General features: G+C 35.4%; 1 protein-coding gene across 2 annotated transcripts; it reads right to left on the reverse strand.

The window, feature by feature from the left end:
• Positions 1-1492: 1492 nt before the first annotated feature.
• LOC127987060 (uncharacterized) lies at positions 1493-56381 on the reverse strand. 2 transcript variants are annotated; one of them, XM_052589338.1, is made up of 45 exons: positions 56191-56381; positions 55723-55828; positions 50403-50497; positions 49941-49997; positions 49551-49655; positions 49153-49257; positions 48755-48859; positions 48357-48461; positions 47955-48059; positions 47553-47657; positions 46366-46438; positions 46049-46250; positions 43115-44942; positions 40623-40793; positions 38632-38805; positions 37292-37462; positions 36549-36719; positions 35914-36087; positions 35302-35475; positions 34989-35159; positions 32142-32315; positions 31775-31945; positions 31382-31546; positions 30569-30742; positions 29906-30079; positions 29575-29745; positions 24408-24581; positions 20778-20951; positions 20374-20544; positions 18839-19012; positions 18477-18647; positions 18051-18224; positions 17576-17749; positions 13437-13610; positions 13173-13343; positions 11512-11685; positions 11061-11234; positions 10325-10498; positions 9867-10043; positions 9608-9781; positions 8959-9132; positions 6917-7090; positions 5808-5969; positions 2708-3903; positions 1493-2412 (listed from the first exon to the last, which is right to left on the reverse strand). In XM_052589338.1, exons 3-45 carry the CDS (start codon positions 50459-50461, stop codon positions 2342-2344), a joined length of 9291 nt encoding a protein of 3096 aa, XP_052445298.1. In that variant the 5' UTR covers positions 50462-50497; positions 55723-55828; positions 56191-56381; the 3' UTR covers positions 1493-2341. The 2 variants fall into 2 exon arrangements, with proteins under 2 accessions (XP_052445298.1, XP_052445299.1); XM_052589339.1 differs by lacking the exons at positions 55723-55828; positions 56191-56381 and adding an exon at positions 53024-53061.
• Positions 56382-57731: the final 1350 nt, after the last annotated feature.

The raw sequence follows: 57731 nt of genomic DNA on the forward strand, positions 1-57731 counted from the left end.
ACCCAAGGAACAAGGAAGAATGAAACCATAATTCTAAAGGCTGAAGTAAAGAATGAGTACTTAATTGAAAGGCAATTGTGTCCATTAATCAGTTATAATATTCTACAGACACATTAACAAAATATAATAATTCCATGAGTTTTTAAAAACTACCACTGGACAATCACACAAATTTGTACGAATTAGCCACCTCCTAAAATATGTAAGAATTGCCATTAAATCGGGTTGCAAGGGGTCTGAGAATGCGGGACTCTGTGTGCGGGACTGTAGATGCAGCAGGCTCAGGCTCCGAGTCTGCAGCTTCTTAATATTGGATTTAAATGTCTTCATTGATTCGGCCTAGAGGGCATGAAGTCTGCAGCTTCATACCACTTGCTTATTCAGCAACCGCCATAGGCATTTCCTGGATTTTTTCTGTTTAGTGTATTTAATGTTTCTGCGCAAGAGTGCCCTCTGGCATTCGGGTGGAGATATACAGCTGATCACAGAACCGTGCTTCACTGAAAGTTAAAGCTAGTTGCAGTTCACTTCTGAAACCCTCCACCTTCCCCAGATCCACCTGTATAGATCTGCTACAGGGTGATCATGTATGTTAAATTGGGGTTATCATGAAAACTTTAAAGTAAGTTGACTGAATCTGCAATCACAGCATGTATGAATATCTGTAGAACTTGATAGGATTTAGTTTATCTTTAAAACTAGGTGTTAGCTAATTTGACATTAAAAAGTTGCTATAGTTTAACAACTTGTAATGAGCCATTTATCCAGTCGGGAAAATAGCAACAGCGCCGAGACCCGCCCACAAAGTTACTTGCGCTTCGCGCTTTGACACTTGCGTTTCAGATCGTTAAAATAGGGCCCTTTAAGTCTTAATAAGAGCATTTAAATGTAACCATATATGATTCATGACGAGCCTGTGTATCTAAGCCATAAGTAGGGTTATAAGCTGTCGTGGGAGGATTTACAGACCATAATAGCCTGAGAGTTATTATCAGAAACTCTTCTTAGAACAGATTTTTCACTGAAAAAATGAAGATGATGTTTTACATGTTTTTTTTTTTTTTTTGTTCTGGTGCTGGACTGTTAAGTTATAAATATATATTTTAATAAACAGTGCTTTCTTCCACCCTCAATACCACGACTGAGGTGAGATCCTTGAGCATAGGTACCAAACTCTCATTTGCTCCCCGGACGCCGCAGCATTGGCTGCCCACTGCTCCAGGTGTGTGTCCACTACTGTGCATGTGCACTTGGATGGGTTAAATGCAGAGCACAAATTGCAAATGTGGGTCACAGAGGGTCATCCCCTCTGTAAACAAATGCATCTTGGGCTCCCTCTCCCTCCCCAAGTCCTTGGAATCATCATTGTTATCCTCCTGCTCCATCACAGATTTCCAGCTCTGTGGCTAAACATTGAAAAGTTTACTGTCTATCAGAGTTGATAATGCTCAAAAGATTACAAGTTATAGACACTAAAGTTCTTTGAAAAAAATTGTATACACTGAATTTTATTTTAGTCGGTATTTGAAATAAAAATACATTAAATCAGTCCTGGTGCAATCTATAAAAGTAATGGGTTGGAAGTCACATGTCTCATGAGTTTATATTTCAAATATGAAGATAACATGAAAAATAAAATTCCTGCAACCATTTTTCTGAGATTATATCTAGTCCCCCCAATATATATATGTGTATATATATATATATATATATATATATATATATATATATATATATATATATATATATATATATATATATAAATCCAACTGTACTGAAGGGTTCTACAAACTATTTTAATTATTAAACATGCCACTGCATAGTTTTTGTTTCAGTTATTAAATAAGACAGAACATTAGACAATATAAGTGAGATAAAGGAGACAAATATGTCAGTTGAGCACATTCTGATCATATGGTGCTGATGTACACAATAAAATTAAGTATATTCACAGGACCTTTTTTCAGTGTAGATCAGTGCGTACTACTGATTTGAATCTGTAGCCTACAATGTTTTCATTTTACACTTTACACTTTCAGTTATTATATATATATATATATATATATATATATATATATATATATATATATATATATATATATATATATATATATATATATATATATATATATATGAAGAGTTCAGATGTAAAAGCCTCTAAGTGCCATTTGAATTTTCATCTAAAATTAGGATTTTTATCAGGCTCCTATATTTATGATAATTTATTTCACTTTAATTTAATTTAAGTGCTAAATTACAATCACAATCATGATTAGCAATATTTGAAGTGTTGCATTATGGATGAGTTTAATCCAAGCATCATTATGATGAAGGCCTGATGCTATGGATTTATATCCAGCCAATTCACCACATCTGAGCACTCACTAGCCTCGTCTCCCATCTCTGTTTCACCTGTAAAAAATAAAACCAAACATAAAACACAGAACTAACATAACACCCAACATTACTCAAGTACATGTTTCTATTAATGCTGCATTATTTATTTTGAAGGTCTAATACTTTTCCACCTGTATACATTGGTAATACATTTTAAATGGTAATTTATAAGAGCTATAAAACTTTAGATTTGTTAAAGGAGTGCTATTTTAAGCTGTAGTAGCTGAAAATTTGATTGTTTGCTGTTTAGCAATATCTCACCAAAATTACAGTCACACATATGCTTGTATAAAAGTGCTATAGTAAGAACCTTCTATGGATTCTTCATCTGACGGTGACGTTTCTTGTTCTGTTGATTTCACAGCTTCCTCTTGAGCTTCATTTATAAAAGTAGTATAGTGAGGACATTCAGAGGACTCCTCATCTGATGATGACGTTTCTTGTACCGTTAATTTTACAGCTTCCTCTTGAGCTTCATTTATAACGGTACTGCAGTGAGGACATTCAGAGGACTCCTCATCTGATGATGACGTTTCTTGCACCGTTAATTCTACAGGTTCCTCTTGAGCTTCATTTATAACAGTAGTATAGTGAGGACATTCAGAGGACTCCTCATCTGATGATGACGTTTCTTGCACCGTTAATTCTACAGGTTCCTCTTGAGCTTCATTTATAACAGTAGTATAGTGAGGACATTCAGAGGACTCCTCATCTGATGATGACGTTTCTTGCACCGTTAATTCTACAGGTTCCTCTTGAGCTTCATTTATAACAGTAGTATAGTGAGGACATTCAGAGGACTCCTCATCTGATGATGACGTTTCTTGCACCGTTAATTCTACAGGTTCCTCTTGAGCTTCATTTATAACAGTAGTATAGTGAGGACATTCAGAGGACTCCTCATCTGATGATGACGTTTCTTGTACAGTTAATTCTACAGGTTCCTCTTGAGCTTCATTTATAACAGTAGTATAGTGAGGACATTCAGAGGACTCCTCATCTGATGATGACGTTTCTTGCACCGTTAATTCTACAGGTTCCTCTTGAGCTTCATTTATAACAGTAGTATAGTGAGGACATTCAGAGGAATCCTCATCTGATGATGACGTTTCTTGTACAGTTAATTCTACAGGTTCCTCTTGAGCTTCATTTATAACAGTTGTATAGTGAGGACATTCAGAGGACTCCTCATCTGATGATGACGTTTCTTGTACAGTTAATTCTACAGGTTCCTCTTGAGCTTCATTTATAACAGTAGTATAGTGAGGACATTCAGAGGACTCCTCATCTGATGATGACGTTTCTTGTACAGTTAATTCTACAGGTTCCTCTTGAGCTTCATTTATAACAGTTGTATAGTGAGGACATTCAGAGGACTCCTCATCTGATGATGACATTTCTTGTTCTATTGATTTCAAAGGACCAGTTGAACCAGTTAACCATCCAGCAATACTACTAATGATATTTACACGAGCGCTCCCGCTGCGCCAATGTTTTTTCTCCAGGCTGTAAAGAGGAACCAGAAGAGAACAACAGTGGTCATTGGAACAAGTTACACATTTTCTGTGGCTATTATATTTCAACTAATTTGAGTACAGAGTTTAATAGACTATAGCAAACATGGCATTTTCTGTTATCAAATTAGTTACTGATTTTACATTGTTTGGCATATACATACAGTATTGTTCAAAATAATAGCAGTACAATGTGACTAACCAGAATAATCAAGGTTTTTAGTATATTTTTTATTGCTACGTGGCAAACAAGTTACCAGTAGGTTCAGTAGATTGTCAGAAAACAAACAAGACCCAGCATTCATGATATGCACGCTCTTAAGGCTGTGCAATTGGGCAATTAGTTGAAAGGGGTGTGTTCAAAAAAATAGCAGTGTCTACCTTTGACTGTACAAACTCAAAACTATTTTGTACAAACATTTTTTTTTCTGGGATTTAGCAATCCTGTGAATCACTAAACTAATATTTAGTTGTATGACCACAGTTTTTTAAAACTGCTTGACATCTGTGTGGCATGGAGTCAACCAACTTGTGGCACCTCTCAGCTGTTATTCCACTCCATGATTCTTTAACAATATTCCACAATTCATTCACATTTCTTGGTTTTGCTTCAGAAACAGCATTTTTGATATCACCCCACAAGTTCTCAATTGGATTAAGGTCTGGAGATTGGGCTGGCCACTCCATAACATTAATTTTGTTGGTTTGGAACCAAGACTTTGCCCGTTTACTAGTGTGTTTTGGGTCATTGTCTTGTTGAAACAACCATTTCAAGGGCATGTCCTCTTCAGCATAGGGCAACATGACCTCTTCAAGTATTTTAACATATGCAAACTGATCCATGATCCCTGGTATGCGATAAATAGGCCCAACACCATAGTAGGAGAAACATGCCCATATCATGATGCTTGCACCTCCATGCTTCACTGTCTTCACTGTGTACTGTGGCTTGAATTCAGAGTTTGGGGGTCGTCTCACAAACTGCCTGTGGCCCTTGGACCCAAAAAGAACAATTTTACTCTCATCAGTCCACAAAATGTTCCTCCATTTCTCTTTAGGCCAGTTGATGTGTTCTTTGGCAAATTGTAACCTCTTCTGCACATGCCTTTTTTTTAACAGAGGGACTTTGCGGGGGATTCTTGAAAATAGATTAGCTTCACACAGACGTCTTCTAACTGTCACAGTACTTACAGGTAACTCCAGACTGTCTTTGATCATCCTGGAGGTGATCATTGGCTGAGCCTTTGCCATTCTGGTTATTCTTCTATCCATTTTGATGGTTGTCTTCCGTTTTCTTCCACGTCTCTCTGGTTTTGCTCTCCATTTTAAGGCATTGGAGATCATTTTAGCTGAACAGCCTATCATTTTTTGCACCTCTTTATAGGTTTTCCCCTCTCTGATCAACTTTTTAATCAAAGTACGCTGTTCTTCTGAACAATGTCTTGAACGACCCATTTTCCTCAGCTTTCAAATGCATGTTCAACAAGTGTTGGCTTCATCCTTAAATAGGGGCCACCTGATTCACACCTGTTTCTTCGCAAAATTGATGACCTCAGTGATTGAATGCCACACTGCTATTTTTTTGAACACACCCCTTTCAACTAATTCAACTAATTGCCCAATTGCACAGCCTTAAGAGCGTGCATATCATGAATTCTGGGTCTCATTTGTTTTCTGAGAATCTACTGAACCTACTGGTAACTTGTTTGCCACGTAGCAATAAAAAAATATACGAAAAACCTTGATTATTCTGGTTAGTCACATTGTACTGCTATTATTTTGAACAATACTGTACAAAAAAAAATGTGTTTACAATATGAAACATTTAAAATAAATTACATTTCCATGTATGTCTGTTTATTATTGTTTGACTGCAACATAAGGATTTTTACTTACCTCAGATTACAGTTTGAGTCTTGTAGCACATAAATGAGCTGATTTTTCGAGGATCCTATATTATTGTTACTCAAATCAAGTTCTTTTAAAGATGTCAACGCTTTAGTCTTGTCCAAAGAATCAGTTAAATGTGCAACATCTGTAATTCCACAGTCATTTAGACTAGAAAGAGAGGAAGAAATATAATTGTTATAATGTTTGCTACATTTGGAGGGGGAAAAATCACAGTCATCTCAACGGGGATGCATTCTGATTAGGAATTTGACCTGATGGTTTTCTAGTGGCATGGAGTTTAGATTTGACAGAAAAATTAACATAACAGAATAGACCAACAGAAGGTGCTTTAGTGAACTCTGAACAGGCTGGAGCTTTGTTCCACCAATTCAGTGGTTATCCATCAGGTGAAACTGCACAAAATATTTATAACCAACAATGCTATAATTCAAGCAGTGTATTATCTCCCACTTCATAAAAGTATTGTTCTAGAATATGAAGTGCCTCTTGGAAAATGTTTCTCGAACACACACCTTACGTGTTGGTTTTTTTTTTCTTTATATATATATATATATATATATCTGCAGAATTTTTCCATGCAAAAGTACACTATGTGACTGCACCTTATTGCACAAAACATTATATAGAATTCAGCCAATTCATAAAAAGTCCCAAATATTTTAAATGTGTAAAGCTATGCTCTACATTACAAAATGGTTTAAAATATAAAGATGAAAGGGCAGTTAAAAATAACTAAATTATACATAAAGAGAAAAATAAAAGGCACAATCGAAGTGTCTGCAGGAACACACATTAATTCTTCTTCAACTTAATATATATTCCTCGACTGGGAGGAATATTTTCCACAAATATGGGAGATATTGGGTAATACATGAAATGTATTGAATAATTAAATTACACATAAAGAGAAAAATAAAAGGCACAATCGAAGTGTCTGCAGGAACACACATTAATTATTTTTCAACTTAATATATATTCCTCCACTGGGAGGAATTATTTTCCACAAATATGGGAGATATTGGGTAAAAGTGTTTGCTAAAATTACAGTGTTAAAGTGATTTTAAGCATTGGGATTCTATAGGAATATTCCTCACCTCAATTTCTTCAGCTGACACCGTGAATTATCCAGTATTTCACTCAAGATCTTCACTCCTTTGTTCTCGATTTTATTCTGACTGAGGTCCAGCTCTCTCAGGTGTGAAAGGTTTAAACACAGGGATGGAGTCAGGATGATGCAGTGTTTCTTTGTAATTTGGCATCCGCACAGACTGAAGACAGAGAGAGAAATAACAATGATCCATGTTCAGTTCATGTGTGACTAAACACAATAAAGTCACTAATATACGAACATGAAACCTTAATTATAGCAACATAAACCAATTTATAACTGGGATTTGAGGATATTAGTCACAATCCAAGTCTGGAGCAATTTTATTTGGACAAAAAAATGCTTGTGAACTGCAACTGAATCTCAGAGCTGCCTAACTTTTTCCAATGTTTTTTTGGAAAATTCCATGGGAACACCTTCAGCGAATCCATGCTCTGAATAACATTTGCAATCAGTCTGATGGAAGGGTGTGACATCATATGCAGGTGATATAGCGACCAGGAAGCTATAAAAGCATGTGAAGTGGAACCAGCATCATCTATATGTCATTCTGCAAGCACTCTGTGTCGTATCAGTCATACTTTTCATTCTGTGAAAGCGGACAGCGTTTCGCTACATTTAAGAGAGGGGATACACACTGTCTGTGTGTTGTCTGCTTGATGGCAAAGCATACGGAGTGGGCTCTCGAGGGGGAGACCATTGAGTCCCTATCTCTTTCCTCACCCACCAGATCTGGTGCCTGCTTTCTGGGATCAAAAACCCACTCTGCAGTTTCTTCCTCCCATGCAGGGAACAGTCTCAACATTCAGTTTTCCTCCAAGGAGTTTGATGTGGAGGGTGTCAATGAGGATTCACCTTCTCTCTCAGCCCAGTATGAGGAGTTGTTGGAGGTGGTTACTCATGCAATGGCTAAGTTAAACATGTTTATTTGTCCCCACCTTTTCTCAATATGCAAATGTGGTGGGGGTTATAAGTTGATGCCCAGAGTGGAATAGACGCTCGCAAGCTATCTTTCCCCTGGTGCAGTATATCCTTAAAGGCTCTAGTCTTGCTCTCATCTAGCTTGGTGGGCAAGGGGTATACAGCTGAAGGTCAGGCTGGTGTGTATCTGCACACCATGGTGGTGTTACAGGCATACCAAGCTGACCTGCTAGAGGAGTTAGACGAAGGCGAGGAAGTGAAATCGAATGATATCTCTGAATTACATAGAATGGCTAATTTGTATCTCCGTGGCAGCTCTGGCCCTGTCCGAAAAGAGAAGGACAGGGTCTTCCTGATGGGCTCCCCGCTTGCACCTTCTGGCCTGTTCAGTGATGCTGTCAACTCTGTCATCGACAGGTACCAGGAGGCTCAGAACTGTCACACTGTCAACAGTGGTCAAAGTGGTCAAAAGTGCAGTCTATTCCACTTCCCTTAATTTGCTATTTAAACAATGTGGCACAATGACCTGAAAATAACAAGTGCATTTGGACGAAACTAGCAAAAAACACTTGCTTCACACTTGGAGCAGCATTGCACTGGGTCTATGATAGAGCTCAGTGTGATGAAGTTTATTACAGCAGTAGATGTTTACTTCGGCTTTCTGAAAGCAGTCATGTCCCTTGAATTGGTGTGTTTTTGACAGAAAGTGAAAATGAGGATGAAAATGTATCAATATCACATGTATATGAAGTTGGCCTATGTTGTTAACTTCACTTGCTAACCTCTAGGAACACGCATTTAATGACCCTCTTTGACTAAAGGACCATCAGTGTTACAGAAACCACATAACTCTTTCAGAAGGATTTATTGTCATTTACATTTTAAGTTTTTATCTGCCTCATTTTGCAGTGGTTTTGTCAGATTTCAGCATACAGTATGAAAATTTCTGCTGACAAACATACTGAACCATTAGTCCATTAGCTCATAGTACTTTTATATCTTTATTCAGTTGGGGAAATGCTAGATGATAGTGTGGTCCTGTTGTGTTAAAATAAACAACATGAATTTAATCACAGAGTAACTGCTGTAAATTGTAATGTTACTAACTATAGTTTTTCCAGCTTGCATTGTGAACTTCCTAATAGAATCCCAAGGTTTTCAACAGCAGAGTCTCCTAGTTGATTCCCACTGAGGTTCAGCTTTCTCAGGTGTGATGGGTTTGATTTCAGAGCTTCAGTCAGGATGAGACACAGTTCCTCTGTAATACTGCATTCGCACAGACTGAAGACAGAAAGAGAAAGTTAATATATGTGTTAAATTCATCATTAGTAAATGTCATTCAATCACTAATATACCAGAACATGAAAACCTAATTATAGAACCATAAACCTAGACAGGATGTGCTGTAAGTTAACTAGGATTTGAGGATACTAGATACAACAGAAGACTAGAGCATCTTTACTCTTATAAAAAGTAAATGACACAGTCATTGAATTAATTATAACTGTCATTTAAAATATAGAATTAATATTGTAGTTTACTGGAAAAAAAGTGACATTTAAATGTACTATTTTCATGTAGAATGTAGAAAATATTGTACACAACTCACAATTTAAAGTATTTTTAGAGTGTGGTTTACTGCACAAAATACACATTTTGCTGCAAAGTTTAATTATTTTTCTACTAATACACATTGAATCAGTCCAATAGTTAAAAGCATCACACTGTAATTGATGTACAGCATAATGATACCAACTCTAGTTTCTCCAGCTTGCATTGTGGGTTTATCAGTACATCACTGAGGGTTGTTACTCCCAATTGTCCTAATACATTCCCACTTAAGTTCAGCTCTCTAATGTGCGATGGGTTTGATTTCAGAGCTGACGTCAGAACAGAACAATCTTCATCTTTCATGTCACATCTTGTGAACCTATATTCAGAGAAATGAGACAAACTATTATGTTTCATTCAAATACCAAAACACTATTTTGTTCATTTTTATGATTGCTACTGACCTCATTTTTTTCATTTTACAGTGTGAATCCTTCAGTACATCATACAAATGTGTTTTTTGCCTTGAGTTTTTTAGGTTGTTGCCACTTAGGTCCAGCTCCCTCAGGTGTGATGGGTTTGATTTCAGAGCTGAAGTCACAGCAGAACAACCTTCAACTGTCATATTGCAGTATCTTAACCTAACATTGGGAAAGATCAAGAGATGGAGAGTATAAAATAAGATTTGAGAAGCTAACTTTATTACATCAACAAAACAAGGAAGAGAGATCTTTCAAATCATCATCAAATAAATAAATAAATAAATAAAAATACAAGTGTAGGTAAACAATATTTTTGGTGACCAAAAATGAAAGCATTAGTCTCGTTCTGGAAAAAGTGGTATCAGTGCATCCATAATCCTTCACCAGATCGCAAAATACTTATGCTCATCATGAGATACTGAGTATAAAGTGTTCCTCACCTCAATCTCTCCAGTTTACAGTGGAAATCATTCAGGAGATCACATATGTGCATCACTCCTGTGTTCTTTATTTTATTCCCACTGAGGTTCAGTTGTCTCAGGTGTGATGGGTTTGATTTCAGAGCTGATGTCAGGATGAGGCATTGCTTCTCTGTAATACTGCATCCACACAGCCTGAAGACAGAAAGAGAAAAGACAATGTTGGCCCACTATATACATGGCAAGAGTGGTTTTTCCCTCAAATATCCGCAAAACTGATTTAATACAACGGTTTAATAAACAGGTTACATTTTACACAAAATATCGCCAGTGTATAGAAACAGCAGAACTGTTGTGCCTTTCTGAAAACCACACAACAATGCTTTGTTATTCAATGAATCCACATTTTTTAATGAATCGAGTAAGCCAATTGTACAGTGACCCATTCATCATTCAAGATCGATTTTTAATGTCCTACACATAATATTTATATTTTAAAACAACCTGGCATAATTATCTGAATTGCTGTAAGTCTCATCTACATTGAGGATGCACAATTTCCAAAATTTCATTAGGAAAAAAACATTTTTTTCTCTTTACAATAACTTTAATTTTAATACTTCACATTATTTTGACTGTAATAAAATTCCAGAAGAAAAAAATGCCACTGGCTCAGACAAATTAGAAAATGTTTTCAAGTACAGTAACATTGCTATTAAAAGTAATAAAACATTTTAAAATGATGTGAAATACTCACGTCAGTGTGTTGAGTGTACAGTGTTTGTCCTGTAGTAGAGCAGCAATCTGATTTACTCGTGTATCTCCTAGTTCACATTCACTCAGATTCAGTTCTCTGAGGAGTAGAGGGTTTTTACCCACAATTCCTGTCACATACTGACAGGCTTCATCTGCAGCAAAAGTTCTCAAAAACCTGCAAAAGTTGATGAACGATTCAATTTAATTCTGAACTAAATGCCCATTGCCTTTTAAAATATGTTAAGACAAAATTCATTGTCATTGTTTTTAATGACAAGCTCTACTTAATTTCAGCACTTATATATGTATTTGAAAGAAACAGTGAGAAAGTGTAAATGTCAAGAGGAACAGCAGGATATGGGATAATATATAATATTAAAAATAATTTATTAATATTTATTTAATTATTGACCTGCTTATAACTTATTTTGTATTATTTCATCATGTCTCACCTCAGTGTCTTCAGTTGACAGTTTGGATCCTGTAGTAAATCAGTGAGCTCCTTCACTCCTGATTCTCCAGGATCATTTCCTGTGAGATCCAGCTCTATCAGGTGTGAAGGGTTTGATCTCAGAGCTGAAGCCAGAGCTTTATAGCCTTCTTCAGTGATACAGCAGTCTGAAAGTCTACAGAAAATAAATTAATGAATTGCAATTAACATTTACAGTAAACAATTCACATTACAATGAATAATGCAGCTCAAAGTTTGCACACATGTATTTACACTGCACAATTTACAATTCAGCATAAAGTATATAATTAAAATACATGAGCTCAAATGGGGAGAGCTGCAATATTATGATTACGTAAATGTATTTAAATGATTATGATTATTGTTTAATATAGCTCTTGGTATTAAAAATTATGATAATGAAGTGTTTAGAGAAAGAGCACATTATATTCTGGCTAAGAATAGTTTATTAATTAGTCTATAATAATTGTTTTTATTTATATATAAAAACGGCTCATTGATTGTTTTAGTAGTATGAAAAGTAAAATGATTATACAAACTGGGAATACATGTTATACATAAATTGAGCAAAGAACATTCCCACCACTGAAGCTATCAGTGACTAGCTTGAGGTATACTCTCTCACAGAAACTCCTTTTATAATTAGAGGTGTATGTAGCAAACTGCATTCACTCCACTCTATTACATTTACTTCAGTAACCTTTTGGAAAATATGTAGATTTTATGGTGGGTCCTTAAAAAATATTATTGAAATCGGTAAGTCGATTGGGGCTACCAACTGTTTGGTTACATTAATTCTTTAAAATATATTTTAATATAGCAAGGCTAATTCTCTAATCTGAACTTCACCTTTCAAACGGAGACAACTGTGATTTATTTACTTAAAAAGAATAAAAATATATATATTTTAGACAATAAAGGAGTTTTATTTTGTGCATATAGCTTTTTAGTTATGTGTATAGCTTATAGTTTAAGTCTGTTTTTAAATTATATCCTTAAACTTTTCAGTGGTGAGTTTAAAATTTTCTAGTGTTCCCCCCAGAGTGAGCTTCTTTTTAGGTGACCATTATTTTTGAACATTTTCCCCTTATTGTTTACATGGTGACAAGTTATGTTTGTCATGACACACCTCGGTCACAATAACACTGTATGACAGATGGATTGCTTTTATTTCGTTTTTTCCTTTTATATTCAAAATATTCATAAACTTACACACCTTGTAATGTAAACATTGCATTATTCATTTAGCTAACACTTATCCAAAGCGACTTACAATTGCTATATATGTCAAGGGTAACATGCCTCTGGAGCAACTGTAATGTGAGACGGGCACTGCCATGTTTGTTTGTGCTTCAGTTCAGAGAGACTTGTCATTCGAATTTACAGCAAGTGAATTCATCCATTTCTCCCAAAATACTACTTTATTTAGTTTTATATTTTATTTATTTATTCATTAAATTCTGTATTTAGAGACAACACTGTTGTGAGGTTAATTATATGAAAACCACTACAACACACACACAGCAACAAAAACATATTCTTCAAATTTCCCCACTGCTGGAGGTAAGCAGAATCCATAAATATATAGTATTCCATTGATTGCTGGGGTGTTGAGTATAGCTGATGGTGGAATGTACTCACTTGAGTATCTTCAGCTCACAATCAGGATTCTTCAGTCCCTTGCAGATCTCTTTGACTCCTGAGTCCGGCAGATGGCTGTTGTTCAGGTTCACCTCTTTCAGGATGGTTTTGGAGGAGAGAACAGTAGCTAGAACTGAACAACTTTTCTCTGTCAGCTTACAATTATTCAGCCTAAGCATAAAAACAGCATTATTTATTATTCAGCGCATATTCAACACACATCAAATAATCTATTATAATGATAAACAGATAAGTTATTCTTACATAATTTTCTCCACTTTGCTATGAGTGTCCATTAAAAAAGCAGAGAACTTCTCCCAATCCAGATCTTCTAATTTATCTTCACTCAGATCCAGTTCTTTCTGTAATAATGGACTTTTACCCAGAATTTCAGTAATATACTGGCACACATCTTCTGCATCAGGACTTTTGAAATACCTACAGAGAGAAGATAATAATTTTAGATTAGATAATTATATTACAATTCATGAAGTTCCCATCTTGCTAATGGGTCCAGTCTAAGGGTACACCAATATGAAATATTGCACTGACACTCTGGAGCAGTTTAGCAATCCGGGGGTCTCTCAGTGCTTCTACCAATTTAAGGTGAGAACACAGGAGGATACTGGCTCAACATAAAGGCTATATAAACTATCAAATGTGATTCGGGGGTCACACAGCCCGCAGCTCTACAAATATGATGAGTGGGCGGCTGAGGTGATGAAAGGGAAGAAACTGAAATTAGCTAAACCTATTTTAAGGATTGTTAAAAAATGGACTAATGAAGCAGAGTCTGATTTACAAGCCTGATGCCACTGATCTGGACGAGCTCACAGAGACTGTGACTTCATACATCAATTTCTGTGAGGATATGTGCATCCCCACCAGGACATTCTTATCATTTAATAATGATAAACCATGGTTTACTGGGAAACGCAAACAGCTTCGTCATGCAAAAGAGGATGCTTACAAAAGTGGGGATAAAATCTTTTAAAAACCAGGCCAGGAACACACTAACAAAGGCTAAAAAAACTACTCAGAAAAGCTGAGAAAACTATTTTCAGCCAACGATCCGGCATTAGTATGGGCCGGTCTCAAGAACATCACCTGGTACAAGACCCCACCCCCACAGTCTGTGGAGAATCAACAATTGGCTGACAATCTGAATGTGTTTTACTGTTGATTTGAAAAGGACAGTCAACACTCGACCTGCACTTAATGTCTATGTAAAAGATGTGAATTGGGTCTTCAGCAAGCAGAAATCTAAGAACGCTTCAGGCCCAGATGGTTTTCACCTATCTGTTTAAACGTCTGCACTGACCAACTGGCCCCCATTTTTACACATATCTTCAACAGATAACTGGAGCTGTGTGAAGTTTCCTGATGCTTCAAAATCTCCACCACCATTTTCAGTTCCCAAAAATGATTTAGAACTATATATATATATATATATATATATATATATATATACAGTATTGTTCAAAATAATAGCAGTACAATGTGACTAACCAGAATAATCAAGGTTTTTAGTATATTTTTTATTGCTACATGGCAAACAAGTTACCAGTAGGTTCAGTAGATTGTCAGAAAACAAACAAGACCCAGCATTCATGATATGCACGCTCTTAAGGCTGTGCAATTGGGCAATTAGTTGAAAGGGGTGTGTTCAAAAAAATAGCAGTGTCTACCTTTGACTGTACAAACTCAAAACTATTTTGTACAAACATTTTTTTTTTCTGGGATTTAGCAATCCTGTGAATCACTAAACTAATATTTAGTTGTATGACCACAGTTTTTTTAAAACTGCTTGACATCTGTGTGGCATGGAGTCAACCAACTTGTGGCACCTCTCAGCTGTTATTCCACTCCATGATTCTTTAACAACATTCCACAATTCATTCACATTTCTTGGTTTTGCTTCATAAACAGCATTTTTGATATCACCCCACAAGTTCTCAATTGGATTAAGGTCTGGAGATTGGGCTGGCCACTCCATAACATTAATTTTGTTGGTTTGGAACCAAGACTTTGCCCGTTTACTAGTGTGTTTTGGGTCATTGTCTTGTTGAAACAACCATTTCAAGGGCATGTCCTCTTCAGCATAGGGCAACATGACCTCTTCAAGTATTTTAACATATGCAAACTGATCCATGATCCCTGGTATGCGATAAATAGGCCCAACACCATAGTAGGAGAAACATGCCCATATCATGATGCTTGCACCTCCATGCTTCACTGTCTTCACTGTGTACTGTGGCTTGAATTCAGAGTTTGGGGGTCGTCTCACAAACTGCCTGTGGCCCTTGGACCCAAAAAGAACAATTTTACTCTCATCAGTCCACAAAATGTTCCTCCATTTCTCTTTAGGCCAGTTGATGTGTTCTTTGGCAAATTGTAACCTCTTCTGCACATGCCTTTTTTTTAACAGAGGGACTTTGCGGGGGATTCTTGAAAATAGATTAGCTTCACACAGACGTCTTCTAACTGTCACAGTACTTACAGGTAACTCCAGACTGTCTTTGATCATCCTGGAGGTGATCATTGGCTGAGCCTTTGCCATTCTGGTTATTCTTCTATCCATTTTGATGGTTGTCTTCCATTTTCTTCCACGTCTCTCTGGTTTTGCTCTCCATTTTAAGGCATTGGAGATCATTTTAGCTGAACATTTTTTGCACCTCTTTATAGGTTTTCCCCTCTCTAATCAACTTTTTAATCAAAGTACGCTGTTCTTCTGAACAATGTCTTGAACGACCCATTTTCCTCAGCTTTCAAATGCATGTTCAACAAGTGTTGGCTTCATCCTTAAATAGGGGCCACCTGATTCACACCTGTTTCTTCACAAAATTGATGACCTCAGTGATTGAATGCCACACTGCTATTTTTTTGAACACACCCCTTTCAACTAATTCAACTAATTGCCCAATTGCACAGCCTTAAGAGCGTGCATATCATGAATGCTGGGTCTCATTTGTTTTCTGAGAATCTACTGAACCTACTGGTAATTTGTTTGCCACGTAGCAATAAAAAAATATACAAAAAACCTTGATTATTCTGGTTAGTCACATTGTACTGCTATTATTTTGAACAATACTGTATATATATATATATATATTTTTTTTTTTTATTTTTTTTTTTAATTAGCCTACAAAAATTATTATGCATTGCAATCCTTACATTTTTTATATTTGGCATGTTTGTGTGCTGCTGTGCATCCCTGTGTTTAATAAGCAGCATGTATGCTCGTTGCAGACCCGCCTAATAACACGCACTTTAAATAACAAAGAAAAACATTTTGGCAGACTTTAGACCAGGTTAGAGCTGGGCTATAGTGCAGTCTATTTTCAGCTTCTTAAAATAGCATTGCGCCAGCAATGCGCCTGAACACACCTCGTTTTTAGACCAGCACGCCCATGGGCGCGAAAATAAGCGCACATGCATTTGCTAATTAAACAACGTAACGCTGGACTGAAACACCTAGCATAAACCCTCCCCACACTCACCATCATGCACAGCAATGTGAATGCAGTACAGTCATACAGATCCCTGGGCACCACTGTCTCTCAGGACAAGAAGTGGGACACTCACATAGACTCCATTTCTAAAAAGGCCCAGCAGAGAATCTACTTCCTTCATCAGCTGAGGAAATTCAGCCTGCCACAGGAGATGGTGAAACAGTTCTACTCAGCTATTATTGAGTCTATCCTGTGTTCATTCATAACTGTCTGGTTTGATTCAGCTACCAAATCAGATATCAAGAGACTAGAACAGAAAGTCAGAACCATTGAAAGGATTACTGGTGGCCCTCTATCCAGTCTCCAATATCTTTACACCTCCAGAGTGAGGAAAAGGGCCGTATATCCAAAACCATAGCTAACTGCGAGCGAGGGTCGAGCTAGTTAGTATGGTGTGTTCCACTCTTTGGCTGTCATTGGACTCACATTGGCATGCAGGATGTCAAGAGAGTGAGAGCTCTGATAGGATGTTCAGGTTAGCGAATTAGTCAGTGCCAAAGAAAATAAAGCGAAAGTGATGAAAACAAGCATGTGAATGAAGACAGTAAAGACAGAAGGCTGTTTAAACATTATGTGATCTTTCCCAACCATATATACTATTAATTGCTGCTGATATGAACAGCTCGTTCCTCTCACGCATGCACAGAATGCATGTGTTAGTTTGCATTTTCACTTAAAACTAATTAGAGGTGAATTATTAGCCTAGTGAAAAAAATATTTTCTGTTACACAAAACTCACGACCCATGTCAGACCCATGAAATATACTTGATATACAATTCAGTAAATTCCTTTTTCCATTCAGTTTCATACTGACACATTTTAACCTTTTACCTAGTTCCACACAGTACACATTATTTGCTTATTTGTAAATATTTCAAAGTAATTATCACCTGATGTTCTTCAATTTACAGCAACCTTCCTGTAGTAAATCAGTGAGCTCCTTCACTCCTGAGTGTCCAGGATCATTTCCTGTGAGATCCAGCTCTATCAGGTGTGAAGGGTTTGATCTCAGAGCTAAAGCCAGTGCTTTATATCCTTCTTCTGTGATACTGCAGCTTGAAAGTCTGTATGTATATATATATAAAAGTGTTAAGTATTGAATGTTCTATGGTAAATAAACATACGGTAACTGATATGAATAAAGTGATGTCTTTTTTTAAATTGAAAGAAAAATTAAAACATAATCATACAAAATACTGTGAAAACAAAAAATGTCCTACAAATTTCAACATATATTTAAATATAATAATGTGAGTTGTAAAAAAAAGTCTGTCTTGACAGTAAATCTAATCAAAATGACATTTACAAATGTATATTATGTAGAAAAATTTAAATGCATAAAAAATAAATAAAATAAAAACACACTTCAGTGTCTTCAATCTGCACTGAGGATTATTCAACAGAGGACAGATCTTCTGAATTCCAGAGTTTCCTATTTTATTCCCACTCAGATCCAGCTCTGTCAGGTTTGAAGGATTTGAATTCAATGCTGAAGTCAGAGTAGCAACACCTTCTACTGAGATCCTGTTATTATTTAGCCTGTAGAGAAAGAAAACTTTGTAACTTTGTTTGTATGAATCTGAAAGCCTATTTAATGATCAGCAACAGCCTTAGTTGCTTCTGCTTGTATTATTGTTATTTGTACATTGCACTGGATAAAAGTGTCCACTAAATTAATACAGGTAACCTGTTAATTTAACCACTTATTTAATGTACAGTATCTAATAAATTATTTATTTTACAAATACTTCAAGGCAAATAATAATTATGAACATTTTGTGAAACACTCACATTATCTTCTTGAGTTTACAGTGTTTATCCTGCAGTAGAGCAGCGATCTGATTCACTTGTGTGTCTTCTAGTTCACATTCACTCAGATGCAGCTTGCTCAGGAGTAATGGGCTTTTACCCATAATTCTTGTCACATACTGACAGGCTTCATCTGCACCAGGACCCAAAAACCTGCAGAAGAGAAGATGATGCAGGATTCAACTCAGTCCTTTTGTTAAGAAATCACTTTGTCAGATGTGATACTACAACACATTGTGCAGTTTGTTGTTTTACTGAAATAATATTAAAAATAATTTAATAATATTTAATTAATTATTCACCTGCATATAACCTATTTTATATATTGTTTAATCATCTCTCACCTTAGTGTCTTCAGTTGACAGTTTTGATCCTGTAGTAAATCAGTGAGCTCCTTCACTCCTGATTGTCCAGGATCATTTCCTGTGAGGTCCAGCTCTATCAGGTGTGAAGGGTTTGATTTCAGAGCTGAAGCCAGAGCTTTATAACCTTCTTCAGTGATACAGCAGTCTGAAAGCCTACAGAAAATGTGTATAATAATTAAAATGTATGTTTAATTTTATATATAATTAATATTAAACATACATTTATATAGAAATATAATAAGTTTGATTATATATAATTTGTATTATTAAAAAAAAATGAAAATTACAATAAATAACACAAATTTAAAAGTTAACTGCAATTAACACTAGAACTACCAGAACTCTATAACTACTAGAATGACCATAGCGGCCATTCTTACCATTCATACTAGATCGAACTGAATGCCATTTTTGTCATATCATATTTTCATTCGAATCTTCTTTTGAGGCTTGAAAATGAAGCTTTCAATGTCTGTTGTCACTTTTTATGATGTCATCATCCTAAAAAATTTAATATATATTTTTTTTATTTAATTGTGTAATTCGTAGACCACTCCCAAATGTGTGTGCCTCGCTTTGTGTCCAGCAAGAAGGAGAAGAAAAGTTTTTCACCGCAGTGAAAATATTGTTGCCTATTTGACAGTCTAAATGCCAACAAATATGAACCAAAGCAGAATAATCCATAGATAAAACATTTAGTAAATTAGTACATGCATCTTGTTTCAATTAATTTTTACTTTTGTACTTTACAGTAATCTGGAGTTATTGGAAATGTTTGGATTGCATGAATTGGAAAAATATTTTATGCAGCCACCACTGGAATTGTGATTCATGAATAAATTGATTTGTAATGATAGTATGTAATAATAAATATTGTCACTGTTGCTAAATAAATTAATAGATACAAATAATTAGTTTGTTTTATTTCACAATATCAGTCTTGTCGTGGTGTCAAATTAGCATATATGCATTAGCTATAGCATCAAACTAGCATAAAATAATACAAGTCATTATTATTATTATTATTATTATTATTATGGATGTTTTGTCATTGAAGTAAGTTATTAGTGATAACAATCAGGCTATAGTCTTCCAGCCAAACAAAGCCTACCTAGAATCGTGGCAGATTGAATGACAACAGTTGTTGTACTGGAGGTGTCCATCTGGCTTTTAAACTTCGCAGCACAATATCAAAACAACTAGAACAAAAGTTGCTAGGCAACAGTGAAATTTATCTTCAACCACAGGAAAAAGTCGCAAAAGAAGAAATTATATGCTTTCTGTCATGCAAACGTTCAATATGACCGCTTTGGCCATTCAAGGTAGAAATACTTAGAATTTTTATGTGTTTTGCAATTTTAATAATTAAATGTTGTCATAAAACAAAACAAAAGTTAAGGTATTTTAGTCATATGGGTTTTATTTAAACAAAGTTATTACATTTTAAAATGTAAAAATGATCAAAATGACTGCCTTGGTAGTTCTAGTTTTAAACAATGGATTTTTAAACTCACCTTAGTTTCTTCAGTGTGCAGTTTGTATTTTCCAACCCATTCAGGAGTTTCTTCACTCCTGAATCCTGCAGATTATTGTTGCTAATGTCCACCTCTTCCAAACTGGAGTTTGATCTCAGGACTGAAGTAAGAGCTGAACAGCTTTTCTCTGTTATACCACAATAACGCATCCTTAAATGATGAACATGAGAGGAAGAATTTATGAACACAATGCATGTTGCTTATATTTAATGATCACTGAGAACTGTTTTGTTCTGGTTCCTGTAAGTTGACTTAATAGGATATACATAGGATGGATGTGTACTGTAGTAATAATAATAATAATAATAATAATAATAATAATAATAATAATAATAATAATAATAATAATAATAATAATAATAATAAAAACAAACAATACTCACATCAGCTTCTTGAGTTTACAGTGTTTATCCTGCAGTAGAGCGGCAATCTGATTCACTTGTTCGTCTCCTAGTTCATGTCCACTCAGATTCAGTTCTCTCAGGAGTAATGGGTTTTCCCCCACAACTTCAGTCACATACTGACATGCTTCAACTGCAGAAGGATTCTGTAACAACCTGAAGAAAGAAGTACACTGAAATGTCATTACTGTACATTGCAGTGCTGCCTTCTACAATAATCAAGATCATACTGATACACATTGTACATGTCTAAAAAGTACTTCTACAGAAGTTCTTTATATCAATGTCCATTATGACATTTTAAGTAAGGCTGGCAATGTTAACGTGTTTATGCTCGTGATTAATTAAAAAATTAAAGTGTATTTTTTTTCCAAGCAAGTTATTATTTTTTATATAGTTTGATCACAACTTCTTGCTGTCTTCACATCGTGGATGATCATCTATTGTTGTGTGATAAGGGTAACGTTACAGTGAATGCTATGCTACTTAATATGATGGCAGAAGACACAACGCCTGATGTGCTCAATGGCTATTTTGCTGTGGCATGCAGAAATCTTAATTATTTCAATATAAAAATGTATTTGGCTAAAACAAATGTATAGAGCCACACAAGAGAATACTATTAATTTCTATTAAATTGGTATTTAGATATTTATTTATTAGTTCAAGTAATGCTGAGTGAATAACAATTTATGTGTTATTATCCACCTCGATGTATTTTAATAAAGGGGATCAAATATTGATCAGTCAGCTCAGTTCTGGTTCTCAAAACCCCCAAAAGCTTGTTCTCCATGAATGCATACTCATTGATGAGACATGCAGATAGTGATATGAATTTGTTAATAAAATAAATTAATTAATAAATAAGCAAATAAATAATTAAAGGCCGGAAGTCAACAGCACATGGTAGCTATAATGTAAAATAAGTTATTTTATGCATTTAACCCTTGTGTTATGTTGCGGGTCAATTTGACCCGTTTAGATTTTCTAGTTGTTGGAAATACTGGTTAACCTATGTTTTTTTTCTTGATATTTAGTGACTTTTTCTCATTTATCATCATGAACATGCTTGCAAAGTTTCAACATGCTGGTGTTTTTTGACATATACAAACAAAATTACTATTACGTTCGTGATGTTCGCGGGTCAATTTGACCCGCATATTTTAACGCTCTAAGGAAACTGTACTGAACCAAAATAACAACATTTCTTGGTTATATTTTGTTATTTTATTATTTTACTACTTTATGAAGCTAAAAATGAGGATTTCCACACTTATTTCAATACAGAAAAATATTTTGTAAGCCACAGATGGTAAAAATTACCTATAATTTATTTTTTCAAGCTACCTGAAATAATATTAAACCTTTTTTTCTTTTATTGATATTTTGTGACTTTTTCTCATTTATCATCATGGATATGCATGCAAAGTTTCAACATTGCATTTTTTTTTTTACATATACACGCAAAATTAATATTACATGTGTGATGTTCGTGGGTCAGTTTGACCCTCATAGACAGCCATTCAAAAGAAACTGTACAGACACAAAATAAAAACATTTATTTCATGTATGTCAGGGCATCAACTCCAGTTCTAAAGTGTAAGTGTATCTAAAAGTGTTCTAACCCCAACCAAACACACTTCAAAAAGCTAAATCATGGTGTTCAAAATTAATGGCAAATTACAAATGACAAACCTGAGCTACCCAAAGAGATTCTGAACATGGAGGGCAGAAACGTGCATCTGGAGTCAGACCCACAGAAAATAAAGGAGTGAACACAGATGATAGGGAAAAAAAATTGAAGAGATGTGAGGTGTGCCCATTCAAGCACAACAGCAAAACCAGCACCATGTGTGTGAAGTGCAAGCAATTCAAATGCCAAAAGCACACATTTGCTGTGTGCTCATCATGTCAAAAGTAAGTTCATGACTTTATGAAATGAGTTTACAAAACAGCCAACTGAAGAAAATAAATATTTTCATTATACAGCTACATTTAATTGTTCAGTTATGATGTTCTAAGAAAAAAAAAAGAAAAAAAAATGTATATGCAAAACAAGTCAGCATACTGTTTATTTTCAAATTTTGTCAAAACAAAATATCTTTAAAAATGGTTAAAAAAACATTTTCATTAAATCATACCTTCAGATATATTTTTGGGGGAATATTTGACAAATGTTGATAATAAAAGTTTTCAGTTTGTACCTGAATCTTTGTTGTTTTTCATAGTGTGATTTTTGAGGAATTGTATTGAATCCAAATAGGGTCAATTTGACCCGCTCCATAAAGGGTATACACAGAAATCGGACAGTGCACAAGTGTTAAATGGTTTCATTTTAGTTTGTAAAAAAAAAAAATACATATACATAAAAAGTGCACATTCTCTAGTAAAAGTCCACTGTTGTTGTATTTACTTGTACATTCAATTAAAACAAATAATAGTTTTTTTTTTGTTTTTTTTGTTTTTTCGATGGACGGCACAGATTTTAACCTGATAACCAAATCTACCATAATAGGACTCATAGCTGAAAGTGCCCTACCTAACTTAAAATTGCAACAGTTCCTTACTTCAGTGTGAAGTTAATTATGGTGTATTTGGAAAGAGGTTCCCTTTGGCTATACTTTTTATCAACCAGAGTTGATAATGCACAAAAATATTAAAAGTTATAGACACTGAAGTGCCTTGTTTTTTTTTGTTTTTTTATTCTAGAAAAGTAATGGGTTGAAAGTCATATGCCTTGTGAGTTTCTATTTCAAATCTGAAGAAGATATCATGAAAATGAGATACCTGCAACCTTTTTTCACTTCAACAAAAATGTTGAATAATAAAAAAAATAAAGAAAAAGTTTATCGCTAATTATGCCTCCATCAGATGACAGGTGCGTCACAGCATGCCTCACAAGAGAGCACCAGAATTCAAATCAAGAATCTTCCACCTATCTTTCACTTTATTTGTGTCTGAGGGTTATCTCATTCTGTTTGTGACACTGTACGCTACAAAAACAAGGTGTTTTTTTACTACCAAAACTCGGTTTTCTGAGCGTGAGTTATTCAATAAGAGACACAAAGAATACTGTCCTTTAAGAACTGAAACGCAAACAAAGGAATTATCATTCATATTACAATGTTATTGCTTTGTTGGACTAAACTTGCTCTTTGGGATGTTGATCAGTGGACCATTACCTTTCTAACTAAACCAGGATTTACAGCTTTGGATGTGTTTATGACTCGCTATTATGACGAATGTGGTATGTACTGCATTTTGATTTTTCATGTTTTGATGTGAACTGCTTACACAAATTTCACAAATACATTCTTTATAAGTTTTCTATTGAAAAACAGAGATCTGTCATCAATGTTTGAGTCTTAGATCTTTATAATTATATAGTTTGTCAAGATTAATCTTGTCTTGTTTCATTTAATCTATTCGTAAACTTTGACACATGCAAACAAAGAGAGTTCAGTGCGCCCAAATCCAGGTGTGGGTTAACAGGTTTTTATCTAAAAGAAGTGGATTAATATGCTGATATAGGTACAGTATGTCTAAATGGCAAAGACAGATGAAAGATGGTTTGGTGATAAAATTTTCCTTTAGTCAAACTACTGCACTCACCTCAGTGTCTTCAGTTGACAGTTTGGATCCTGTAGTAAATCAGTGAGCTCCTTCACTCCTGATTGCCCAGGATCATTTCCTGTGAGATCCAGCTCTATCAGGTGTGAAGGGTTTGATTTCAAAGCTGAAGCCAGAGCTTTATAACCTTCTTCAGTGATACTGCAGTCTGAAAGTCTACAGAAAATAAATCAGTGAATTACACTTCATATTTAGTTAAAAATTAACATTTCAATTAATAATGCAATCCAAAGTGTCTTATTAATAAAAATAAAAATCCAAAGTGTCTTATAATTGGGGAATATATCAAGTGGATTCATCTTAAAGAGGCAAACGGACACAGGAAGTGCTCGTAATACTAAGCTTCAAGCATTGTTCAAATAAGTAAGCAAATAAGGAGCAATTAGAGCGGATTGTATAATTCCACGTAGGAAAACATCGTTTGGCCAAGCTGTTTTCTCATACAGAGCTTCACATCAGTGGAATACTGTACCTCACTCAATTAGAGAGTGCTCAACATTTAACTCTATTAAGTTTAATTTTAAGAAATGGTTTCTTCATAACCAACAATGTGAACATTAATGCTGCTCCTCTATTATTATTATTAATCTTATTATTAATTTTATTATAGACCTAATCAGTCATATTTAACTCATAACAATTTTTTTCTATTGTGTGTTGTCTTTTTATATAATGTTCTTAATTGTATTTTATAGAGGTGTTTACAAGTTCTAGATTTATGATTGTTGTAGTGTATTGTTGTAATGTATAACATTTTTTATTTTTTCTAGTTTAGAGCCTAATAACATCTGGCAAAGGGACTACCAATGAAAACTAGCCTTCGGGCTAATTTGGGTACATTTACATTTATGAATGTTAATTAATGTACATTGTCCCTTTTCTAAATAAATAAATAAATAAATAAATAAATAAGTACAAGCTTGAGCGCTGTTGGCCTACTCCTAATAAAGTGAAAGCAAAATATAAAAAATAATATTTAGACTGTGTTTCTGGTTATATAATGCAGTAGTTGATGCCATATCATCATGAGTATGTTTTGATTTAAAGGTCAGAAGCTATACCTTACATGAAAAAAAAAAAATCACAAAGCTCTAAAAGATTTTTTGATTTTTACAACTGATTTGCTTTAGAGCATTTACAAATGCGAAGTCATAAAATAAAATGTTAAGATTACCACTGCATCTTTCTGAAAAAAGTGTAAAAGTGATTGCAGTGATTACTATATGGTTTATTTATAATTGTTTTCAAATCTTCAATATGCTTTCATTATAAAATAACTTTATACTTGTTTATTTAATTCAAACAAATAAAAAGTTATTGTTAAAAACTAACTAAAATTAAAAATAATGTTATAATGCATTTGCATTTGTATCGGCCAAAATTACCGTAATTGCTCAAATAAAAACCGGGGCCTTTATTTACCTGAACTGCAGAAGGTAACAGGCTTTTATTTGAAGCAGGCTTTTATTAGAGGGATGCCTTTATTTCTAATTCCATATTTTTGATAAATAATTGTTTTAAATAAACCATTTTAAATTAAAAGCGATAGCGTTCCAGGACAGAGGTCATAACATTAGCACAGAATCAGTTCAGAATCAATCACTAAAAGAGCAAGTTTGGTTCTCACGCGCTGCGTGTCAGTCTGCTTCGCGCTGAATCACACATGCACAGTATCATCAGATCCTCGGTTCTCAAATTGGACGCGTCCGACAGAAATGGTTCTCGGTTCAGTGTACTGGTGATCCGAAATCCGATGCAACCGGTTCATGACTCGAGAACGAGAACCGCTTCGGCAGTGGACGTGTACGTTAGTTATCTGGTTCCCTATCTGTCGGTCACTACGAGTTATGTCGACCGACAAATGGGGTCTCACTTGGGAGGCCAATCATCTCTGATTTTAAGAGAAAACGCCAATGAAAATTTGCTAGTGGATTAACACACCTGAGCCACTCCCGTGCCGACGGGTATAAATAGGGCGACAGGTGCATCCACTCATTAGATTTTTGCTTCGGAGCCGAGTAGCTGATGAGAAGAATCACTACAAAGCCATCATCTTTGTTTTTGTTTGAAGCTGTTCCTGGTCGGTGTGACGGCGCGTTACAGCGGTGTCCCTGTGAACGGCGATTCCCCTGGGCGCTTCGGCTAAAAGAGACAGTTTCTAAAAGAGCAAATCACGGACGATTCGCGTCTTTTTCAAGATGCCGTTTCGTCCGTTTCCTTCTGGATGCGGTCCTTTCCTGTCTTCGGTTGACGGTCACGAGCGTTGTCTGCAGTGTCTGGGCGTCCAACACGCTGAGGCTGCGCTCGTGGATGATTCATGCGTCTATTGTGGGCGTATGAACATGGCAGCGCTGCGATCGCGTCTCTCACTCCTCAAGGGGAGTGCAGCAGACCCCTCTGTCGCCACCCGTCCCGGTCTCTCTGACCTTGCTTTTCTACGGGCCGGCATGCCCTTAGAACAAGTGACCCCGGAGTTGTCTCTGTTGTGACGCCCGGAGTTGTCACAACAGATGCCTCCAACTCGGGCTGGGGCGCGACATGCAACGGGCAGGCAGCTTCAGGGTCCTGGACAGGACCTCGACTGCTTTGGCACATCAACTGCCTGGAGTTGCTGGCAGTGCATCTAGCCTTGCGACGGATTCGTCCGCTAGTGCTGCACAAGCACGTGTTGGTCCGCACATCCCGGGGGAGCTCAATCGTGCAGCCGACGCGCTCTCACGACAGCTCACTTTCCCCGGGGAATGGCGACTCCATCCCCAGACGGTCCAGCTGATCTGGAGTCGATTCGGGGAAGCCCAGGTAGACCTGTTTGCTTCCCACGAGTCATCCCACTGCCAGCTGTACTATTCCCTGTCCCAGGCCCCCCTGGGCACAGATGCACTGGCACACAGCTGGCCTCGGGCTTTACGTAAGTATGCGTTTCCCCCAGTGAGCCTGCTCGCACAGACACTGTGCAAGGTCAGGGAGGACGAGGAACAGGTCCTGTTGGTTGCGCCTTACTGGCCCACCCGGACCTGGTTTTCGGAACTCATGCTCCTCGTGACAGCCCCTCCCTGGCGCATCCCCCTGAGGAGAGACCTTCTCTCTCAGGGGCTTGGCACCATTTGGCACCCGCGTCCAGATCTCTGGAACCTCCACGTGTGGCTTCTAGACGGGACGCGGCAGACCTAAGTGATCTGCCCCCAGCGGTGGTAGACACTATCACTCAGGCTAGAGCCCCTTCTACGAGGCAGGCCTATGCTTTGAAGTGGAGTCTGTTCACGAATTGGTGTTCTTCTCACCGAGAAGACGCCCGGAGATGCCCGGTCAGAGTCGTGCTTTCTTTCCTGCAAGAAAGGCTGGAGCGTGGGCTGTCACCCTCCACCCTGAAGGTGTATGTGGCTGCCATTGCAGCCCATCATGATGCAGTGAACCATTGAACCATTCGCTGTTGCCGGGACACGTTCTCGGCTCCTCAGCGTAAAACCTAATGAGTGGATGCACCTGTCGCCCTATTTATACCCGTCGGCACGGGAGTGGCTCAGGTGTGTTAATCCACTAGCCAATTTTCATTGGCGTTTTCTCTTAAAATCAGAGATGATTGGCCTCCCAAGTGAGACCCCATTTGTCGGTCGACATAACGTCTCCGTTCCCTCCATCAGGGAATGAGGGTTACGTACGTAACCGAGACGTTCTGTTGATATTTGACTACCGGTTTTTATTTGAGGAATTACGGTAGTTGAAAATTAATCGACATCTTAATTGGATATCTAAATGTAATTCTTTGGTACAATAAAAATGAACGTAACTTTATAAAACTGAACGTCAAATTTTCAGAAACTATAAAAAATATGCCATTACAAAAGAAGAAAAACACAAGAAAATGAAAAAAATAAATAAATAAATAAATAACTCAGTCGCACAAATTTAACAGGCTCTTCAAATATGCTTCATTCTTTGTTAATGTTTTTCAAACATTCGTTTTCGCTAATCATCGATTCTGAATGCATTGCCACAGATTTCTCTTATGCTACGCAGTTTTTCATTTTGTGTGGAGGCGGGCTTAACAGTGGTCTACTCTGATTGGATAGTGAGCTTTTGATGGACAGGCGCTCTCTGACCTGGAGGTACAGATGTCACTCAGTGACGCGCATATTGGAAAGCTCTCGCGTGATTAAATCTGGTCTCTACCACAAAAATTATTTTTCATAAAGTGAAAGAAATGTATTTTAAGCTCATATACAGGTTCTACCCTTTGTTTATACAAAGATTTAAATCTGAGATTGATCTTAAATGCTCTTTTTGTTCGAGTTCTGAAGAAACTGTGGTACACTTATGTTGGTCATGTCACTACACTCAGAAACTTTGGGATGATATTGGTGTGTTTGTCAAGTGCAAGATTTTGCCAGGCTTCACAGTAGTTTCTGAAAAAGTTACGTTCAGTTTTATAAAGTTTAGTTCATTTTTATTAAATCAAATGTAATTCCATACATTTTCACATTTCATTTAAATCACAACAGCTGTGATAAATTGTTTAATTGTGCTGGGGCGTTTCTGCACCTTTATCTTGAATTTATGGAGCATTTTTGTATATTTTGGAGGCATTTTTGCCACAAGACCTCGTTAATTTCTGACCCTGCATCTAAAAATTGTTCAGTGGGATATGTAACACTTTTAATTGTCAAAAATGTAAATGCAGTGCTGAAATCGGCAATTAATTTTCACAATTCACTTTCTGCAACAACTTATTTAATTGTCCATGGACATTTTTGTCTCCTTACCTTACATTTTTTGGGGAATCGTTGTTTTGTTTTTGCAAAGAGCTGTGGTTTGAGTGGTTCTAAATTTCATCATTAACCTTGGAAAAATATAATTGTGAACCAATTTTATTATAGCTACTTTATTTTTTTTCATTACCAAATTTAGAGTTTAAACTGTTGCAAGGGGTTAATTATGGCTCGTTTCCTGTGTGAGTATGTACAAATATATGTCTATGCACAGTTATTAAATGAAAACCACTACAACACACACACACACACACACAGACACACATAACAACAAAAATATTTTTCAAATTTTACCACTTCTGGATGTGAGCAGGTCTAATAAATATAAAATATTACAATGATTGCTGTGGTATTGAGTATAGCTGATGGTGAAATATACTTACTTGAGTATCTTCAGCTGACAAACAGGATTCTTCAGTCCCTCGCAGATCTCTTTGAGTCCCAAGTCCGGCAGACGGCTGTTGTTCAGGTTCACCTCTTTAAGGATGGTTTTGGAGGAGAAAATAGTAGCTAGGGCTGAACAGCTTTTCTCTTTCAGCTTACAATTATTCAGTCTGAACACACACACAAAAACAGCATTATTTATTATTCAGCACATTTTAACACGCATCAGATCTTCATATCTGCTCACACATGTGACTAACAGTCCTTTATAATGAATATTATAAATGAAACAGAGAAGTTATAATGTACTGTAAAATCATGTTAACTCACATAATTTTCTCCACTTTGCTATGAGAGTCCACCAAAAGAGCAGAGAGCTTTTCCCAATATAGCTTTCCTAATTTATTTTCACTCAGATCCAGTTCTTTCAATAATAATGGATTTTTACCCAGAACTTCAGTGAGATGATCACATGCTTCTTGGGCAGCAGGACTTTTCAAAAACCTAAATGACATTTAAATAATTTTAGATTAGATTATCATGTCATAATTAATTCAGCTCCCATCTTGCTTATGGGTCGAGTATATGAGAATAGATATGCAAAATTTCAAGGGGTTTTTATGCTTGTTTTGGGCTCCAGAATGCCCTGGATAGTTGAAAAAAATCTGTAGGAAAACAATAGGGCCCTTCATAAAATTGTCTGCACTATAATAATAATAATAATAATAATAATAATAATAATAACAATAACAATAGTTGAATTTTACCCAGTGATCCGCCAATAATATTTGCAAATTTTGTAATCATTCATATTTTTTACATTATATCACAAAGCTCGTGTCAGACCCATGAAATAAACTTTCAATTACAATTAAGTAAATTACTATTTGTATAATTAAATTCCATACTTGTACATTTCAGCCCTCTATGTAGTTTCACACAGCTAAAAACACATTAATGGCTTATTTTTAAATATTTGAAAACATTCATCACCTGACAGTCTTTAATGTACACTGTCCATCATGTAGTAAATCAATGAGCTCCTTCACTCCTGATTGTCCAGGATTATTTCTTGTGAGATCCAGCTCTATCAGGTGTGAAGGGTTTGATCTCAGAGCTGAAGCCAGAGCTTTATAACCTTCTTCAGTGATACTGCAGTTTGAAAGTCTGTAATATGAAAAAATCATACATACAGTATACATATATTGTCAAAAAAAGCTTTTGTTAATCATGATTAGTTTAATAATAAAAGAAAATGCTGTGATAGTGTGGAACATATCCAAATACTTTATATTAATTTCAATAAAAGTCTCAGCCCACAGACATGCAATGGTCCCACTTTATATTAGGTGTCTCTAAATACTATGTACTTCATAAAATGTTTGGTACAGTATACCTATTGTGTCCATGCTGAATTGGAAAACACTTTTGCTGCTACTGAAGTGGGCTACAGGTAAGGTTAGGGGCAGGTTTGGTGGTATGGTTAGGTTTAAAGGGTAAAGGAACCAATTAAAGATGTAATTACAGGTATTTGTACACAGTAAGTGCATATACACACAATATCAGATTATTAATCTAAATGCAAGTACATAGTAGTACACCTAATATAAATGGATGATAAATATGCAACAAATGCCTTAATGATAACATCTGCTTAATTTGAATTTGTATTTTTCATACATTATTTAAGGACACATAGGGTAAGTAGTCAAACAAAAAGTCTGTCATGACAGTCAATCTCATCAAAATGACATTTACAGATGTACAGTATATTATGCAGAGATGTAAATAAATAAAGACACACACTTCAGTTTCTCCAATCTGCACTGAGGATTATTCAACAGCGACCAGACTCCTAAATTTCCTAGTTTATTCCCACTCAGGTCCAGCTCTATCAGGTTTGAAGGATTTGAATTCAATGCTGAAGTCAGAGTAGCAAAACCTTCTGCTGAGATCCTGTTATTATTCAGCCTGTAGATAAAGAAAAATGTTTGTACAAATCTGAAAACCTTCTTTAATGAACAACAACAGCCTTAGTTGTTTCTGCTTGTATTATTGTTATCTGTAAGTTTCTCTGGATAAAAGTGTCCACTAAATTAATAAATGTAAAATGCTAAATGTACAATATCAAAGAAATTATGTATATAAAATATACTTCGAAGCAAACTATAACCATGAAAAAATTGTGGAAAAACTCACGTCAATGTGTTAAGTTTACAGTGTTTATCCTGCAGTAGAACAGCGATCTGTTTCACTCGTGTGTCTCCTAGTTTACGTTTTTGCAGATTCAGTTCTCTCAGGAGTAGTGGGTTTTCACCCACAATTCCTGTCACATACTGACAGGCTTCATCTGCAGCAGGACCCAAAAACCTGTAGAAGAAAAGATAATGCAGGATTCAGCTCAGTCCTCAAATAAATCTTGTCTAATGAAAAAAAATCAGCAGTTGGTGCTGATGAAGACCATTTTACATGATTTTTGTTTAGAAATGTTGTTCGCTGTGCTGCTACAACAGATTGTGCATGTTCACCTTCATGTAATTCATTTTGTATTATTTCATCATCTCACCTCAGTGTCTTCAGTTGGCAGTTTGGAACCTGTAGTAAATCAGTGAGCTCCTTCACTCCTGATTCTCCAGGATCATTTCCTGTCAGATCCAGCTCTATCAGATGTGAAGGGTTTGATCTCAGAGCTGAAGCCAGAGCTTTATAACCTTTCTCTGTTATGCTACAGTTAGAGAGTCTAAAACAGAAATGAAAACATATTTAAGAAAAGATAAAATATTAATTCTTAAAGGGGACACTGGATTTAAAGGTGCAATAGAATGCTGTGATATAATATTTTAAATTGTTCTCTGATGTCCCCAGAGTGTGTGTGTGAGATTTTTTTTTTTTCTTTCTCAAAATACCCCACATATAATTTTGGTTGCTCTTCATGTCAGCAGGAGGGTTTTGTTGTGAACACCTTGCAGCCCTGTTCCCTTCTCAGAGGAGTGCGGAGCTTCAAGAGCTCATTGTTACCCTAACCTTACATAATGCTTCCAAATGCATTTTTAACTAAAACATTCCAATTCACGATCATTCGGGTACCACGTGAAGGCAGCATTAGTGAAAACAGGCAGAGACAATGGTAGCTTTAGCAGCATTAGCCTTACAGAGAACCAAAAAGCTCTTTTGGAAAACAAAATATGATGCGTGATGCTTACTTGGTCTGGAGTCTGGACGTTTGCGCACAAAGCATTGGTATCGATCCCTCTTTCAGAAGCAATCTTTGCAGAACTCTGCAAAGGACTAGACTGACCCTCGTTTGTGAGGCACTCAAGTCTAGTGTAAAATGTTAGTACAAACTATAGGGCTTTTCAGTTTTTTTTCCCGGGACATATTTCCTTTAAAAAATTAAATGCAACCACCGTGTCCTCAGCGGTCTATGGAGACTCCTAACTTCGTTGGTGCACCTCAACAAATCACACTTTTAATGACTCTTTGGCACTGACATTGCATCTCCAGCAGATACAGCAAGAGAATGGTGGACTACAGCTTCTCAATCAGGGCTGTGTATATGCTAAAAGGGCAGAGAGCATCACAAATGGGGAAGACTTCCACCGACTATGTCGTCATAGTCTGGAAATGCTTGTGTGGAGAAACTGTTTATGAATTTTTGGAATTATAAAACAACGAGAGTGAAATTTAACCATTAAAGGCATGTTGTTATTGCACACTGCAGTCGCACAACTGTGTTCAAACACCTTATAAAAATAATATTTGCATTCTATGGCACCTTTAAATGTTTCTTACATAGTGTGCAGACAACCACCCAATTATGATAAAAATCCAACCAGTGCTTTTTTAACCCTTTGATGGACAATATGGGTCTTAAGTGACCCAACTGAGTTTATTTATCTATATCTTTGCAAAAAAATAAATTTCATCATTCAGAAAAAGATACAAAAAACGAGGTCAGAGCAACAGAGGTCACACTGCCATGACCCCCTGAGTTCCCTGCTCCACCATGGCTCCCTTTTCTGCTTACTCCATTATGGCCCCCTGAACTGTCTGCTCTGCCATGGCTCCATTGTATGAATGCTACACCTTTTTTGTCTGGTTTGCTCCCCCATGTGCTCCATGCCCATGTGTTCCACATTGCCTTGTTTCTCCATTTTTTATTGATTTCAGGTGTCATTGATTTCCTCATTTAGTCCAAGTATATAAGCCCAATGTTTCCTGTGTCTAGCGTCCTGTGCTAAAAGTCATTTGGTTCCTGTACTATGAGTGTGTTTTTAAATCCTGTTTACTTTTTTCTCCGATGTACCTTCGCTCCTTGTCTCCAAAACACTAACAGTAGCATATTGTGACAGCTAGCAAGCCACACCTCACTGACAATTAATACTGGATTTTTTTTATTATCTTCCTCATCATCCAGCTCTGTCAAAATAAATAAGTAAAAAAAAATGGTTGACCTAACAGTCTTACATATGGTATAACCCAAGTGCTTACCATTTCTTAGTTCCAAAGGGGCACAAGTGACACTGTAACAACCAAATAGAACGCAAAGCCTAAGTTGGCCCAAAATCTAGAGGACAATAAAGGGAATCAGCATTCTCTCCACTGGTGTATCATGTACTGTCCTCTTGGAATGTTAGTTAATACAGTGGCAGCGAGAATGGCGAGAAAGATGATCATTGTGAAGGCTATTCCGAGTACATACAGTCTAGTGAGGAAAGGGGATGCAAAAAATCTTCAACTTTGGACAAAAAAAATATACCACGGACCCACATCCAAATTAACACATTGTACCTCCTTTCTTTAGATCAGGCTATGTAGTTTGTCCTTACTGGTCATTTTAAATGTATATTGTTCAGTTTCCAGGTTCTGAGGAATAGCATGCACAGTACATGGTTGTGAATATATAATTTGCACTGTCATTCAATCCTATTGACAGCATTTAATGAGACACTGCATAATTATCTTACGTTATATAAAGATGGACTCATCATTTTTCATTAGACAGTGCATTTCTACAATCATTTTGATTTATTTAAAACTCATCAGAACTAGAACTTTGTGTCAAGTCCTGTTATTCTGTGTATGTGTTTAGCTAGATACAAAGCCAGTAGAGTGGTTGGTATGTAAATTATATAACTTATATAGAGTTGCGTTGTTGAAAACAAGCAGGATACACTCTGTCTACACTAGAGGCAAACAGTTCAGCACATTGTGTTAAAGGCACATACAGTAGAACAAATTATAATCAGTCATGCTCTCTATACTGGAGTTCTGACAGTAAACAGAAGTTCCATTCTTGCACACATTTGCTCTACTTCCCATAACAGGACAAATAAATATGGAATGGAATGTTAGATTAGAAAGTAAAGGAGCTATACAAATAAATTTGAATTCAATGGTGAAATGTACTCACTTGAGTATCTTTAACTCACACACAGGATTCTTCAGTCCCTCACAGATCTCTTTGACTCCTGAATCCAGCAGATGGCTGTTGTTCAGGTTAACCTCTTTCATGATGGTTTTGGAGGAGAGAATAGTAGCTAGAACTGAACAGCTTTTTTCTGTCAGCTCACAATCATTCACACTAAACACAAATACAGCATTATATATTATTCAGTACATATTCAACACACATCAGATCAACAAGTCGTATTATTTGCTCACACATGACTAAGAGTCTTTTAAAATAATGAAAAGTAATAATGCATAAAATCATGTTCACTCACTTAATGTTCTCGACCTTGCTATGAGAGTCCATCAAAAGAAGAGAGAACTTCTCCCCATCGAGATCTTCTAATATATCTCCACTTAGATCCAGTTCTTTCAGTATTAATGGACTTTTACCCAGAACATCAGTGAGATACTCACACACTTCCAGTGCACCAGGACATTTCAGAAACCTACAGGAAGATGATATGAATTGTTGATTAGTCGGTCTTATATTATTTTCCTTTATTCAGTTAAGACTAATGGCTCTGGTTTCAATTAACAAGCTGCAAAGCAAAAAAAAAAAAAAAAAAAAAAAAAAACTAAAGTTGTAGTAGTTATGTGGATAATATGCTAAATGCAGTGTATTGTGAATATATATATATATATATATATATATATGTGTGTGTGTGTGTGTGATTTATAATGTAATTACATGTGTTTTCTATGAAAAATTGTGTTTGATTCAATTTGTGTGTGTATGACTAATTTTGAATTGCAGTAAATTTCTCTTCTTGAACTTGAAATTTTTCGTGGTCCATCTGACCACATTTTCCTAGTTTTTTATTCAGCTGACATCACATCTAATGCTTATTTTAAAATAATTGTGTATTTCAAGGCGTTTTTATAACCTGATGTTTTTTAATGTACACTTTCCATCCTGTAGTAAATCAATGAGCTCCTTCACTCCTGATTCTCCAGGATCATTTCCTGTGAGATCCAGCTCTATCAGGTGTGAAGGATGTGATCCCAGAGCTGAAGCCAGAGCTTTATAGCCTTCTTCAGTGATACTGCAGTTTGAAAATCTAGTAAATAGATTAAAATAAAACATGTAGTTGATTAATCAATTATTCTACACAGTGTCCTAAATAACGCAAGTCCATAAAATGTAAGCCCCTCTTGAACAGTCTTCAATATACAAATGAATTCTAAAATCAAAACTGATGACTGAATGTGGAGACAAACACAAATAGACCATTAATTTAGCAGAAGCCAGAACTTTATAACCTTCTTCTGTTACACTACATTTAAAGTCTAGATCAAGATTGAAAATGTAACAAAAAAATATTTTATACCTGTACAAGATTAATCATTAAAAATAAAAAAAATTGTTAACAGAAATTATCTTCACTTACTTCATTCTAGAAACTTCATTAATTTTGTTCCTTGAACACATTAATTTAAACTGTTTAAAAATAAAACTGATGACTGAATATGGTGGCAAGCAAAGGCCCAGATATCATTCATATGTTAGACATCAACTCACCTGAGTTTCTGTAGTTTACATTTCTCTCTCAGTCCTTCAGAGAGCAGCTTTACTCCTGAATCATGCAGATCGTTGTTGCTCAGGTCAAGATCCTTCAGACTGCTAGAGTCTGAATTGAGAACTGAAGCAAGATCTGAACAGCTTTTCTCTGTCAGGTCACACTTACAAAGCCTTGAAATAATAAACATACATACATAAAATACAGTGCAATCATTCAGTTGTAGCATAGTGCTCATTCAATAAATACTTATCTAAACAGATTATGTTTTGAGTCTAGATTTAAGTGTTGAAAAAGTTCTTAACTCTTCTTCCTCAGTTTGAAACTCAAGAGCAAAAATAACAAACATAACACTAAACTAGTTAATCAACTACTTTTATGCAATAAAATGTCTATTAAAAGATGCAAATAGTGATTTTTTTAAGTGCTTTGAGCAAAATATGACTTGTCAAAGAGAATTATTTAAAGTTCATTAGAGACCATATAGAGTGGCTATTAAAAGCTCAAATTAATAGGTGATGCCTTTTGCAAAAAGGTATATTCTTTTAGTTACTGGTGATGACAGTTAGGCAAAGAAAGCAAATAAAATAGTTAAATTAAGCATACTTGCCATATTTTAAAAGGAAATTCCATATTAGTCATTTATTGTACTATTATATTAAAAGTATACATACAGAAGATTTTATGGAATATTTAAAACATTTCAGAACTTCAGTTTTGGTTTACATCAAGTCACACAACTTACCTCAGTATCTCTAATTTGCACTTCTTATTCTTCAGTCCAGTACAGAGATAAGTCACCCCTGAATCCTGCAGATTATTATTGTTCATGTTCAGCTCTTTCAGGTTAGTTTCTGATCCAAGAAGTTTAGACAGAACTGAGCAGCATTTGTCTGTTAAATTACAATCATTTAGCCTATAAGGGAAAATAAATTACGTCATAAAATGAAATACATATGTGACATATAATTTGTTATATACAAACATTAAATGTTTAGTATTTTAAATAAACTGTAAATATATTAATATTTTTTTAAGGTTTTATGCCTTTATTTATATAGGACTGTATAGGTCAACAGGAACCGAAGTGGGAGAGAGAGAAGGGAGTTGAGATCAGGAAAGGCCAGAGAGAGCCGGGACTTGAACTTGGGACCCCACAAGCACAATGGTGGTAAATGTATGCTGTATTTAAATATACTTTTGTCGGTTTAATACCTTAACTAGGTTTTCCTATTCCCAAAATACTGTAACATCTTACTCGTACTGTGATGGCTTAATTAAACTTATGACATTTAAAATTATACAATTATTACATTTTTGGGCAGTACTGTAGGTCCATCCATCGGAGAATCTTACAGTTGATGATTTGAACACAGATTATGTACTGTAAGACTATACGTTAAATTAAGTTCAAGAGAAGTTTATAATAAAGAAGAGTGGCTTATAATTACTTTTTGTTTTTCAGTATTTTATACACCATATGGACTATTGCACTGCCACTGATATTTTTTTTTAATTTTTTAATTAAATTTTATTTAATATATGGACCCACTTTATATTAAGTGGCCTTAACTACTATGTAGTTAAATTTTAATTATTAATTTGGTACAATGCACTTATTGTGTACACACATGTTTTTACATTGTACTTATATTTGAAAAATATCTGCACGTAATTACATCTGTAATTAATTTTTGTAATTACATGTATAATTACACGCTGACCCATCCCTTACAACTTAACACACCCTTAAACTTACCCATACCACCAAATCTGTCCCTAACCTTACCTGTTTCTCACCTCAATAGCAGCAAAAAAAGTTGCAATGCAATATGACCACAGTAAGTACATTGTATTTATTTTTTTAAGTACATAGTAGTTAAGGCCACTTAATATAAAGTGGGACCTAATATATTAATTTAATGGGCCATATTGGAGGTTTACTTTTGTAAATAGTTAATGCAATTCTATGCATTTTTTCTAATGAAAATGTTGTATTGCATTATATTTCTCTTTCTGTCGATCCCAAATGTACAAGTTTCAAACATCTGTAGCTCATTTGATATGTTTTAAGACATTTATCACCTGAGTATCTTTAATTTACAGTATCCATTCTTGAGCACATTAGTGAGCTGATTCACTCCTGATTGTCGAGGATCATTTCCTGCCAGATCTAGCTCTATCAGGTGTGAAGGGTTTGATCTCAGAGCTAAAGCCAGAGCTTTATAACCTTCTTCAGTGAAACTGCAGTTTGAAAGTCTAGGACAGAAAGACAAAAATAAATAATCAGTCATTCAAAAAAATAAATAAATAAATAAACCTGATTAAACCCAAAAGTTAATTAGATTTCATTAATTTTATAAAAATATTTTGAAAGTTAATTGCAAAAACTGATAAATAACTATAGAGGCAAAAAAGGCACAGAGAACTTTAATTTGTTAGACATCAACTGAAATATTTAGTCAATGACAGGTGTGTGAAGGGACAGAGGCTCTTAGTCAATACTGCATGTGGAGTAGGCACATTTATCATAGAGGAAGAAAAAACTTTGTAGCACTAGTGGCGGGGTTGCTTTCTACAAATAAAGTGACAAGAATGTAATGAGAAACCACATGTCTCTGTGAGCGTAGCATCTTTATGGGGTTGCCCAAGCAGAAAGCGTGCTCAGAGTTCTCATACAGAGAATTACAGGAGCACCCTGCATGAGCCACATGTCACAAAATATGCTCTAATATCTTGTTGGATAGTGAAAGATTATGTGTATCTTTACTCAGATGCATTTACATTGTGACTGTGCCTCAGATGCTCTCAACAGGAACAGTCATTTATAATGGACTCACTATGACAGAGGTCCTATCAAGTTATCATGAGGTAACAGTATCATTGGAGAAAATTCTGATGAAATTGCAATCTACGCCTACTTACAAGGAGTTGGCTCCACCTATTTTGGCCAATTGGCTATAGGTTTGTGCAGCTGAATAAACGTTAACAAATCAGTCTTTAGTATTTAGAGGAAAACAGAGTTCCCCAAACAAGGTTCCATGCAATGTAACAAACTGTTCAAATGGACAATGATGATTACCAGATTTCACTTTCCTTTTTGCAGAAGATTAACTAGCTCTAACACACTGATCTGAATTCTGACTCGGTGCAGAGTAAGAAATGATCTAGCACCATCTATATATATGTAGATTCTAGTGTTGATACATCTACATCCAATAATTATAATCCCTTTACAGTTACTGTATTCATAATCCAAATTACAAGCATTCCAAATACAATTTCAAACCTTAGATTGAAGTCCAACAAAATCCAATAACAAAGATTTCAGTCAGTTTTAATGCTTCTCCTCAAGCTGGGTGAAGTTTGTGATAAAAAGTGTACAATGATTGGCAAGTCCCCTCTTATGTCCCCATCTTAATTCTTCAAATAGAGAATTCTTCAAATATAGAGAACCCAATGTTGCTCATGGCCCATTTCATACCTGTAGCACAATTGAAAGTATGTATCCTTACAAGATCAAGCCTGCTCTAATGTAATTATGAGCATTATACTTTTGATCAAGTCTGGTTTTTAACATATGGTCTGATTTTAATGGCTCTTTAATCATTGTTAGCTAGTTGCTGTTATCTTAAATTTAGATATTGTGCTTTTGAACATCTTGATGATAAAAGTTAAATCAAGCAAATTTTGTATACATATATGATTTTTGCACAGTGCCCATATTTCTTAAAGGAAATGGTAGAACAGGGAATTAATCTTGTGTATTTAATGATATCCAAATAATACACTGTCATATATTTTAACATATGGTCTGATTTTAATGGCTCTTTAATCATTGTTAGCTAGTTGCTGTTATCTTAAATTTAGATATTGTGCTTTTTAACATCTTGATGATAAAAGTTAAATCAAGCAAATTTTGTATACACATATGATTTTTGCACAGTGCCCATATTTCTTAAAGGAAATGGTAGAACAGGGAATTCATCTTGTGTATTAAGTGATATCCAAATAATACACTGTCATATATTTTAAAGAGTAAAAATACCTGAAACATCAATTTCCTCACAACTTACCTCAGTATCTCCAATTCACACTTTAACATCTTCAGTCCACTACAGATTTTCTTCACTCCTGAATCTTGCAGATTATTATTGTTTATGTTCAGCTCTTTCAGACTGTTATCTGATCCAAGAAGTGTAGCAAGAGCTGGACAGCTTTTTTCTGTTAAGTTACAATCATTTAGTCTGCAAGGGAAATAAATAATGTCACAGAATTAGGAGGAAATTATACAATACATTTTTCGACATACAGATATGAAATATTTCCAATTATTTTACATGAAACATAAACTACACTAACATAACATCAAAATCTATGAAATTTGCAAGATAAAATGAATCATGTTTACATAAAAATGGTTTATTAAGATAGATAGCTTTAATAACAATGAGTACTTGATGAGTGTCTTGAGGAGGAAATTATGGGGGTTTCATAATTTGAACATTTTACTTTATATAAGAAATAACATCTGCTGTATGATAAGCACATGATGAAAATATACTGACAATTTCAAGAGTGAATAAAAACTATATAACAGTCCTCATGGAGGAATAATTTAAGAAAAGATCCAGTCAGAATTATAATGCACTGATCCACCTGGTGAGACACAAGTTTGCATACACTTGTGGAACATCTAATTACACATTAAAAATGGTCTGGGAGTAAGAGAAAACATATGATACATTTGAAGTGTGAAAATGCAATAGAGAACTCAATTGTGTCCAGTTTTTGAGCACAAACACAGAAAGGACCTCTCAGAGAGTCCACAAGTACTGAATTTATTTCTCTTTTGCATCTTATTGCACTTGCAAGTACACACAAAATATATAAATTTATCAGTTTTGGTGAGTATTCACATAAATGCACAAAATGAATCCAAACAGTTGATGAAATATTGGAATGTGCATTAGTTAAATGGATCTGTGCACTCAGTTTTAAAGGGCAGCAGCTACATTTTTGTTGTTATCTGTGTAATTAATCTTAATTAAACAACAAGAGGCAGAGGGAAAATCATTTTACTAGCCTTAACACAGATTAATATTAAGACTATGACTGAACTACATACTACATAAATTAAATACATTAACAAAAACAATACAGTTATAGTTAGCTTTACACTTAAATGGCCCTGTAGTCATAAAAAGAAGAAAAACATATAAGGATATATGAAAAATGTAAAGTACACAGCAAAATCTCCAGTGTTCATTTAACACTCTGAGTGTGGACTCATATAAACTCTGAAGCAGTGTTAAAAGTAACACTGAAGCAGAGTTGAAGTTAATGAGATAATTAAGAAGTTAATTGAGTTATGATTGACCATTATTGAAAACACCTGATGTTAACAAGCAGACTCACCAAACGAGAAAATCACAATTTGTGTGTCACCATTATAGTGGTCAGTGTTTGCTTTAGTTGGGATCTTGAACCTTCAGATGTTTACTTTGGACTTTGTGGGGCTGTGGTAACAGAATCATAACATACAGACCAGAGCAAAGGCAACCATGTGTGTTATTGATTGTGGTTTGAACTAATTGTCATGGAGTGACCTGAATGCGTGAGTTCAGATTTATTTAATGTATACATAAATTAAGTGGGGAAAAAAGATAGCAATCCAGCATTTTTTGGCATAATATGACATGTTTTTAAAAGTAAGTAAGTGACCATCAAAAATGCATGTTTTAGCCAATAAAAACTCATCCATGGCTCCCATCATGCATTGCGGCATGAATAAATTATGAGCTGAACTGTCTTTTTAACTTTTTATTCTAACTAAATTTTATTTTTGCTGTTTATGTGAATTTTTTGTATCTAGTTTTGTGATGTTCAGAGTAGATCTGTTTATCTGGATATGCTGTTTGTCACCGTTGTTGAGATCCATACGCTGATTCTTGTTATCTGTGTGTGCCTAAAATAAACACTCTTTAATTAAAAAAAAATAACAATAATCAGAATCACTTGCAAAAGATGGCTACAAACTGTATAGAAAATGCAGTCGCTTTCATTGTGGAATCAAAGCTGTTACAATCAATAATGGAAGTTTTATTTAGAGAAAACACTGTAAATTAGTTCAGTAACTCAGGTCAAACAACGATTACATTAAAACATAATCATCACCACCCGATGACTTTTGCTCTTGGCATGCAAATAAAAGTTTAAAAGTAAAAAGCCACAAGCCACGATCACAACTAAAGAAAACACTGACCACTATAATGGTGACACACAAATTATGATTTTCAAGAGTTTGCTTGTTAACATCAGGTGTCTTTAATAATGCTCAATCATATCTCAATTAACTTCAACTCTGCTTCAGTGTTACTTTTAACACTGCTTCAGTGTTTATATGAGTCCACACTCAGAGTGTTAAATTAACACTGGAGATTTTTCTGTGTATGTAAAATAATCAGCATAGAGCAATGAAGATAACCGCAAATGTTTCAAATTAAAAATGTTTCAAATAACTTTTTCAAATTAAAGCAAAACATGATAGAATGTATTAAATGCTTACAGAGCTCTTTTGGAGGTTCTGATGACAGATGATAGTCTAATGAGACACTCATCTGATTTCTTGAATTTCTGAAGTTCAAACTCCTCCAGCTCCTCATCTGATGTCAACAACACAAAAGCCAAAGCAGACCACTGAGAAGGTGAGAGGTCACCAGATGAGAGACTTCCTTTGCTAAGATGGTTCTGAATTTCTTCCACCAGAGTTTGGTCATTCATTTCATTCAGACAGTAAAGCAGATTAATGGATCTCTCTGGAGACGGATTATCTTCTAATTTCAGCTTGATGTACTGAACTATTTCCTTGTAGTCCTGTTCATTGCAGTCTTGCTGTGTCAACAGTCCTCGTAAGAGTTGTCGATTGGACTGGAGTGACAGAGCGAGAAAGAAACGAAGGAAAAGGTCCAGATGTCCATTGTCACTCTCAAGTGCCTTGTCCACTGCAGTCTTGAGCAAATCAACCATGGCTTCATTTTTGTTTGCCTGTTCTGTAGAATCTTGAGCAAATACACTTGTTTTGTTTTTGTCTAGAAAAAGATGTGCATAAAGGGCTGCGATAAACTCTTGAATGCTCAAGTGAACAAAACAGTACATGGTGCCAACGATGATCCCTCTTTCCTCCTTAAAGATCTGGGTACACATGCTTGAATACACTGATGCTTTAGAGGCATTAATACCACAGGCTTCCAGATCTGTGTCATAGAAGATCAGGTTGTTTTTTTCCAGCTGATGAAATGCCAGTTTCCCCAATGAAAGGATGGCATCTTTATCCCAGGAGACATCTGGTGTGTATTCTCCATCATACTTTTTTCTGCTCTGCTGGATCTGAAAGCGTAGAAAGTGTGTGTACATTTGTGTCAGAGTCTTGGGAGTGTCTTCAGCGTTTGATTCCTGCAGTGTTTTAGAGGAGTCACCAGCCTCATTGTTTTTCAGGTTTTTTCTTTTCTCCTCTAAAATGTTTTGAAAAACTGTCGCTGAAATCCAGCAGAAGACTGGAATGTGGCACATGATAAATAGACTCTTGGATTTTTTTACATGATCAATAATTTCTTTGGCCTGATTCTCATCTGTGAATCTTTTTTTGAAGTACTCCACCTTTTGTGTATCACTGAATCCTCGTATCTCTGTCAGCCGGTCTATATAGTCAGGAGGAATCTTACTGGCAGCTGCTGGTCTGGTGGTGATCCAGATGAGAGCAGAAGGAAGAAGATTTCCATTGACGAGGTTCGTCAGGAGAACATCCAGAGAGGATGGTGATAATATATCAGCCCGTGTCACATTACCACCAAAGTTTAGAGGAAGACGACATTCATCCAGTCCATCAAGGATGAACAGGACTTTAAATCTATTTCTTCTTGTAAGGTTAAGTCCTTTAGTCTCTGGAAAAAACTGAGTTATAAGGTCCATTAAACTTAGTTTTTCTTTCTCCTTTAGGTTCATCTCTCTGAATGGAAGAGGAAACATAAAACTGATATCTTGATTTTCTTTTCCTTCAGCCCAGTCCATAATAAACTTCTGGACCGAGATTGATTTTCCGATGCCAGCAACTCCTTTTGTCAGTACAGTTCTGATCTGCTTGTCTTTTTCAGGTGCTTCAAACAGCTTTGTGCATTCAACTGGTATCTCTTGTGATTCATGACGCCTGGAAGTAACTTCAATCTGTCTTACCTCATGTTCAATATTGACCTGTTCACTACAACCCTGAGTGATATAGAGATCTGTGTAGATGTTTTTTAGAAGTGTAGAGTCTCCTTGTTTTGCAATTCCTTCAAACACGCATTGATACTTATTCTTTAGGCTACATTTTAGCTGATGAATGAAAATGAGATCATCTAAACAGAAAAAAAAATAAAAATAATAATGTTTCAGTCCATTTTCTTTAAGTCATTCATAAGCAAGTTTACAGAATAAAATTTAAAAAGCAGTGAAACCAGTGCCAAGTTCTACAAAAGGTGGCACAAGAAACAGATTTAAAAGGTAATTTAATCATAAAATGACGTTTTTTTTTTTTTTTACATAAATGTGTTCCGTTGCTAATAATATTACATGCTTATTTCAATGCACATTTGATAGTAAAGCACTAAACCTGAGTAGGGAAGTATACAAAATCGACTCCTAATAATAATGTGCAAAATCTAATTTTGTGTTTTTCAAGGCACTTTGTGACTTTTCTTACTTCTTACACAAAAAGTGCAAAACTTTCGCTGGTTATAGTAATTTATTGTCTTTTTAAATTTTAAATATGTGTTTGTTTACTACAAAGTATATTTTAATCATCCCATTAAAAAAAATTACATCAGTTTTAGATCTTTGAAGTGTGAAATACTTGCAAGTCATTGATGCATCAAAGTCAATGCCTTTTCACTTTCAAAAGGTCATAAAAACAATGAAATGAAGTATGTAATAACATTCAACTATTTCTGACAGAACACCATGGTAATAGTCAGCCTAACTACTTCTGGTTTTCTCTGTAAGTGCTGTTTGATCTGTTTATAATGGAGAATTTTTGCAGAATTTGAATGCTTCTCACGAGATCTTGCAGCAACCTTATTAATTTTAGTTTGGACAAAATTCAAATGTTTCTCTCTGGATCTTGCAGCACTGTGCATTAACATTAGTGTCAATCAACAATGGTTCCCGAGTAAACCTGTTCTAAGCTTGGACCAGTTTGTATGCACTGTGCTCATTTATTAGTCTGAATTGATAAGCAGTTCATGTTGCACAGCTGAAATGAGTACTGCAGTTTTGTTATGCTTTTGATTTGTATGCCGTTTGATGTTTCTAATATGCAACAGAAATGGAGGCGCTTAGTATATGGGCAGTGCAGTGGACAAAATTTAGTTACACAGGCAGAAAATGATGATCACAAAATATGACCATTTGGTCGCAGTCTGGAGCCCTTCTAAATGACAATACTGTATGATCAGAAGTCTCTTACCTTCTAGAGTATCAGCAGCTTCATGTTGCTTCATCTCCCTCAGGAAACAGAGTGTGAGCTCAAGAGCTGCTTCTTTGATACTACATTTATTCTCATTAAAGTCCTTCACAAAGTCTTTCTCTTGTGTGCCGTCCTTTTGTAATATTTTCCTAAATCGTTCAAGCTCATTCTTCAGGAAATTTATTATTTTGTTCTCAAGCTCCTGAAAAAAAAGACTGAATTTCAACCTAATTGTACACCCATATTATGTCAAAGTATTTCTAAATGTAATGTCTTTGTTCAATAACATATTTAGAAACATTAAACACTTTTCTTACCTGGAAAATCCCTAAGAGATTGTCTTTGAAATTCTTGTGGTTACTGTGAGTCTGGAAGTCTGAATCTAATGTTCTGTAAAAATAGAAGAAAATACTGCATTTCCAGGTAAAATATTACAGAAATACCCTGACTGTTACATTTATGAACTCTCTGTTTCCTTATTTGGTCACCTTCCTCCTTGTTTTGGTTAATTGATCATTCCCCACCTATCTCCAGTTCCCTCATTTTCTTCTGTGTGTTTAAATACCCGTTCTGTTCAGTTCCTCATCGTCTGTGATTGAATGTGCATCTGTATGTGAATGTGAGTGTTATCCTGAGATAGTATTGTATTGTAAACGTTATATATTGTCTGTATTATCCTTCTTAAGTAAACTCCTCATTTGTTCCATATCATCCTCTAGCACCTTAGTCTTTCGTTTAGCACTATACCCATTTGTAACAGAATCACGGACCAAACAGTATAGTTTAGTTAGCGGCGTTTTTCTTTCTTTTAGTTTTTTTCTTTTTTGCCCTCTCCCGGAATGGCCATCCCAGCAGTCCGTCTTCTATGCCTGGAGCAACTGGACCGTTCGCTGGAGGAGCATACCAGGGACTTTCTCGATCTGGCGTGCCTTACCCACTTCCCCGACCGCTCACTCGGGAAATAATATGGAGCAACTTATGGACCTTATGGACTGGTCTATGGAGGTAATCCCTAATTTTCCTGTTTCTCCACTGGTTCCGTCCAGCCCTGATCCCAGCCCAGCCCTACCTCCATGCTCCCTCTTCACCTGCTCCTTGCCTGCTCCTCGCCCACCTTCAGAACCCCCACCCTCCCTCCGCTGGTATTCCTCTTGCGGTGCGAGGACGCACCTTTCCGGGAGGGGGCGAACTGTTACATTTATGAACTTTCTGTTCCCTTATTTGGTCACTTTCCTCCTTGTTTTGGTTAATTGATTATTCCCCACCTGTCTCCAGTTCCCTCATACATATATACATATACATATATATATATATATATATATATATATATATATATATATATATATATATATATATATATATATATATATACATATATATATATATATATATATATATATTTTTTTTTTTTTTTTTTTTTTTTTTTTTTTAATCATAATACTTATTCACTGATAAACTTTCCAACACAGTCTGTCTGACCAAAAGTCTGAAACACTTGAAATACCTTCTGGCAGATTGTGTTTTTTTGTCACTGAAGTCCAGTGGTGGATCTCTTGATTGGTCACTCTTCACAGACATAGAGCTGGATACAATTGAGCCTGGTCTGACACTAATGACATAAAATGCATAAAGAGAGAGATAAAACTCTAAAACAGAGGCGGTCTTTCAGCATCATTTACTAATGTTTAATCTTTATTTTCCATGAAAAATCTGCATCTTTGTCTATTAGTGACTGCCTGAGTAGATGTTTTACTGAAAGAAGCTTCAGAATGAGGTGAATATTGAAGACCAAATATTGTAGTCAGTCATTTATTTTAAGTTTTCTTCAGTAAAGTTATATGGTATTACATATTAACGCTGTGGACAAATAAAGCTATAACACTATATTGTAAAACACATGAAATACCTTCCAGCAGATGGTGTTTTTTTGTCACTGAAGTTCAGTGGTTCACGTCTTGATTGGTCACTCGTCACAGACACAGAGCTGGATACAAGTGAGCCTGATCTTACACTGATGACATAAAGAGCAGAAAGAGAGGGATAAAACTTTAAAACAGAGGAGGTCTTTCAGCATCATTTACTAATGTTTTGTCTTTATTTTCCATGAAGAATCTGCATTTATGTCTTTTAGTGACTGCCTGAGTAGATGTTTTACTGAAAGAAGCTCCAGAATGAGGTGAATATTGAACACCAAATATTGTAGTCAGTCATTTATTTAAAGTTTTCTTCAGTAAAGTTCTACAGTATTACATATTAACGCCGTGGAAAAATAAAGCTATAACACTATATTGTAAAACACATGAAATACCTTCCGGCAGATGGTGATTTTTTGTCACTGAAGTTCAGTGGTTCACGTCTTGATTGGTCACTCGTCACAGACACAGAGCTGGATACAAGTGAGCCTGATACTACACTAATGACATAAAGAGCAGAAAGAGAGGGATAAAACTTTAAAACAGAGGAGGTATTTCAGCATCATTTTCAAATGTTTAATCTTTATTTTCCATGATGAATCTGCAAGTATGTCTTTTAGTGACTGCCTGAGTAGATGTTTTACTGAAAGAAGCTCCAGAATGAGGTGAAAAAATGATCACCAAATATTGTGGTCTATCTTTTATTTGTAGTTTTCTTCAGTAAAGTTCTATTACATATTACTGCTGTAGACAAATAATGCTATAACACTATATTGTAAAACACATGAAATACCTTCCGGCAGATGGTGATTTTTTGTCACTGAAGTTCAGTGGTTCACGTCTTGATTGGTCACTCGTCACAGACACAGAGCTGGATACAAGTGAGCCTGATACTACACTAATGACATAAAGAGCAGAAAGAGAGGGATAAAACTTTAAAACAGAGGAGGTATTTCAGCATCATTTTCAAATGTTTAATCTTTATTTTCCATGATGAATCTGCAAGTATGTCTTTTAGTGACTGCCTGAGTAGATGTTTTACTGAAAGAAGCTCCAGAATGAGGTGAAAAAATGATCACCAAATATTGTGGTCTATCTTTTATTTGTAGTTTTCTTCAGTAAAGTTCTATTACATATTACTGCTGTAGACAAATAATGCTATAACACTATATTGTAAAACACATGAAATACCTTCCGGCAGATGGTGATTTTTTGTCACTGAAGTTCAGTGGTTCACGTCTTGATTGGTCACTCGTCACAGACACAGAGCTGGATACAAGTGAGCCTGATACTACACTAATGACATAAAGAGCAGAAAGAGAGGGATAAAACTTTAAAACAGAGGAGGTATTTCAGCATCATTTTCAAATGTTTAATCTTTATTTTCCATGATGAATCTGCAAGTATGTCTTTTAGTGACTGCCTGAGTAGATGTTTTACTGAAAGAAGCTCCAGAATGAGGTGAAAAAATGATCACCAAATATTGTGGTCTATCTTTTATTTGTAGTTTTCTTCAGTAAAGTTCTATTACATATTACTGCTGTAGACAAATAATGCTATAACACTATATTGTAAAACACATGAAATACCTTCCGGCAGATGGTGATTTTTTGTCACTGAAGTTCAGTGGTTCACGTCTTGATTGGTCACTCGTCACAGACACAGAGCTGGATACAAGTGAGCCTGATACTACACTAATGACATAAAGAGCAGAAAGAGAGGGATAAAACTTTAAAACAGAGGAGGTATTTCAGCATCATTTTCAAATGTTTAATCTTTATTTTCCATGATGAATCTGCAAGTATGTCTTTTAGTGACTGCCTGAGTAGATGTTTTACTGAAAGAAGCTCCAGAATGAGGTGAAAAAATTATCACCAAATATTGTGGTTTATCTTTTATTTGTAGTTTTCTTCAGTAAAGTTCTATTACATATTACTGCTGTAGACAAATAATGCTATATTGTAAAACACATGAAATACCTTTTGGTAGATGACTTTTTTTTCTCACTGAAGTTCGGCATGCCACCAGACACAGAGCTGGAGACGTATCATAAATTTAGACACTTTTTAACACATTGTATTATAAAAATAAAAATTGTATACTTTTACAAAACTACTTAAGTGCTTTAATGCTACAATACCTCTACTTTTAAACTAACCAGCCTCCAAAAAAAAAAAAAAAATTCAAATCCCTGCTGAGGGAAGGAATGAATAACTTTGTAAATTATGACTTTTCTTTACAGTTTTAAAATATTTATCATCTATTGGCTACACTTTGAAGGTTTAAAAGTCCATACTTTTAGTCATTTGCAGTATCTAATGCCTCAATCAGTTAACTGCACTGATAAAATGATTTGTTCATAGTCCCAAATGCACTATGTTATTATTAAGTTTGTCTGTCCATAAAGCTCCGTTTACCATGCAAGGATGAAACAAACTAACCTCTGTTTTAAAGAGAGACGCATCTCAGACGGCGAGTCATTTCCTCGCTCCTCTGACATATTGCAGCTTGTATACAGTCAGCTGCTCAGTATGACCTGGAGAGAATATGTAACTGAGATCAATAACATAGCAGTAATAATATATATATATATATATATATATATATATATATATATATATATATATATATATATATATATATATATATATATATATATATATATATATATATTTTTTTTTATTTATTTATTTATTTTATTTTTTTGTAAATTTCTTTATAACTTTTGACCACATGGTGGCACTGTGCCCAAAATTGTTGGCCGACACCTATAATGGCTGACATGGGGAAACTGAACATCATTAGACTCTGCATGAGCCACTGAATCTAAACAGACCAGTTTTAGTCAAACCATTCAGAAGTTATAAGCAAAAATATGCATTATCTCCTGACCACTAGGTGGAACTATTTCGTAACACTGTCTCAAGTCATGCTTGTTATAACACACAACAAATTTAGTCTCAATACACCTTAGTTTTGCATGATTTTCGTCAAAATTGTTCATGTGACATTTGAGAACGGGTGGATGAATCAACTTTTTGCCAGCATAGTCTGAAGATGATCTAGAAAATGTACGCTTTACACTTTGCATTTAGATCGTTAAAAAATAGGGCCCACAGTCTGCTTGTTACGATAAAAAAAAAATTAATAAATCCATAAAAAATAAAACCTTAATACAGTCACATTGCTATTAGGGGTGTGACGGTTAGTATATAACCGTGAGACCGGCGGTTATAGTTGAACACCGTCATTAGAACTCTATAACCGCAAAAACCGTGTCATTAAAATATTTTTTTACAAACATTTTTTAGCAAAAATTATTTTCATTTTTTAGATAGGATCATAAGATGCGCAATATATTGGGAGACATGTTTTTTTCCACTTAATGAAGTTTTGTAAATCGTCAGACATGATATTTAGGCCTACCACTTCATAAAATTTTGCTTTGTAGAAAACTTTTCTTAAAAACGAATTTCGTTTTGTACAAATCTTATCTTAATTTTAATAAATGTTTCATCAACCAATTGCATGTATTTTAATAAATAAAAAGCAAAATATAGCAGACAATGATAACCGTGACATGGAAGCACCAGCGCGCCGCGTTCACTTGCACTGCACTGTGAACTAGAGCGCATCTCATCGTAAATGAAACTCAGCTTAGGCCTATGCCTCATTAGCATTAAATATATTTGCTGCATCCTTTCTAGAACAGACAATGGCTTTTTTTGCGGCTCGCATCAGCAAAGCATTGCATCGCCATAGACCGCAAAATAATCAGTGGATGGCGGGCGGGTGCGGCTTTGAAATTTGCTCTGATTTCCGCGAAGCAGAAAACGAGGACGGAATCTGAAATCCAGTCATGAAAATGAAACTTGCATTTTAATATGGACAGTCATGGAATTTGCCAAAGTTAGCATAAAATAATCAAATCAAATCTCCATATGGACCATCTGTAAATGTTAAGCCGCAAAAGTTGTTTAAAATATAAATCCGTGTTCTGCACGTCTCTGTGTGAATTAATGAATGGCAGAGACGTGCAGGTTTGTTTACTACATAGACTGAAGCGCATGACGCTTGCATTAATTTCAGCATCTGAGCTTCAGAGTTCTCTCTCCATCAAGCGATCTGAACTTTTCAGTTCATCTCAATGGACGCACAGCACACCTGTATTTGATGCTCTGTTAACTCTTTGTGAAGGCGCATGACTCACCGTCACTTTATAACTGATAGCGCTGTTTCTCACACATGCAAAGAGAGAGAGAGAGAGAGCGAGAGTCTTACCACGCTTAAACAACACGCTATATGTAAACTATTCTTTGTTGTCTTCTCCTGTCAAAATAATGGAGTTCATTTAGAATTATTCATATTCATGGCAATGGCTTTTTTTGCGGCTCGCATCAGCAAAGCATTGCATCGGATGGCGGCCAAGAACAAACCGTCATATTTGACTCACGTCATAACCGTCATCACCAATTCTGAAACCGGCACACCCCTAATTGCTATATACAATATTCTATATGATACAGCCCATGAACACTAGATTTTATACAGGTGTTACAATAAAGATTTTGTAAATGGTGCTCATCAACCAAATATTGATTATGTGGAAGTTACTGCCTTTTGCCTTTGTGCGACTTCTCACGTTTTGCTGACAATGCAAAGACAGTGTACATTAACTTCAAAATAGGGGTAAAAATCTAGTTTGAACACATTTTTTTATGGTGATAATTTTCATTACTTAAACATCGAATTGTTAAATTTCCAGTGTCATGCCTATAATTAATTTGGCTGGACAAGTAATACACTTTAAAGTCGTTTTTCTCAGTTTCACACTCTTGCGAGTTAAGGTCTTTTGCCTTTGTAGGGCAGATTGGACTCTGGTCATTGGACACTTGTAGCACTCTATAGAATTTTGTAGACAGTGGTGGTTTTAAGCATGGGCAACAGGAGCAACCGCCCAGGGGTGCTTCCCAAAAGCATATTAGCAAATTGTGTTCAAAGTTCCATTAAACTCTGTTGGTAATGAAAGAACTTGTGACCATAGCTGCTTTTGGAAACACACCCAAGGGGACATCTTGCCAGGGATGACACAGGACGCCTGCAACAAAAAAAAAAAAAAAAAAAAAAAAAAAAAAAAAAAAAAAAATGGAATGGGCGATCATGTTTTTACCACTCATATGCATAGAACATCATTACTGTGTCGGTCAATTAACCTGGTCAGGACTCAGACTGTGCATTTGGAGAAGTACTCTCTCACTCTCTCGCTCATTTTTATATTTATAAATATGATATAGCAGTTAAGCAACGTGACATGACCAAGAGAGTAAATGTTTACCTAAAAACAGTTTTACCTGATTTTATACAACAGTTCAAACAAGTAGTTAACATTAAGTGAATTTTTAGACACAATATTACTGTTTTTGCTTCAAATTTTAATTAATTTAGATGAGTCAATGATTCAGTTACCTTTTTTTAAAGGGGTCATATAATGTTGCAGTGTGTTGTGCAGTGTGTTGCAGTGTGTATACGCGGTATAAGTTTCACATTATTTTCCACATACTGTACATTATAGTTGCTTCTCTCTGGCCTACTTTTATGAAATGTGTTGGTTTTTACAGAGCTCATTGATCATAAAAGCACTAAAAAGCAACATGCTCTGATGGACAGATATCCAGTGTGATCTGTTTAGCCTTATACCAAGAAGCATGTGACGGAAATGTTACACCCCTTACCACATTTGGAAAAAATCAGTTTCCATGCAAGTGGGGGTGGCAACAATACTACAGCAAGAATAAAAGTTCACCTTCTTTCTTTGCTTATGCATTTGGAAAATGGCATGCACATCTTCTAACACAGTGATGCAGATATGTGGGAGCATGTTTATTCCATTCCAAGGACAGAGGGAAACATGAAATTGCATCATATGACCCCTTTAAAGACAGGAACTTGCTTCATTCTTAAATGAATCAGCCATCTGAACAAATCACTTTAACGAATTACTTAATTTCTCATTTAAAAGTTTCCCATCGTTGCATTTCGTTTTAATTTCTATATTAAAAACTGATTTAAAACACTAGGCTCATAACATTATTTATGCTGTTGTAATTATATGGTGTGAATGCATTCATTCATTCATTTCAGTTTTATTAAACTGTCTGTGTAAACGCATCTAAATGATTTAATTTGATCTGCAACAGTCCTTATTAAGCATATGTTTAGGAATAAATGCCCTTTATATAGGCAAAAATTATCTGGGAATCAATTTAAGTAAATTTTAGTGTGCGGTAACTTTAATCATATAAAACATATCTTCCCAACTACAAAATTTATTCCAGTGGGAAAGCTAAATGGCTAATTTTGAGAATAATAAAATAATCTCAAGCCCCAGGTGCCATGTCATTAAATTAAAATTGTAAGTTATGTATAGTAAGGATCCACCCAGCGGTCCAAAAGCAAAGGCCAGCAGCCTGGTTAAAAGTTGAATGAGTGTTCAGTCTTTTACATGTGCTTCTTCAGAGTTCACTTTTAGTTTCTATTTCAGTTTTACTCAGTGTTCAGTCTGACCCTAATTTTAAGTGATCACTCAATTTAGACTGTATTACTAATCAAAAGATGATTACAAATATCAACTGTTTATTAATTTTAATATTTGATTAATCTGGAAATCCCATACTTTCAATTATTTGTTCATTGGGGACCTAATGTCTCATTTGAGCCTTGCTTAAGCAAACAAACAATGCTCCTATCATTCATGAGCCTTCAGTTCAATTCAGAAAAAATAATGCATTTGTGAATCACACTGTAGCAACATGTCAATTCTATGATTCTGTACATGAATCACTGCAGCTGTATGGGAAACAGCCAAGTGTTCCACGTGGGAGTAAAAGAAACTCATTAAAGGCACATGTAACTTTGAATTACTGAATAATTCCAATGTTACCGTTATAAGACATATATACAAAATGCATAGCATCTATAACCTTCTACCTAAGTATTTCAAAGAACACTTACAGCAAAGCAATCATGTGTTTTAGAACAAACTTATCTAGCCTATGTGCACGTGTAGTACACAAACCATAACGTGTGTTCATAATGAGCATAATGTGTTTAACACAATTACACATTTGAAAAGAAAAAGAAACGCATACCTGACAGAGAGACACAGCAGTGAGTTCTAGTGCAAAGTTCCAGAGACTCAAACACACTGCGTGGGGGTTTTCTGACTACAGAATCCTGCCATAGTGTTTTGTCACATCACTTATATCCTCAGACAAACAAACAAAGAAAGTGACTACTGTGAAATTGAGACCATTTCACCAATCGCACATTGACCATTAGAACGATACTAAACACGAAGTGGGAAAACAACAGATTCACAAGATACATGATATGTGGAATATACAGATTCCTACTGAACTTTGAGTTTGAACATGAGAGGCAGAGAAGGCAGGGGGGAGAATGAGATCATTTCTGCAGCTATCACTCATATATTTTGCTGTATTTATGTAAAATTCATTTCATTTTGGGGTTACAGAAGGGGTGGTTCGCTCAGGACACCAGAAAAGCTACCGCCACTGCTTATGAACCAACACAAAATCTTAATTTTACCGAGCTGCCACAAATTTGTGCATGTTGATTAATGATGACAGTGAGTTTGAGAAACACAATTCTAAAGCTTTTATAATGCCTACAGTAAATGGGCTGCAGTTTTGAATCTCCGGTAGTGTTTAAAATGATTATCTGAAACAGACCCAATCTTACCTTTGTTCACTCACCTTTCTAGAGTGAGTCCTTTCTGCGCTCCTCTGACATAGACCTACTGCAGCTGAACAGCCATTCCAAACAGCTCAACACAAGTTAGCTCAACCTGGACAACAGCAATACATGTGTTTGAGAACTGTAACTGCAGGTGAATATATTGAGAAATGGTGATTTGGTATCAAACTAAACTTTCTGTATTGCAGTTTTACACAAAATTACACTCACATTTACTCATGACCAAAGAACCATAGTCCTTTTGCACACATCATGTAATCATGACCTCACGCTCACAATTTATTCTAGGCTACTAATTTCAAATGCGTCCACAATAGTTGACAATTTGAATAAATGTAGGATATTGTGTTAAGTGAACTTAAACATTCTGTTTAATCATAGCTGATATTTGTTTCATTAGTTTTTACACAAAGAAATACAAGCATCATTGACCGAGTGCTTGGGTTCACTTACCTGAAAAAATCCTTTGATATTGCATCATAAAACAACAGCCTAAATTAAAACAAAATACTTTTTATAAATGAAAAAAAAAGTAATGCATTTATAAAAGGATTTACTAACAATAAATAAAAAAATGTACTAGTACAAGGCTCATGAGCACCAGTAACAAAGCACATGTAGAATGGTTTCTTGCCTTTACGAATAGTCACATGACACTAGTACATCCTTTAAGAGTCTACAGTGAAAGTCTGTGGTTTTCCTGCGGGGCTGGCCCTATTTTTGAAACTGTTCACGTGGGTTAAACGTTTTCCACTTTACATAAAATACTTGTACTGAAATGCTAGATGTTTAGGTTTGTGAAGTAGCTCTCAAGTAGGAGATTTTCAAGACTGCGATGTTTAGGTGCCTCTGAATTGCATTATCCTGATGATTACGTTTAGTTTGTCTATCTATCTATACTGTATATCTATCCCTATTAGATCTTCTGGCTATTAAATGGAATATCCGCTTGTCTGCAACACTTTCAGTTTCTTTTACATCGTTTTTTTGTTTGATAGTAAACTTAAAGATACAAAAAATGTTGATGTTACAAAATTATGGGAGTCTTTTTTAAGGCAGTATTGTCAGCAAGCAGAAAGAAAGGAAGTTGGAAAGATTTATTCTCTATTTGTCTATAATGTATTTTTGTACATTGTTGTACAATTTTATAGACTAGTCATATCCGGAACCAATAACTCATTTTCACCAGCTGAGGTCAGTGTCACAGTTCTGAGCATCAAAAGTCAGATCATACAGTCGTCTTTGCCCTAGCAATGGCTCTTTAATGTTTAAAGTTTTTCATAATATTTCAGAATTCTCTGCACTCACTTTCACTTTCAATTCTAAAGGTTCTTGACTGGAAGTTGTGCTTTCTTGCTGTTATTTAGATCTAGATCTGAGTGAGATGCTTTTATCTTCCTAAATGCTCTGTTCCTGTTTCTAATAGCTATTCCACATTCACTATTTCACAATGGAACTGCATTCCAACTCTTGTTGCCTTTCCAGGTCCGAGCACCAGACCCTATTGTATTTGTACAAAATATCTTCTTTAAAAGTGTCATAATAAAAGGGTTTGACCACACACACCCTGATCAATCTAAATTCTGAGTCGAGCTGAATAAAACTAATAGGAATTCATTATTATATAAAAAAAAGTGCTCTGTTTGTAAAAATCATTTTAATTTGCTATAAATGTTCTGTGTTGGACAACAGGTTTAAAAAACACTTCTCATTACAAGGCAAGATGTAACCAATAACCAGACAGACTCCACACAATACCTTTGGAATGATTTAATCAGGATTTCAGACTAGTTTCAGAGAGATATATTATCATCTGAATAAATTGATAAAAATCCTAATTTTAGATGAAAATTTCAGATGGCACTTAGAGGCTTTTGCATCTGAACTCTTCATATAAATATTTCCCATATTTAATTTCACCAAATTCATGACTAAAATTGGATGTACAGTACAGGTATATGGTCAATGCTAAGTGGATACACTATTTAATTTGA

This window comes from Carassius gibelio, chromosome B22 (assembly GCF_023724105.1).
Source record: "Carassius gibelio isolate Cgi1373 ecotype wild population from Czech Republic chromosome B22, carGib1.2-hapl.c, whole genome shotgun sequence".
Classification (NCBI taxonomy): domain Eukaryota; kingdom Metazoa; phylum Chordata; class Actinopteri; order Cypriniformes; family Cyprinidae; genus Carassius; species Carassius gibelio.

Coding starts and splice junctions, on each gene's coding strand:
- LOC127987060 (XM_052589338.1), bottom strand. CDS start 50,461: ATGTCAGAGGAGCGAGGAAATGACTCGCCGTCTGAGATGCGTCTCTCT. Junction 35,476..35,913: donor TGTACATTAAAAAACATCAG/GTTATAAAAACG, acceptor ATCTTCCTGTAG/GTTTCTGAAATGTCCTGGTG. Junction 2,413..2,707: donor AGATGAAGAATCCATAGAAG/GTTCTTACTATA, acceptor TATTTTTTACAG/GTGAAACAGAGATGGGAGAC.